Source organism: Lupinus angustifolius, chromosome LG07 (assembly GCF_001865875.1).
Source record: "Lupinus angustifolius cultivar Tanjil chromosome LG07, LupAngTanjil_v1.0, whole genome shotgun sequence".
NCBI classification, from domain to species: domain Eukaryota; kingdom Viridiplantae; phylum Streptophyta; class Magnoliopsida; order Fabales; family Fabaceae; genus Lupinus; species Lupinus angustifolius.
In genome coordinates this window covers 13,259,119-13,319,365 of record NC_032015.1, presented here as the reverse complement: position 1 = coordinate 13,319,365, position 60,247 = coordinate 13,259,119, and the positions used below count along the sequence as shown (strand labels likewise).

General features: G+C 34.0%; 1 protein-coding gene across 1 annotated transcript; it reads right to left on the bottom strand.

Annotated features, from left to right (window-relative positions):
• On the bottom strand, positions 37,174 to 40,041 carry LOC109352405 (serine/threonine receptor-like kinase NFP). Its single transcript, XM_019594385.1, has 2 exons — positions 38,857 to 40,041; positions 37,174 to 38,243 (listed from the first exon to the last, which is right to left on the bottom strand). Exons 1-2 carry the CDS (start codon positions 40,039 to 40,041, stop codon positions 37,506 to 37,508), a joined length of 1,923 nt encoding a protein of 640 aa, XP_019449930.1. The 3' UTR covers positions 37,174 to 37,505.

The following is a 60,247-nucleotide window of genomic DNA, read 5'->3' as shown; positions in this document are numbered from 1 at the left end:
TAACTCAATAAATTTAGTTTGTAAATTAAATGAGTTAAAAATTAAGTTTCTTAAATAATAAGTCAAAATTAAATCATATATAATTTAACTCATTAACTAACTTGATTATATATATATATATATTTATTTATTTATTTATTTATTGTATATATTTATATATGTATGTGAGTGCCTGACATTTTGTCATTTTATAGGGCTAGAGTGAGCAAAAAGTTTAAACTGGATAAAATAAAATGAGTATTTTTTTGTATATTAAATAATTTAATTAAGTAAATATGATAAATTTTAAACAAAGAGGTACGAAAACATAAAATTCATTTTTTTCAAGCTTCATTATTGTTAGTTAATATGGACTTGATATGATATATTTGATGAGGTTATATTCTTAATGACTGATATATGGTCTCATATTTTTTTTACTTCAAAGCATACCATTATTTCAGTTGTACATCAACCATATAATAATAAGTATAATATGTATATATTAATATTGTAAAGATTTATATACAATTTGTGTATAATGGAGTGACAATGTAAAAAAATTTACACTATCAATATATATCATTTTCTCTATGATAATATATAATAATGAATGATTATTACAACCAGCAAGGTATTGAATAGATTTATGTGTAAAGTAATAATAATTGATAATATAAATTTTTAAATAAAAAAAGTACCATACTTCTCATATAGAGATAAAATTATTTGTATAAGTAAAAAATAGGGGACCATTAATTATGGCCCTTGTGTTGCAAATTTGCCACATACCCTCTGGGCCTGGCATGTATATATATACCCATTATGAGAATATTTAATTCTATACATATTAACTAAATAATTATCATCCGAATTGACAAATTAATCATTCAAATGAGTTGAATTAATTAATGCACGAATTCTTGATAAATCAAATTAAATCGACTTGACGAGTCGAACTGAACAGTTGCGAACTTCAATCAAGTCGAGAACTAGAAACATAGTCCATTTCAAACTCAAATCCAATTTAAAGCCAAACAATTTTTTATCAAATTGCACCAAACTGATATCTAGTTTGACTCAGTTCAACTCATTTTCAGTCTTAATTAAAGGTTATATTATATATGATAATTAAATGAATTTTCATATGAGGGATCTTGTCTGCATCTTCTCTGCGTTGTAATATGTTAGTGTACAAATTTTATAAAACTATTTTCTCTATTAATTATCATTTGACAAATGTTAAAGGAATCTCCAAACTAACAGATAACGTAGTTATATAATTGTTGTATATATCTTAGCAATATTTTTATTTTTTTTATTTTGTTGTTAAATTATACGTATTTTTTGATTGAGTCAATTGTGTCAAGTTGAGTAGAACTATTATGAATAACAAAACTCTTTCTATCAACATTTAACAGAACTACATTCACAAGAATTGGAGCATGAGATATATATTGATGATGATAACTCTTATGCAATAATTGGATAAAGTACATAGAAAAACAAAAGATAACATGGTATAATATGATATTTTTATTCATTTGATATATTGTGATAATATTTTTATCCTTTAAAACATAAATAAAATAAATAATTTGTCTTTCTATTATTGAAGATGATTCTTTTTTGTTTTCGTTACAAACTCGTTCAAACCATTGTTAACTTCAATTCATTAATTGTTTGGCAAAAAATCAACATATATACTTAAGCAAAAGAATTGTCAATATAGCATCAAAATAAGTTGTTGGACACAACAATAATAAATCCAGATGGGATAATCAAACTTCTTCCATTGTCATTTCTGTTAATAATAGTCAACTATTGTTTATGCTAAGTTTGGAGCAATGTCAACATATGATATATAAGATATGAGGTATAGGGAAGGTCCTACTTTAATATCTTTAAAATGAAGCAGATATGGACAAGATATTATTAATCTTATCATTTTCAAAAAGTTGGAAGCTGCAATTAATTGTCCTTTTCAACAGCCTGACACAAACAACATGTGTGACATATACGATGAGGTAAGGAAGGTCCTACCTTCAAAAATCATTAAAATGAAATAGAGATGGGTTCGATAATTTTAATCTTATCATTTTCAAAACCAGCGAGGCTGCAACTAATTCCCCTATGCCTTTTGGATACACTAACCCATATAGCGCACCCATCAAAAACTAATTCCTTATTTACATTTTGTTTGGTTTAAGTAAAAGTGTAATCAGATTTCACAACCATATAGTTATGTATAAATTTTTGGTTCAATTGAAGTTTTGGTGTTTCAAGTTTTTCAATTGTGCATTTTTAGTTTATTTAGTTTTCTATGTATGATTTTTATTTTCGAGTTGACACGAATGTCCAAAAATAGTTTGTCAATTAACTTTTCATCCTAAATTGTTGTTCTTGTGTGATACCCATAATTTTAACTTCACTTTTGGTTCATCATCTTTTCTATATTTTTGCTGAATTTTCCCCCAATATTTTTATATGTATTTTTCATTCTCTCACTATATAACTGTGTAAGCATGATTCTCGTTTCAATATACATAATATAAATAATCACTACATAATAACTTATGCCATGATAACTCATTTTCTAGAATTAAATATAAAATATGTCATATACGACATTTCATGTATCATTCTCATATGACATAGAATTGCAAGGTATGTTTTTTTTATTCTTAATTGTTGCTATATTGTAATATTTAATAAAATTAGGCATTCAAAAAAAATATTTGATTAATAAAGTAATAATTGTAAATAATCAATTTATAAAATTAATATTCAATAGCTTCTCTCATTTTTCAAAATTGACACATACAAATGAGATTAAACTGTGTTTGTTCAGTTCTTATAAAAATATTTTTTTATCAAAGCTTTTTACAACCAATTATATGTAGAAAACAAGAATAAATTGATTTTAAAAGATTAACTCACATAATGTTCAAATATCTATAATTAGTATAAAGAAAGCAATAAAGAGATAAGGGATAGAGAAGATGATTCAAATATTTAATCATAGTTCATTCTCATTAACTATGTTGAGCTTATTTTCCCACAAGGATTTTCCACTCATTCCCAAATAGTATAAGTACATAACACATCTTCGGGCAAATATTCTTTATGTACTAAGTCTCTTCAGGAGGCTCTGACCACTCGATACTCTTTCACCTACCAAACATTTTTAGGCTATAAACTTATTCTTTTTCAACCATTAAGTCTCTTTGGACTCTAACTCTCTAAAGAGATTTTCTATTTGATCTTTTACAACTCACTAGATGAGGATATAAAAATTTAAGATCAAATGAGTTTAAAATTCCCTAAGAAAATATATTAAGATTTACATAGTAAACTCTATGTATTTTCTCATTATGCGTGTGGGTTGCCTATATGCAAGATATATAACAATATACACTTAAGCTTTGATTATACGCAATCTTCAATGTCTTCATATATGCTTCAACGATATTCAAATTGTATCCATTTAGAGATTTAATGTAATGAGTTTCATTGTGTATGATACTGAGAAGAATATAATGTTGTAACCCATTTTGTCTTCAACCATGTTCATATGTTCAATAAATATGATGTACCCTTTGTATCCGATTTCCTGATCTTGATGTCCATGTGTCCTTCTGATGTGAGCCAAAGGGTGTATGTACCCTACAATTTGGAGGACAAACACCAACTCAAATATATTAGTTGGATGCACACTTAAAGAATATAAGGTTGTTCCAAAGCCAAGCCCAAAAATAATATGATGATGAGCCTTAATTCATGCCAAATTATCTAGTTACATTCAATAAAGTGAAGTGAGTACAAGTGAGACCAATAACACTTTGAGCAGCCACATGCAACCTATGTTCATGCGTTCTTTCATATCAAATAAGGAAATAATTTGTGTATAACTCATGTGGAAACATCGTCATCAAATATGAGGAGAGAGTGTGATATGATATTACTTTCCTTAAAAGGAATATGCATGTGAATGAATTATTTCCCGCTAAAAGTTGGCATGTGAATCAAAGGCCCTGTTATAGGCATGTGATTCAAAAGAGAGAAGGTGGTATGATTCTTTGATTCTTTTCTTTGAGGATTGAAATACAACTTAAGGATAAATATTTTGTTTCCTTTTGTGGCTATGTGATTCAAGGAGAGAGGATGATATGATTTGTTTTCTTTTTGGATGACCATGTGAATTATGATTATAGTTAATAATGTTTTTTTTTGTTTTCTTTTTTAGTGTTTTTGAATTCAAAATAATAACACTTGGTAAGAGAAATTCATGTAGGTTGGAGGTGATTCCAAACAACCATTATTTGATCATTATTACCATAATTAGGTCATTCAAGTATTATTCCTAGCGTTAATTTTCATGTAGGCAAGTGGCCAGCTGTAACACTACAAAGTTTTTCCCAATTTATTTTAAAAGTAGACATTATTGTTGATTAACTTTAATAGTTACTCCCAAATTATTTGAGTTAATCTTTAACAAAGTTACCTATAAGACTATCTAGCTAAATATGTTAAGTGGTTATTCTTTTGTGATTATCTTATTTATCTTAGTTACTTGAGATAAAACAGATTTTTATTATTTTGATAAGAATAACATTAAAACTAATTTTGAGTAGAACATTAACCTAATTGGTAACTACAAGATATATGTGTTGAGTGGGGAGGGAACAAGAACAAAAAAATGGCACTTTAAAACTGCACTAGAAGAGAAAGAGAAGAACACGGTAACCAATATTTTGCATTCTTCTATTCTTTGAATTAAATAAAGGAAGAATTTTTTTTATTGCCTTTTATTAATGTGACGTGATATTGTGTAAACAAATAATCATGTGCTATGTGGCAAGGCAAATAAATAATCATGTGCTAGAGTTCAAGGGGACGACGAGAGAACTAGTTCAATTGATAAACAAAGAAGCTTACTTAAATCCAGGTGATAGAGAAACATTAGACATAGTGGTATTAGAATGTAGCATTGGAGTCTCCAATGATACTCACTAGTTGGAGGATTCTTAGACTAAAATGATTAAGGAATGGTCAATTGTCTTGATTGTTATGGACTTTCTCATTTAATCATAGTAATAGTGATCACGATTAAATTCATATGTGAATGAAAATTATTTGCATTTACTTGAGAGCATATGGCTAATCACTCGCTTGAAAGTGTAGTGACCTTGAGACATTATTATTTATTTTGATCACTACTTTATATCTTGAGCTCGTCCCGGTGACATGGTATGATAAAATTGCATTGGGGCTAAGACCACTAACTTAGCTGATGTTATTGGAAATTGAAATTGAGACAATACTGATAAAAAGACTTAGTGGAATAACTTTGATTAGTGTGCATACATTATTGCATTTTTAGTTGGAGTTTGAGAAAATGGAAAGATATGATGATAGCAATATCATTAGGATTTAGATAGGGGTGAAAATGACGGTTACTCGTCAAGAAGCCTTAAGGAATTGCTTAGGTGGAATGATCCAGTGAGGGTCTGGTCTTATAAACCGTATGACCAGGATAATCCTACATGGAAACTAAGTAGTCTCACCCCCTTGCGCATTTCGTGATCGGTAGAGAGGGATCCTAAAGCGATCTGGGCTTATCATGTAAGAACTTCTGATAGAAGTACTAGAAAACAATAGATATTGTTACTTGCCGTTGTTAAGGAAATTTGTACTCGCTAGGGTCTTGGCCTTCGGAAAATTGATGGTGATTGGTTGGTGGAATTGCACGAGCATAGCATGAGAGATCACTTAATAGTAGTGTATACATCTCAATACATAATACACTAACATCATTCATCATTGGGCATATTTGTTATGAGTAGAGATAATAATTGTTGTGTATATTGTCTAATTATGGTATTACAATTGTTTGTGTCGCTCTAATGTTATGATTCTTTATGAATCCACTTCGACACTTTTGCATGATTTAATGTCATACTCCCTTTGTGTTTTTTTGTTTGTATGTATGTATAAATGAATTGTAGGTGGAGCCATTGAGTAGCTTGTTGAAGATTTAAAGTAATATAGTTTACCTATGACTCACGAAGTCCTCTAGTTTTATTTTTTGTAATTGTATTAGTACCCTTATGCTCTTGTAGGATTAGATGTTGATACATCCATATTTTCTTGATATCTTAACATTTTGTTAATTTTATTGGAAAATACAATATTTAATATTATCTTGGAAGAGAATGATTTACTATACTCAGGGACTTTACTTATTACACATTTTATGATGATTAGAGATAATCATAAAACCTCTATGAAAAATTTCCTTTATCTTGAATATTATTTAGTAAATCATACTTTGAAATTATATATTTTCCTATATACAAATTGGGGTGTTACATTTAGTGGTATTAAGGCTAAGGTCAGTCCTAGGGCATAACCTTACATGCTTCTTGTATGACTCTGTTTGTGAATTGTTTGTTTGTGATTACTTGAGAGTGTAATTCAGTCATTATGAACTTTTGGTTCTGATGTGCATTGAGTGCAGGTTGATTATAGTTGGACGCAATCGTGGTCCTAAGGATTTATTGGCTCAAATGGCAACTGTTCTATAAAATATGAATGAGAATTTGCAGAATCTGAATCAAAATGTCAACCAGAATCCTAATCAACATCCAATTCCATCACAAGGACCAGTTGAATATCGTGGACTGGATGAGTTCTGTAAGTGCAATCCAAGTCAATTTTCAGGGTGGATTTGCTCCTGATGCTGCTAATGATTGGATTCAAGAGCTGGAAAATATATTTCGAGCTATGGGCTGCAATGATGCACAAAAGGTGATTTATGCTTCCTTTATGATGATTAAGGAGGCTGAGAACTGGTGGGAATATACTAGGCGACAAATGGAGGCAGGAGAATATGTAGTTACTAGGGATGCTTTCAAGGGGAATTTTCTCCAAAAGAATTTTCCTGCATATCTTAAGAGGAAGAAGAAGTTGGAATTTTTGCGGTTGGAGCAGGGGAACATGACAGTGGGGAATATGCTGCTAAGTTTGAGGAATTGGCCAAGTATTACCCTTATTATGATCTAGATGGTGATGGAAGATCAGAGTGTGCCAAGTTTAAAATTGGTGTGAAGCTTGAGTTGAAGATGATGTTCGGCTATCAAGAAATCAATGACTTTCCAACCCTGGTCAACAAGTGTAGAATGTTTGAAGATGACATGAAGGCAATGGATGTTACTTTGAGGAATGTGAATCCCCAGAGAAAATTTGGACCTCAGCAGAACCAAATGCAAGGAAGAGGAAAAAGGAAGATGTTTTATGATAATAAGAAGCCATACACTCCACCTATTAGCTACCGAGGACCTAGTTCTCAAGGACTAAAGACTGCTACTGCACCTGGGGGCCAACCATGAACTCTCCACCTTGGTACAACAAATTTGGTCGACATCACTTTGGAGCGATTTGTCTGGGATCAGAGAATGGTAGTTTCTTCTAGAAAGAATTGGGACATATCAAGAGGTTTTGTCCGAAGTTGAAGCAGAGTATGGATGTGGTGAGAGTTGGGAGACCTAGAGAAACAAGAAGAGTTTTTACAATGAGTGGTTTTAAGGCTGTAGATGCTGATGGTTTGATCCAAGGTACATGTCTTGTGAAGGACGTCCCCTTATTTGTGTTATTTGATTTGGGTGCGACGCACTCTTTCATATCTTTTGATTGTGTAAAACAACTAGGGTTAGAAGTAGATTCCCTACCATTTGACTTGATTGTATCTACCCTACCAACACACCAGTTATAGTTTCCACTCTATGTTCAAAGTGCCATGTTGTTGTAAATAATAGGACCTTCTTGATAGACTTGATATGGTTACCGTTATCCCAAATAGATGCGATTCTTGGGATGGACTGGTTATCTGCTAATCAATTACTTCTGAATTGTTTTGATAAAACTATAGTATTTGGTGAACCTAATGAGACCTCTAACACTCATAGTTTCTAGAGATCCATGTTAGCTAATGAAGTTAAGACTTCTCTAAAAGAGGGAGCACTTGCTTACATTCTTCTAGCTTCCTTAGAAGGAGAGAAGAGACCATAGATCAAGGATTTTCTAGTAGTATGTGAGTTCCCAGATGTGTTTCCTGGTGACATTCCTAATTTACCACTAGTGAGAGAAGTGGAGTTCTCAATTGATTTAGTACCAGGAACTTGACCCATCTCAATAGCTCCTTATAGGATGGAACCATTAGAATTGGATGAGTTAAAAAAAGCAACTAGAAGATTTATTGACCAAGAAGTTCATTCAGCCAAGTGTTTCACCATGGGGTGGTCCAGTGTTGTTGGTTAATAAGAAGGATGGCACTATGAGGTTATGCACAGATTACAGAGAGCTGAACAAAGTAACAATTAAGAAAAAGTATCCATTGGCTAAAATTGATGATCTGATGGATCAGTTGAGGGGAACTGTTGTATTCTCTAAGATTGATCTCAGGTCAGGTTACCATCAGCTCAAAGTGAAGACAAAGGATGTTCCTAAGACTGCTTTTAGGACACAATCTGGACATTACGAGTACCTTGTGATGTCATTTGGTGTGACTAATGCTCCTGCAATATTCATGGATTACAGGATTTTTCATCCGTACCTAGATTCTTTTGTGGTGGTATTGATAGATTATATCCTAATGTATTCTAAGAGCAAAGAAGAACATGTTGAGCATCTGAGAGTTGTACTGAAGATTTTAAAGGACAATCATCTCTATGCCAAATTATCAAAATGTGAATTTTGGCTTGAGTATGTGAATTTCCTTGGGCATGTCATATATAAGGAAGGAATTGTAGTGGATCCTCCTAAGGTTGAAGTGGTGATGGAATGGGCTGCTCCAAAATCGGTAACAGAGATTAGGAGTTTTCTTGGACTAGTTGGTTATTATCGAAAATCCATTGAAGGGTCCTCAAAATTAGCTTTGCAATTGACTAAGTTGACCAGAAAGGGACAACCATTGTTTGGACAACAATATGTGAGGAGAGCTTTCAAGAGCTAAAACGGAGGTTGACTTCTGCACCTGTATTGATTCTTCCATTTTCAGACAGTAACTTCAATGTATATTGTGATGCTTCAAAGCAAGGTTTGGGTTGTGTTTTGATGCAAGATGGGAAGGTCATTGCTTATGCTTCGAGACAATTAAGACCACATGAGCAAAATTATCCAACTCATGATCTAGAGTTAGCTGCTATTGTTTTTGCTTTGAAAATATGGAGGCACCATCTTTATGGCGTGAAATTTGAGGTCTTTAGTGATCACAAGAGTTTAAAATATTTGTTTGATCAAAAGGAGTTGAATATGAGACAAAGACGATGAATGAAATTTCTGAAAGATTACGACGTTGGTCTTCAATATCACCCTAGGAAGGCTAATGTTGTAGCAGATGCACTAAGTCGAAAATCAATACACTTGTCTGCCTTAATGGTGCGAGAGATGAAATTGATAGAGGAATTCAGAGATATGAATTTGGCGGTTCAAGTGAACTCAAGAAGTGTAATTTTGGGAGTGCTAAAGGTGACAAATGAGTTTTTTGATCACATAAAAGAAATGCAGAGGATAGATCAAGAGTTACAAGTTAAGAAAGCTCTAGTGGTTAGTGGGAAAGAGAATGAATTCCATATGGACGCTAACGGTCTTTTGAGATACAGAGGGAGAATTTATGTGTCGTGTGATGTTGGGTTGAAGAATATGATTTTATATGAAGCCCACAAGAGTAAGTTGAGTATGCATCCTGGAGCGACTAAGATGTATCAGGATTTGAAAAAGATATTTGGCGGTTTGGAATGAAAAAGGATGTTGCTAAGTATGTATCATGTTGTCTAGTGTGTTAGAAGGCCAAGATCGAACACCAGAGGTCTGGTGGCGAATTACAATTGTTGGAAGTTCCTGTTTAGAAATGGGATGGCATTACAATAGATTTTGTGTCAGGTTTCCCAATGACTCAAAATGATTTTGACTCAATTTGGGTGATAGTTGATCAACTAACCAAGTATGTTCACTTTTTTCCCATAAATATGCGATACTCTTGAGAAAAATTGGCAAATTTGTACATAAGGGAGATAGTCAAGTTGCATGGTGTTCCTTCTAGCATCATATCAAATAGAGATCCTCGATTCACTTTGAACTTTTGGAATAGTTTATAATCTGCATTGGGGAATAAATTGAAGTTGAGTTCTTCCTATCACCCACAAACAAATGGTTAGTCGGAAAGGACAATTCAATCATTGGAAGATTTATTGAGAGCATGTGTGCTCGAACAACCCGAAAGTTGGGATATAAATTTTCCTTTGATTGAATTTACATATAATAATAGTTTACATTCAAGTATTGGCATGGGGCCATACGAAAATTTATATGGTAGAAAGTGTAGAACTCCAATATGTTGGTTTGAAATAGGAGATAATTTGGTGTTGGGACCCGATGTGGTTCAAGAAACGACAGAGAAGATTAAAGTGATAAGAGAAAACATGAAGATAGCTCAGAGTCGACATAAGAGTTACTATGACAATAGGAGGAAGCCTGTAGAATTTGAAGAAGGAGATCAAGTCTTTATGAGAGTAGTCCCGACTATAGGGATTGACAGAGTCTTGAAATCCCGCAAGCTTACCCCAAGATTTATTGGACCTTATTAGATTTTAAAGAGGTTTGGCCTGGTTGCTTATCAAATAGCTTTACCACCTTTGTTGTCAAACCTCCAAAATGTCTTCCATGTGTCACAATTAAGGAAATATATTTGTAAGCCATCGCATTTCATAGAGCCTGACTTGATACAATTAAAAGAAAATCTTATTTTTAGGACTTTACCTGTGAGGATTGTTGATAGTAACACGAAGAAACTACGGGGAAAGGAGATTCCTTTAGTGAAAGTAGTTTGGAGTCAAGCTGATGATAGAGATGGTACTTGGGAAGTGGAAAGTAACATGATGAACGCTTATCCTCATTTGTTTAACCAATGTATGTTTAATTTTCGAGGACAAAAATTCTTATTAGAGGGGAAGGATTGTAACACTACAAAATTTTCCCAATTAATTTGAAAATAAAGATAATTGTTGATTAATTTTAATAGTTACTCTCAAATTATTTGGGTTAATCTTTAACAAATTTACCTATAAGATTATCTAGCTAGATATGTTAAGTGGTTATTCTTTTGTGATTATCTTATTTATCTTAGTTACTTGAGATAAAACAGATTTTTATTATTTTGATAAGAATAATATTAAAACTTATTTTGAGTAGAACATTAACCTTATTGGTAACTACAAGATATATATGTTGAGTGGGGTGGGAATAAGAACAAATAAACCACACTTTAAAACTGTAGTAGAAGAGAGAGAGATGAACACGGTAACCAATTTTCTTCATTCTTCTATTCTTTGAATTCAATAAAGGAAGAATTTGTTTTATTGCCTTTTATTACTGTGACATGATATTGTGCAAATAAATAATCATGTGCTATGTGCCAAGGCAATTAAAGCCTGGTTACCAAACAATTTTGAATAAAAACCACTTTGGGAGTGACTTCATTCTTCATTTATCCCTCATATATTTGTTTTATCTCTCATACATTTATTTGGTTTTGTTGTTCACACTACATTTATTCTTCATTATCCAATTTTCATTCCAGCTTCATTTTATCTATTAATTTATTGCCAAATATAGATTTTTAACACCAACATTCTATACTATATATACCACATAAGCACTTCTGATAAAAGTACTAGAAAACAATAGATATTGTTACTTGCCGTTGTTAATGCAATCTGTACTCTCGGTTGCTTTCCCGCTAGGGTCTTGGCCTTCGGGAAATTGATGGTGATTGGTTGGTGGAATTGCACGAGCATAGCATGGGAGATCACTTAATAGTGGTGTATACATCTCAATACATAATACACTAACATCATTCATCATTGCATATATTTGTTAGGAGTAGAGATAATAATTGTTATGTATATTGTCTAATTATGGCATTGTAATTTTTTGTGTCGCTCTAATGTCAAGATTCCTTATAAATCCACTTCATTGCTTTTGCATGATTTAATATCTTACTCCCTCTATGTTGTTTGTTTGTATGTATATATAAATGAATTGTAGGTGTAGCAACTTAGTAGCTTGTTGAAGATTTAAAGTAGTGTAGTTTACCTATGACTCACGAAGTCCTCTAGTTTTATTTTTTGTAATTGTGTTAGTACCTTTATGCTCTTGTAGGATTAGATGTTCATACATCCACATTTTCTTGATATCTTAACATTTTGTTAATTTTATTGGAAAAGACAATATTTAATATTATCTTAGGAAACAATGATTTACTATACTGAGGGACTTTACTTATTACACATTTTACTGAGGGACTCTATGAAAAATTTCCTTTATCTTGAATATTATTTAGTAAATCGTACCTTGAAATTATATATTTTTCTATATGCAAATTGGGGTGTTACACCAGCCACACAACTATTTGTAACCGAGTTTGATAGGTAAATACAAGTCGAATTTACGTTGGATTAAATCCTTTTAGTGAGCTTTGTCTCTTAAGTTCTTGGTTGAACCAAGACCCCCTTGTTGTTATCAAAAACCCCAAAAGTTCTTGTGGCGAACTACACCCTGGCTTATCGGACAATTCACCATTGTTTGTGGCGCCTTTGTTCTTCTCAAGAATCTTTTCTTGTGGCGAACCTCATCTTGGCTTATCAAACTCTTTTTTGTGGAGTCATCCCTCTTTATATCTTAACCATCTTCTATTATCCAATACATATACAATTCTGCTACATTATTATTCTATACAATCCACAACACATATCAAATACACCATCCAAGAAACAAACGTCCAAATAGGAACCACCCCAAGGAGGTTGCTATCAGGTGGCATCAGAGCTAGTCTCTTGCTTGTTGTCATTTAGTTATTCTTGTGTTTTTTATTTTTTATTTTTCTTATACTCAACAACAAGTGACAAAGTAAAAAAAACTTAAAGTAAAAAAAGAACAAAAGCAAAAGAGTAGCGTCAAAAAAGAAAGAAAGGAGTCTTGCCAAAATTCAAGTATTATTAGGTATTTTCGTGGTACAACAAAAACAAAAGTTTTGGCTGTTTTTCGTTCATTGGTCTTTTGGAAGTTCATGATTGCTTGGATCAATTAAGAACCCATGCAAAGCATGAGTGAATTGAGTGACACACAAACACATTGAGTGAAGCAAAAAGTGAGAGTGAAAAACAAAGTCTAACTATAGTGAAAGTCCACCACAACCCCAAGGACAACATCTTTGATAGCATCCTTACACGCGATGAACACTCAACTACATGCCCTTCAAAGGCAAATGGAACAATTGAGGGTTCAAAATGAGAGATGGCTTGATGGTGAATCAAGTGACTACGGATCAGAGAGGAGGAGGAGGCCTAAATGAAGAAGGCATGTAGAAGGTACACATGGAGAAGGAGACCGTGGGGAGAGGGGGCATGCAGATAGGCTATATGAGTCTAAAATTAATGCCCATTCCTTTATGAGGATGAACCATCTAGAAGCTTATTTGTAGTGGGAACTAAAAACATAGCAAGGGTTTGAATGCCACAATTACAATGAATGAAAAAGGACAGAGGTGGCGACATTGAGGCTTAAGGAGTATGCACTTGTGTGGTGGAATCAGTTCCAAAAATAAATAAGGAGGTGTGGTACAAAACTAATTGATACTTGGGAGGATATGAAGATTGTGACGAAGATGAGATATGCCACGAATTCCTACCAAATGGGCCTCCACAACAAATCGCAAAGCAAACCTAAGGTCATCCAAGAGAAGGTTGAACCAACCAATTTCTCTAGGGAGCTCAAAATGACATTAAAATGTAATACCATAAGGAGAGAAAGAAAACATGAGAGGAGTGAAAAGCTCGAGCGAACTAAGGAAGGCATGAGTGAAACACTTTTGAGAAAGGAAGAGTTGAGTGAAAAGCAAAGAGAGAGTAAGGAAACCACTTCGAGTGCAAATACATTGAGTGCAAATACTTTGAGTGAAAATAGAAAATAAGAAACTTTGTTCGAGTGTACACACATTGAGTGAATACACTATGAGTGAAAATAAACGTAAGGGACTTTGCTTGGATTTTAACTTTCCTAATGAACCTCTTGTACATAGTGGTATTTGTTTGAATGTGCAGGAAATTTCTGAGGATGCCCCTCAAATTGTGCCACCCATGGAGGAGTATGAAACCATGGAACCCATTCATAATCCACCTAGACATTATTAGTTGTGTCTTCAAAGCGTAATGCAAGAAGACAATAACATGGAGTCGATAACATGTAATGAAATTTTAAACCATGTTCATTGTAAAAACCAAGTCAAACATAGTTGGAGGCACACTTAAATAATAAGTGGTTGTTTCAAAGCCAAGCCCAAAAATAATATGATGATGATTTTTAGTTTATGCCAAATCATCAAGTTACATAAGTGAAGAGTGTGCAATTGGGACTCAGAACACTTTGGGCAGCCACATCCAACCTATGTTCAAGTGTTCCTTCATATCAAATAAGGAAATAATTTGTGTGAAAAACTCATGTGGAAACATTGTCGTCAAGTATACGGAGAGAGGGTGGTATGATATTACTTTCTTTTATGGGAAGATGCCATGTGAATGATTTATTTATCTCTTAAAAGTAGGCGTGTGAATCAAAGGAGAATAATTTATTTCCCTCTTAAAGTAGGCGTGTGATTCAAAGGAGGGAGGATGATATGATTAGTTGTTTCCTTTCTTGGAGGATTGCAATACAACTTAAGGATGGATCGTTTATTTCCTTTTGTGGCCGTGTGATTCAAGAAGAGAGGGTGCTATGATTTATTTCCTTTTTGGGGTTACCATATGAATTATGATTATAGTTAATAGTGTTTTTATTTGAGACTCCTTTTTAGTGTTTTTGAATTCAAAATAATAACACTTTGTAAGGGAAATTCGTGTTGGGTTGGGGGTTGATTCCAATCAGTCATTATTTAATCTTTATTATCATAATTAGGTTATTCAAGTGTGATTCTTAGTGTTAATTTTTGTGGAGCCAAGTGGCCAGCCAAACAACTATTTGTAACCGAGTTTAGTAGGAGAAATATAAGTTGGTTTTACATTGGATTTAATCCTTTTAGTAAGCTTTGTCTCCTAAGTTCTTGGTTGAACCAAGACCCCTTTGTTCTTGTCAAGAACCCCAAAAGTTCTTGTGGTGAACTATACCCTGTCTTATCAAACAATTTACCATTGTTTGTGCTCCTTTGTTCTTATCAAGAATCCTTTCTTGTGGCGAACCCCATCTTGGTTTATCAAACTTTTGTGTGTGGCGCTATCCATCTTCATATCTTAAAAATCTTCTATTATCCAATATACATAAAATACATATACATTTCCGCTACATTATTATTCAATACAATCCACAACATATATCAAATACATCAACCAAGAAATGATTGACCAAAAAGGAACCACCCCAAAGAGGTTGCTAACAGGTGGTATCAAAGCTAGTCTCTTGCTTGGTGTCATTAAGTTATTCTTGTGTTGTTAATTTTTTATTTTTCTTTTACTAAACAACAAGTGTGAAAGTAACAAAAATGAAATTAAAAAAAAATCAAAAGAGTAGCGTAAAAAAAAGAAAGGTGTCTTTCCAAAATTCAAGTATTATGATGTATTTTCGTGGTACATCAAAAACAAAAGTTTTGGGTGTTTTTTGTTCATTGATCTTTTGGAAGTTCTTGATTGCTTGGTTCAATTAGGAACCCATGGAGAACATGAGTGAATTTAGTGATACACACAAACACATAGAGTGAAACAAAAAGTGAGAAAGTGAAGAAAAAAAAAGTCTAACTATAGTGAAAGTCCACCTTTGTCCCCGAGATAAATGAGTAGAGCCAATAAAGTGCCAATAAAGTGCTAGTAAGAAAGTAAGTCCTTTCAAAATACAAATAAGTAGAGCCAATAAAGTGCTTGCCAATATTGGCTTGAAGGGTAAGTGTTGTAATTTTCCAAATTGTGAAAAGACTAATTCATATTACATTTCTTGTTGTAGAACATGCATGAAGCCTTAAAATTTAGGGACAATTTCAAGAAGGAGTGAATGATGTGAGCCAAAGGAGGGTACCATACAATTTGATGAACCGACACCAACTCAAAGATATTTGTTGGAGGCACACTTAAATAATATGGGGTTTTTCCAAAGGCAAGCACAAAAATAATATGATGATGAGCTTTAATTCATGTCAAATCATCAAGTTACATTTAATAAAGTGAAGTATGTGAAAGTGGGACCAAGAATACTTTTGGCAGCCACATGCAACCTATGTTAACATGTTCCTTCATATCCAATAAGGAAATAATTTGCGTATAACTCATGTGGAAATACTGTCATCAAGTATGAGGAAAGAGAGTAGTATCATATTAATTTCCTTTATGGGAAGATGCATGTAATGATTTATTTCCCTCTTAAAGTTGGCGTGTGAAACAAAAACCCTCTTAAAGTAGACATATGATTCAAAGGAGAGAAGGTGACATGATTATTTGATTCCTTTCTTTGAGGATTGAAATACAACTTAAGGAGGAATGATTTGTTTTCTTTTGTGATCGTTTGATTCAAGAGAGAGGGCGATATGATTTATTTCCTTTTTGGGGTTACCATGTGAATTATGAATATAGTTAATACGATTTTTATTTGTTTCCTTTTTTTAGCGTTTTTGAATTCAAAATAATAACACTTTGTAAGGAAAATTCATAAGGGGTTGGGGGTGCTTCCAATCAGCCATTATTTGATCTTTATTGTCATAATTAGGTCATTCAAGTGTGATTCCTAGTGTTATTTTTTGTGAAGACAAGTGACCATCCACACAACTATTTGTAATCGAGTTTGATAGAAATACAAGATAAATTTACATTGAATTTAATCCTTTTAGTGGGCTTTGTTTCCTAAGTTCTTGGTTGAACCAAGACCCCTTGTTTTTATCAAAAACCCCAAAAGTTCTTATGGTGTACTACACCCTGGCTTATCGAACAATTCACTATTGTTTGTGGCGCCTTTGTTCTTATCAAGAATCCTTTCTTGTGGCGAACCTCATCTTAGCTTATCAAACTCTTTTTTGTAGCGTCGTCCCTCTTTATGTCTTAACCATATTCTATTATCCAATACATATAATACATATACAATTCCACTGGATTATTATTCAATATAATCCACAACACATATCAAATACACCATCCAAGAAACGAACATCCAAATAGGAACCACCCCAAGGAGGTTGCTATCAGGTGGCATTAGAGCTAGTCTCTTGCTTTGTGTCATTAAGTTATTCTTGTGTTGTTGATTTTTTATTTTTCTTCTACTCAACAGCAAGTGACAAAGTAAAAAAAACTGAAAGTAAAAAAAGAACAAAAGCAAAAGAGTAGCGTAAAAAAAAGAAAGGAGTCTTGCCAAAATTCAAGTATTATTAGGTATTTTCGTGGTACAACAAAAACAAAAATGAAAGTGCAAAGTGTCGAGATAACACTATTAGATTGCATATGTTTTGATGAAGACAAGGATTTACTGAAAGCTTGAAGATAACTCAACAAATCAACATGCCAATGAGTCAAGAGCTTCATGTCTAGACTAGAGTCAAAAATAGAGTCATCATTAGTAGTCTTAGATATGTGTCTTAGTTATTGAGTCTAGGTTAGGTAAACCTAGATGCAAATCTCACAAGTCTTAAAAAAATCATAACATTTACAATGAGACATGCCATCTAGATTATTATATGTTCATGCATTAATCATACATGTTATTTGTGCATCTTAGGCATAACATAATGGTAAAACAAAACATGTATAGTTGATAAGCATAACATATAGGTAGTTTACCATTTAATCTCTTAGCTGAAAAATATGCCATTTAATCGATTAAGCAAGGCGTTAATCGATTAACGTGAAATCAGTTTTAACAGATAACTGAAAAACAGAATTCAATTATTCTCAACAGCTCGTTAAACAATTAAAATGACACTTAATCGATTAACTGAGCGTCAAACAATTTTTCTATATAAACTGTGTTTTTATATCATGCTACATACATTTATTCATTCATTTTTTAGAATTACTAAGTTGCATATTTTTCGTGCTCATTGTGTGTCATATAGGCAGAGAGTAATGCATGTGAGATAGTGAGAGATAGTATCATGCTTAGGGTTTAAAATGTCATCAAATTGCATGTGATTAAATGTGTTCATCATTCTATCTTTTCTTGCATGATTCTTGCATTTCTTTTAGAAATTTCGTAGGGTAGAAATTACATGTTTCTGCATAATTCTGAACTCATACATATTCTTGTTAATTTGTGAGATTTGTATAGGGTTTATAGTTGGATTTTAATTGTAATATTTGAGCCACATTGTGCTTTATAATACTATGTTTTTGTGTTGTTTTTGTGATAAGGAAAGTTGTCTCTTGGTGTCTTACCACCAAAGAGATTTAGTGAGTCTTCACCAAGACTTAGAGGTCTTGAGTTTAGAACATATTCTTGGCTGGGGCTAGATCGTAAGAAAGGTTTTCTTAGACGATTAGAGTAGTCAAACCAAGGTAGGGGTTCTAGGAATTCAAGAAGGGAGTGTTTAAGATCTTGTAGTGGAAGTGTGCATGTAATATACATTCGTTTCAATATTAGTGAATAAAATCTCCCGAGATCAGAAGGGGAGGCCTGGATGTAGTTTGCAAGTGGACCCGCAAACGAACCATGATAAAATTCCTTGTTGTGGGCTTTTTCTATCCCTTATCTTGTTACTTTTCAAGTTGTTTAATTTCCTATTTTAGCTAATATTTTGAATACTATAATTCTGCCTTATAGAGATTAATTCTGTTCAAATATTTGTTGTATCGTTTCTATAATATCGGTGAGTGGTTGTGTAAACAAGCCATTCAACAACTTGTTGTTTTATGCAATTTAATCGATTAAGTCAATGCTTTAATCAATTAATTGGGTGTTTTCCAGAATAGGGCTTTGGTGAGAAATGCGATATTTGGGAACCGTGACACCTATTCAACCCCCCCCCCCTTCTAGGTATGTCCTGTCCACTAATACCTAACAAAAAGTTATGGGTGTTTTGTGTTCATTGGTCTTTTGGAAGTTCATGATTGCTTGTTTCAATTAAGAACCCATGGAGTGCATGAGTGAATTGAGTGACACACAAACACATTGAGTGAAGCAAAAAGTGAGAGAGTGAAAAAAACAAAAAAAGATGTCTAACTATAGTGAAAGTCCATCGTTGTCCCCAAGGACAACATCTTTGATAACATCCTTACACGCGATGAACACTCAACTACATGCCCTTCAAAGGCAAATGGAACAATTGAGGGTTGAAAATGAGAGATGACTTGATGGTGACTCAAGTGACTACGAATCAGAGAGGAGGAGGAGGCCTAAATGAAGAAGGCATGGAGATGGTACACGTGGAGAAGGAGACCGTGGGGAGAGGAGGCATGAAGATAGGCTATATGAGTCTAAAATTAATGCCCCTTCCTTTATGAGGATGAAAAATCTAGAAGCTAATTTGTAGTGGGAACTAAAAACATAGCAAGGGTTTGAATGCCACAATTACAATAAAGGAAAAAGGACAGAGGTGGCGACATTGGGGCTCAAGGAGTATGCACTTGTGTGGTGGGATCAGTTCCAAAAATAAATAAGGAGGTGTGGTACAAAACTAATTGATACTTGGGAGGATATGAAGATTGTGATGAAGATGAGATATGCCACGAATTCCTACCAAATGGACCTCCACAACAAATTGCAAAGCAAGCCTAAGGTCATCCAAGAGAAGGTTGAACCAACCAATTTCTCTAGGGAGCTGAAAATGGCATTAAAATATAATACTATAAGGAGAGAAAGAAAACATGAGAGGAGTGAAAAGCTCGAGCGAACTAAGGAAGGCATGAGTGAAACAGTTTTGAGAAAGGAAGAATTGAGTGAAAAGCAAAGAGAGAGTAAAGAAACCACTTTGAGTGTAAACATATTGAGTGCAAATACTTTGAGAGAAAATAAAAAATAAGAAACTTTGTTCGAGTGTATACACATTGAGTGCATACACTATGAGTGAAAATAAACGTAAGGGACTTTGCTTGGAATTTAACTTTCCTAATGAACCTCTTATACATAGTGGTGTTTGTTTGAATGTGCAGGAAATTTCTGAGGATGCCCCTCAAATTGTGCCACCCATGGAGGAGTATGAAACCATGGAACCCATTCATAATCCACCTAGACATTATTAGTTGTGTCTTCAAAGCGTAATGCAAGAAGACAATAACATGGAGTTGATAACATGTAATGAAATTTTAAACCAAGTTCATTGTAAAAATACTGAATATGTATGCTTAGAAAATAGATTAGGAACTAATTTGCTTTTGCATAATAGTGATAAAAAACCTCATCAATGACATTATCCTAAGTCTACAGAAAATGAGTGCTTGAAATGGAATGATTCAAATGAAAACAATAAACATGCCTCAACCTTGTTAATGCAATCTAGTGTAGATTGTTTAGATAGGAATTTTCATTATTTTGTAGTTAGTATAACTCCATTTGTAATTTCTAGCTTAAAACCAAAGGAGAATGTAGTCTTGAGTCATGAATTGCATCCATTTAGGATAAATATTTTGCATAACATAGCTACCTATCATGCATCATACTAAGAACCTTTGACAAGAACCGATAATCCTCGGCAGCGACGCCAAATTTGATCGAGGCCGTACTAGATACAAATAATATAACAATTAAAAACTACAGTACTAGGAAGTGACTCATATGTCGTTTCCCAATGATTATTTTTCAAGCAAAGCTTCAAACACCTTATACTCACACACAAACAAGGGGTTTTTTGTTGTTAGATAGTATGAACATAAAACAAATTCAGAAACAGTAGTTAAGTAATGTAATAAAACGACTAAATCTCTTTGGTTCGTTGTTCACAATTCAATCCTCGATTTCAAAAGATTATATTTAGATTCCAACCATTAACTTCCGAATTTGTTGAGAATCAATTAACTAAGCAATAATCAATTCAAAGTTCCAAACCCTAAGCCTCTAACTAAGCGAAATCAGCATAAGCATGAAACGATTAACAAATTCACATGAACTAAGTATTCATGCACTAGAGAGTAAATCAACTAAGCGAATATAAACTCATAAACCGGTTTCTAAGCAATGGAATTAAGCAAACCATATTCAGAAATAAGATAGAAGAAATCAACAATAAAGAAACCGAAAATGCATTAATAACAAAATCTCAAGAGCTGTGATACATTACCAAAGGAATTTAGTCTACAAGTTTATCCTTCCATTGAGTGGAAGAAACAAACCGAGAATGAAGAAGATGAATGAAAACCGAAAATGCTTATAAAACCCTAGTAGAGCAAAAGAGAGGAAAACAAAATTCTAAAAATGAGTGAATGTAAACTGTGAGAGTGGAATTTGTTTCTCTTTTTGTTGCTTTTGTTTTGATTTTTCGCTTTTTATGAACACTTATGCACGCAATTGTATAAACCATTAAGATAAAACCAAGAATCTACAAAATTTGAAGAACAATGCACCCTTTCTAACTTAATACTCATTCCCAAAACAATTTCAAAGCTCCAAAATTCCCTAATGTAAGGACAATCATGATTTTTCACTTATAAGCTTGTAATGAGCTAATTAACAAGGAAATAGGTAAATAAGCTCAAAGGGGCTATCAAAGGATAAATCCATTAAAGGTAGGCTTATATGGCTAAGTGACTTATTCAAAAGAAATGCCTAAATCACTTCAATATGTGCATGTGAATATCAAGTATCAACAAGAAACAAGTCAAGTTCTAGAGTGCAATCACATATGAAAAAAATATTAGATGGCATACAGATACCCATCCATAATTAAGGCTCAAATTCTCACAAGGGATAAGTCTATCACAATTTTTTCAACCTTTCAATTCTCAAAAGCAACTTGACTCATAGAAATGCATGGATTCGCACCATAAGATATCATGACTTAAGTGAAATAAAGTATGAGAGAAAATGCTCAAACCTAAGCAAAACCTAAAAATCAAAGAAAATCACACATCAACAAAAACCTACAACCTACAATAGTCTCCCCCATACTTAAACTACACATTATCCCAATGTAGCATAATCAGAAAATTCAGACATACATATCAATCCATGGAATTGGACAAGTGCAATAAAAAGTAGATAAAAGAAAGAAAAACTCCCTGATTCATGGAGGAAGGAAAGTAGGTTCAATCAATGAGTCCTCCTCCACAATTTCATCCACTAAGGAAGGATTTGTGAGGAAAGGCTTGAGGTGATTCCCATTAACCTTGTAGCTCTTATTTGTGGATTCACTTTTGATTTCTACAGCACCATAAGGAAACACATTAGTAACAGCAAAACGACCAATCCACCTAGAACGAAACTTACCGCTCATGAGTCCAAGCCTAGAGTTATACAATAATACTTTTTGGCCAACCAAAAATTCCTTTCTAGAAATCAAGTTATCATGGAATCTTTTGGTCTTCTCTTTGTAGAACTTAGATTTCTCATACGCTTCTAAGCGAATCTCATCGAGTTCACTAAGTTGGAGCTTTTTTTCTTCACTAGCTTGATCAAGAGCCAAGTTACAAGTTTTCACAACCCAGTATGCCCGATGCTCTATCTCTACAGGAAGATACATTCTTTACCAAAGACAACCTGATAAGGGGACATCCCTGTGGGTGCCTTGTAAGCAGTCCTATGTGCCCAAAGAGCATCCTCAAGCCTGTTGCTCCAATCTTTTCTGTTAGGTTGGACCATCTTCTCCAAAATCCTCTTTATTTCTCTATTTGAAATCTAATCTTACCCATTACATTGAGGTGATAAGGTGTGGAGACTCTATCAACAACCCCATATTTCTTTAGCATAGCTTGCATGGATCTATTGCATAAGTGGGTGCATTGGTCACTAACAATGGCTCTGGGTATGCCAAACCCGTAAAAAATGTGAGACCTAACATATCTATAACAATCCGAGTATCATTAGTCCTGGTGGCCTTAGCTTCCATCCCTTTAGAAACATAATCAACAGAAAGCATAATATAGTAAAATCCAAAAGAAACATGAAAGAGACCCACGAAAATAATACCCCAGACATCAAACACCTCACAAAACAACATAGGTTGTTACGGCATCTCATCTCTAAGAAAGGGTACCACATGCTCTCTGACACTGCTCACAAGTGCTACAAATCCTCAATGCATCTTTGAAAATGGTGGGCCAATAAAATCCAGATTCAAGCACCTTTCGTGTTGTCCTTTGGGTACCAAGATGGCCACCCACCACTGAAGAATGGCAAAACTATAGGATTGATTCAATCTCATGATCTGGAATGCATCTTCTAATTACCAGGCCAGTACAAAATCTCCACAAATAGGGATCATCCTAGACATAATATTTAGCATCGCTTTTAAATTTATCATTCTTAGCTCTAGATACAAGTGGAGGAAAAATAGATGCAACCAAATAATTAACAATATTAGGAAACCAATGGGTGGGGAAGAAACATAAATATTCAAAAGTTGTTCATCAAAAAAGTCATCTCTGATAGGCATCATATCAACAGCTCCCTCAATCCTGCTCAAGTGGTCAGCCAGCAAATTTTGTGCTCCACTCCTATCACGGATCTCCAAATCAAACTCTTAGAGCAAGAGCATCCATCTAATCAACCTTGGTTTAGAATCAGCATTCTTCAATAGAAACTTCAAAGTTGCATGGTCAGTGAAAACAACAATTCTAGAACCAAGCAAATAAGACCTAAACTTATCCAGAGCAAATACAATAGCTAAAAGCTTTTTCTCAGTTGTGGTGTAATTTGCTTGTGCAGCATCTGAAGTCCTAGAAGCATGATAAATTACCTTAGGTAGTTTGTCCACTTTTTGAGTAAGGACAACCCCCAATGCATAATTAGAAGCATCACACATCAGCTCAAAAGGGATTGTCCAATCAGGTGCCTGGATAATAGAAGTGGTGGTCAAGGCTGTCTTGAGGCAATCAAATGCCTCCATACATCTCTCATCAAAATCAAAGACTACCTCCTTTTGCAATAGGTTGGCTAGTGGAAGAGCCTTCTTGCTGAAATCTTTAATGAATATGTGATAGAAACCTGCATAACCAAGAAAAGAATGAACCTCTCGCACGCAAGAGGGGTAAGGCAATTTTGAAATAACATCTATCTTGGCATGGTCTATCCCGATTCCCCTATTTGAGATCACATGCCCCAAAACTATGTCTTGCTCTACCATGAAATAACAATTTTCGTAATTTAGAGCAATGTTAGTTTCAATGCATTTATTCAAGACTGTATCCAGACTATCCAAACATGCATCAAATGCGGATCCATAAATAGTGAAATTATCCATAAACACCTATATGTAACTCTCTAAAAATTCCCTGAAAATGCTCATCGTACACCATGGAATGTACCAGGTGCATTGCATAGGCCAAAAGGCATCCTCCTATAAGCAAAAGTGCCAAAAGATATGGTCTTCTCCTTATCCTCAGGAGCAATATGAATATGGAAATACCCAGAAAAACCATCAAGAAGACAATAATGAGATTTACTTGCTAAGCACTCAAGCATCTGATCAATAAATGGCAAAGGAAAGTGATCATTTCTTGTTGCATGGTTGAGCCTCCTATAGTCAATGCAGACTCTCCAACTATTCTGCACTCTCGTAGGAATCACCTAATCTCTTTCATTTCTCACCACTATAATTCTTGTCTTCTTTGGAACCACCTGAACTAGGCTCACCCAATGACTATCATAAATGGGATATATGATCTCAGTTTGGAGAAGCTTTGTGACCTTTTTCTTCAAAACCTCAAGGATGACTGGATTGAGTCTCCTTTGTGGTTGCCTCACTGTTTTAGCTCCATCTTCCAAGAGTATTCTGTGCATGCGCATTGATGGGCTAGTATCAAGAATATAAACTAAGGCTCCAACCAATTGCTCTCTTATGCTTCTTCATCACTTGCAACAACTTTTCCTCTTGATCAACATCAAGGGATGTGCAAATAATAACATGGAGCTTCTCATCATCCTCTAAGTAAGCATACTTGAGGTTTTAGGCAACGGTTTAAGCTCCAACGCAAGTGCATGTAAAATAGATGGAACCAAAGTAGCAGGCATAGATTCAGCAGCCTACACCTAAACAAGTAAATCAGATTGATGTATGATGTCTACAACAATTGGGTCAATGCAATCTGATTCTACAACATTTGGATCAACAGAAATATGTAGAAACTCATCAATACAAGAATTACACATTTCAGAATCAATGCATCTATGACAAGTGTATGAGTCTATCAATGACATAGAATCAAAATTATTAAGGAAATCAAAGATATGCTTATTAGTTAACTCATCAAGTAAATCAATGTGAAACACAGAATGGTCCTCAGATGGATGCTTCATAGCATCAAAATATTAAATCAGACCACAATATCACCAAACTCCATAGACAATGTTCCAGCATGGACATCTATCTTGGTTCGGCCTGTTTTAAAAAATGGCTTCCCCAAAATGATAGGAATTGTGTTACAGGAGGATCTCTCTTCCATATTGAGAATATAAAAATCAGCCGTAAAAATAAGTTCACCAACCCGAACCAAGACATCCTCTATCAAACAAGCAGGATAGGTAGTACTCATGTTTGCTAATTGAATCACTACCCTAGTGGGTTGCATAGGTCCAAGTGAAAGAGACATGAAAATAGACATATGCATAACATTAATCGAAGCACCTAGATCTAGCATGACAGTCTCAAATTTGCTTTTACCTATTATGCAAGGTACAGAAAATATACCCTGATCCTTACATTCTTTTAGGAATGTGAGTAACAAGTTTACCTATTAGTGAGGAAACATTTCTGCTCAAGCTGATCCTCTCATTACCTTTGAGCCTCCTCTTGTGAGCGCACAACTCCTTTAGAAATTTTGCATATCTTGGAATTTGTTTGATTGCATCAAGTAAAGATATATTCACCTCTACCTTTCTAAATGTGTCCAAGATCTCTTTGTCTACCTCTTCCATCTTCTTACTTAGAATGACTCTTGGAGGAAATGGAAGAGGAATGGAAGATGGTTGTGCAACACTTGTAAACCAGGTTGCTTCATTTTTGATGCAGCTAGATCCACTTCAATCTGTTTGCTTGACCTTAGAGTGATGACACTAACATTCTTCGGGTTGACCACAGTCTGGGAAGAAAACTTATCAGAATTATGAGAGTGCAATGTGTTTAATGAAGTAGCCATTTTTCCCATCTGGGTGGTCAAATTCTGAATGCAATACTCTTGTCTCTGAATGGAAGCTATGGTCTCTTGCTGGAATTGCAAATTCTGCAATGTCATTTGTCTGACCAATTCTTCTAATGAACGTTCACTAGGTGCAGGAGCATGATTACAATTCACTTGTTGTTGTCTCTATTGTTGGATTGCAGGAGGCACATATGGTCTATTTTGTGCAACATTATTGTTCTGAAATGGTGGTCCTGGATGAGGTAGTGAAGGAGCAGACCATCTAAGATTTAGATGATTCCTCCAACCAGGGTTGTATATGCTTTATGAAGGATCATAATTCTGTTATTGCTATTTTGGTCTGTTGTTGTAAATATTTGCAGCATAGGCCTCAAGATGGTCACCAGTTTTGGGCTCTAAAAGAGGACAAATATCAACATAATGGTCAGTTGCGGTGCAAATGCCACAAACTCGTGCTGCAAGTGGATGTTTCTGCTGATTCATGGAAAGTTGAGTGACCAAGGTAGCAAGGGAGTCAAAAAATTTCTCAATTTTATCTTGTCTCACTAAATATGTCCCAATAGCATGAACACCTCTGACCACTATAGCATCACTACTCTTTGCACTCAACTGTTGAGAGTTGGAAGACTTGTTCTCAATCAAACCTCTAACCTCAGAAGGGGTCATATCTCCAAGTGCACCACCACTAGCAACATCAATGATATTCCTTGCCATGTTGTTCAGACCCTCATAGAAATATTGCATGAGGAGTTGTTCAGAGATCTGATGATGGGGGTAGTGTGCAGATAGTCTCTTGAATCTCTTCCAATATTCATATAAACCTTCTGCATGTTGTTGCTTATTCTAGAAACATATTTTCTAATTGCAGTGGTCCTGGAGGCAGGAAAGAATTTTTCAAGGAAGATTCTCTTCAGGTCATCCCAACTAGTAATAGAACTAGGGGCCAAGTAATACAACCAATCTTTTGCAGCGCTCTCTTGGACGTCGTGAGGCTTCACGGTGGAACATACAATATGGAACTCCTTAAGATACTTATGAGGACATTCACCTGTAAGTACATGAAACTTAGGCAACAAATGGATTAGTCTAGTTTTGCGCACATATGGCACATGGAATTGGAGGTGGTTCAACCATATTTTCAGAGTATACAACAGAAGGCGCAGATACAACAAAATGTATACATACAATAGAATCAGTATCACTATCAGATAGATTAACACTAAGATAAAAATACTCACTATCTAAATTTAAATTCCTAACTTGTCTAACCAACCTATGAAATGTTCTATCAATTTTAGGATTTATTGGATGCAAAGAATCAGGATTTCCCCTAGTTATACACTAAATGCAACAGTAAAACCACATAGGGCAGTAAGGGAAATACATGTCAAAATTCAGTGATCAACCAAAACTTTGCATCACTAAATTCCTAATATCATATGAAGCATCCACAAAATGTTTCAGGACAAAACTCAAAGTCTAACTAATTTAATTAAATACAACAAAATCAAAACAATTGGAAAATAAAACTTGTAAAATAAAATATCAATAGTAAATAGACTCTTTTTTAAATAGTAGAGAATGAACTCTTGAGTTTTTCTACCTCAAATGCATATATAATATGTCCAATTCTGATTAACGGTTCCAAAGTTATGCCAAAAATAGAAAATCAACAACAAAACTAGTCACTACTTATTTGTATCTCACAACCAGCAGCAAGGTGATTGACTATGGTGCATTCAACATTTAATATGTGATGAAATAAGTATAGAAACAAAGTTTCATATAAAAATTCCAACAACAACTATATTAACCAACTTAAACCTGAATCAATGAACATGCAAATAGCTAAACAAGTCAGCAAACAACAAGCAGTGAATAGAACATACAGTTTTTTGAAACCCAAATAGAATGGTTATTCTAAGACACATACTAAAATATATTAAGAACCTTTAACAAGAATCGATAATCCATGACAGCGGCGCCAAATTTGATCAAGGTCGTACCCTATATAAATAATATAACAATTAAAAACTGCGGTACTAGGAAGTGACTCCTAGGTTGTTTCCCAAGGATTATCTTTCAAACAAAGCTTCAAACACATTATACTCACACACACACAAGGGATTTTGTTGTTGTTGAATAGTATGAACATAAATCAAATTCAGAAACATTAGTTAAGCAATGTAATAAAACAGCTAAATCCCTTTGGTTCGTTGTTCACAACTCAATCATTGGTTTCAAAAGATTATTTTCAGATTCCAACCATTAACTTCCGAATTTATTGAGAATCAATTAACTAAGCGATAATCAATTCAAAGTTCCAAAACCTACGCCTCTAATTAAGCGAAATCAACATAAGCATGAAACGATAAACAAATTCACACGAACTAAACATTCATGCACTAGAGAGTAAATAAACTAAGCCAAGATAAACTCATAAACCAGTTTCTAAGCAATGGAATTAAGCAAATCATATCTAGAAATAAGATAGAAGAAATCGACAATAAAGAAACCGAAAATGCATTAATAACAAAACCTCAAGAGTTGTGATACATTATCAAAGGAATTTAGTCCACAAGTTTAGCCTTCCATTGAGGGGAAGAAACAAAACGAAAATGAAGAAGAGGAATGAAAACCGAAAATGCTTAGCAAATCCTAGCAGAGCAAAAGAGGGGAAACAAAATTCTAAAAATGAGTGAATGTAAAGTGTGAGAGGAACAATATTCTGAATATTATATCCTATTACCGAAGTTATTCCTTGAATGGTAATAGGCACAAGAACTTGTTCACCATTAGTGACAAGTTCTTCCTCAAAGACAACATTCATTATGTTTTCTTCCTTCCCAAAATCAACTTACTCAAGAAATTTTGCATTTCCAGTCTCAAAAAAATGTCTTGAAGTTTGATCATAAAATTTATAGCCCTGAGAGCGTTCAACATAGCCAACAAAATAGCAACTAACTATTCTTGAGTCCAGTTTTCTTTCATGTCGCCTATAAGGCTACGCCTTAGTTGGACAACCCCAAATGTGTAAGTGTTTTAAGCTTGGACTTTTGTTAGTCCAAAGCTCATATGAGGTTTTGTTAACTGCTTTACTTGGCACCCTATTAAGGATGTAAACTATGGTCTTTAAAGTTTTATCCCAAAAAGACTCTAGTAAGGAATAATGACTAACCATACTTCTCACCATATCCCCAAGAGTTCAATTTCATCACTCAACAACACCCTTCATGATAGGTTTGTTTGGCATAGTGTATTGCAAAACAATTCCACATTCTCTGAGGAAAAACACAAATAGCTCTTTCACAACATCTTTATTGTTCTTTCTTTTCTTATTCTGAGAGGTCATAGTCAAATGAGAACTTTCAGTCTTATCTCTCTGCATCTCTCTTTCTCTTGTACACACTTAGATATAAACTCATTGTGAGATCATTTGTCCTTCTAGGTGTTATAGCTCACTCTGAATGACCCGAAGTATGCAGGAAGCGAGATCAAAATCAAGTGCACGAGGAAGTTATCATCAAGCTCTAACTTAAGTGACTTGAGTTTTGATGCGAGATTAGACATCTTCATAATGTACTCCCTTATAATCCCTTTTCCTTTATACTTCATGGAGATGAGTTTAGCCAAAAAGCTACTCGTATCTGCTTTTTCATTTTTAGCAAAGTATGGTTCTATTTCTTCAAGAAACTTCATTGCAATCTGACCCTCAGAAATATAGCCCTGAAACGCTTCTAGAATATAGTGTTTCATGATCATTAGACACATTCGGTTAGAGTGTTCCAATTTTTCAATTTTAACCTCATCGAGGATTTCCAGAGTAGAAATAGATTTCTCCACCAAAAGTATTAGATCTAAATCGATACAACCGAGAATAATTTCTACGACTTCCTTATAGACCTTAAATTTTGTCACATTCAGCAATGGGATGTTCTTAATTTGCGCAGAAATAATTACAACACTAGTAAAAGAACAAACAAATTACAATCATTCTTGAAATTAAACTCACATTCAACTTTAATACTTAAATTCAAATGATAATGGGGCACACCATGAGTTACCTAACACAACATTAATATTCAGTCTTTGGACAAAAATATTCACTTGTAAGTGGTACACTTCATGTAATAATCAAACATTGATAATCAGTTCTATCAAACAATAAGTCTTTCTTTGGCCCGACTTATTACTCATATAGAAAGCCATATGATTAACACATATTTTTTGCTACAAGTATGTTTATAATTTGGGCCAAATATTAATCTTCCTTTGGGTCGATCATTATTCGCATAAAATACAAACATACAATTAGCATGATATTTCATATCAATCACTAATGATACTCTTGTTTGTAATGGTCAAACATTGATCATAATGCATGTCAAATAATAAACTCTTCTTTAAACTGATTTATCATTCAAATATGCAACTTTATAATAATCAAATGTTTACCATCACATGTGGGTATATAATCCAGCCAAATAATAATCTTCCTTTGGGCCGATTAGTACTCGCATGGATACATATATACAAACATATGATACTTATTATGAACAATTCACAAAAAAGATGTCACTTTGGCGACTTCTTATTTAATAAGTTCACTTAAAATGTCAAACACTTTTATTTTCTAGAAGAAAAACCATTTAGTTGAGTTTGATTCAACATAACCTTAATCCAAAACATATATTATTTATATCCACATATAAATACATATATCATTTATAGCATATTGGTAGCATTGCATCATTCTCTTCATAAGGACTGCATTTCGAATTCCACTAATGGTCCTTTTGAATTTTCCATAAAAAATATTACCATTTTATACATGATTAAACATGACAGAACAAACTACTCAAATAGAAACAATGCTCCAACAATAGCAATCACTTAATGCAATCAACCACTAACCAATGCAACAATCCATAAGTGTTGCAATCATTTAAACAAACAAGTCAGGTAATATATATAAACAAGACATGTTCACATAATAGACTTATCATTAGATACCCAACACAACATCAATTTCTAGTCTTTGGATATAGAAATTAATTTGTAAGTGGTACTCTCAACGTAATGATCAAATATTAACAATTAGTTTTGTCAAACAATAGCCTTTCTTTGGACCGACTATTATTCACATGGGTAAAAAACTTTATAATCGTTACTTATTTATCATCACATATATATTTTTACTTGGAAAATTGAGTCTTCTTTTGGGTCGAACACAATTCTCATAAATAATATCATACCCATCTATATAATCTTAATCAATTTCCATAATAGATGTTACTTTGGAAACATATTGCATCAATTAATTCAAAAATAATTACCAGACAAAGGGAAAACAATATGGGTCAATTATAAAAAATTATGATCTTGGAATTAAAACCTTCAGATTTGATATATTTTATAATTAACAAATCTAATCTAATAATATAATTTCAAATCAAAAAAGATATATTACATATATCAGCACATAAAAATGGATGCAAACTTAATCAAATACAAAGTATATCTAGAATGAAAAGCATAAAAAGATATATGGAAATCATTATCAAAAACTCCAAATTGAATATGATCATGCATATCTTAAAACATATATGTAACAGTATATATATATATACACTTTTACACACTAACATAATAAAGTATATATAATTTTAAGCATTAATCGTAACCATTATATATATTAACTTTAATTAGTAATTCTAGAAATGACAGCAACCTCAAGTTGGAAACCATTACATATGTATATAAGTATATTTTAATTCTCAATATATACAAGGTCATGTATTTCAGATTGTATATGTATAAAATAAGAACACATCTTAACACATATATACCTTATATATATACTTTAACAAATTGCAAAATTGAAAGTGACAAAAGTCAATGTCCAACGGTAAGGCATTAGTGCACATATAATATACATATTGCATAATAGAGTCATAAAAGTTAATGCAATGTTCATGCACAGATCTGAATATATACTCAAACACATGTTGTGAAGATTCATAATACAAATTACTCATAATTCAAATAAGCGAAAGCGGATAAAAGTTATCATCAATATTCCTAAATACCGAATTTTAATAACCAATAACTGAAGCATAAAAATCCCCAAATTTAAAAAATTAGGGTTCACAAAAAATTGGGGAAAACATCTTTAATGGAGAACCATAAAATTCAGAACATAAAACTCTGATACCACTTGTTAGATATTTCCTAATGATTGGTGAAATACCAATCCTAGGATCTTGAATATCATGATTCTCACATAATATAAAACAATGATACAAAGTCATACCTGCCCATGTTCTCTAATCTACTCCTTTGATATATCTTTTGAGAGAGTTTTGGTATGATGGTCTTCCTCAACCAAATCATTAATTCATTTTGGGACCTTCATTTTCTCTCTGATATGGAGAGATGAAAACTATTTGTGATTTGGTGTATTCGGGACCATAACCGTTCCTTATGCGTTAACTTATAGGGTTCCATTATCCCCTATAGGTCAATTGTTTGGGTATCCACTCATTAAGCCTATTTTCTCATCAGTTTCAGAAGTCTTATGGTTTGTCAGTAATTAGATCACTTCTTTTATAACCCAAAATAAATAGTCAATTTAATTGTATTAAATATATTATGTCCACCTTAATTAGAAATTATAAATTTCTAACAAATACTACAAAGAATATATTCTCAATTAGATCGATCACCAAAGACAAACCATGCAGTCGTGTCAATATAATGATCGCACTATACCTTTCTATCACTGAAAACAAACCCCTGATGATGTCATAAATACAATTTTGGGAGGACTTGTTGTAGACCGATCTTCTAAGTCCATCCAAAAAAGATACACTCATGGGATTATGAAAATCAGACATGGATTAAGCCACTAAGGGTTAGTTTGGGAGTCGAATTTTGGAGGCGAATGAAGGGAAAGGGAAGGCTTGAGAGCCATGAAATAATACACTTGTGAGATGACTTCCAAGCCTTCCTTTTCCATTCCCTCCCCTCCAAAATTCAACTCCCAAACTAACCCTAAGGCAACCACAAGGTGAAACATAAAGACAAGTGTCCAATATTACTTTTGATGACAGGGAATTTTCAAATATTATCTGAGGGCATGATGACCCCTTGATCATCATACAGATAAATAACAAAATTGTGAAACAAATCCTTATTGGTCATGGAAGCTTAACCGATGTCATGTTCCAAAATTTGTTCGACAAGCTTAGGTTTAGCTGTAACGGTTGTGGTTATTTTAATTATGGTCATTGTGCCAATTGCAACACAGATTACGGTCATTGTAGTGTGAATTATTTTGTGATTAAAAAATATTTTTTTATTCGATGCGGCCTAATGTGGTTAGATGCGATCCAAGTACGGTGCGATGCAGTTGCGGCCGCATCTTTGTGATTGGAAGCCACGCTGCAATTGTGGTGTGATACGGTTACGATGGTCACCATAACTGCAATATTACAACTGCATCAGGTGATATGGTCCGCAATTTAAATCAGTATATGGTATGCATGGTAAAAGGAGACCAAGATATGGTGATAAAATTTTGTTTTAACTACTTAAAGTTAGCCAAAGGACCCTCCTACTGCGTACAACAATAAATAAGATGAGCATCTCACGCACAATGTTAAATCTATACCATGTCTATAGCCAATAATATTTGACACTCACCCTTCTTCTAGCACCATATATGTATACATATATATATATATACATATACATATATATATATATATTTATATATAGATAAAAGCAATATTAGCATAGGTGAATACCTCTTGAGTCACTAGGGAGATTATCATCATCGCTATCCTCATCCATTGCCAAGACGAGCTTCTGAGCTCGATTAGGAATTTGTACATGCACAATGACCTTAGCAACTAGTTTCCTTGCCTTTGTAGATCTTTGATCCCTCTTATTGGATCTCCCTCATTGTCCATCAGGAGCATATACTCCCTTCTTTATTTGATGCTTCTTTTCCTCCATATCCAATTTGGCTAGGGTGGCAATACTTATCCCCTTTCTTCTATAAGGATTTGAGCCTTGTCTTCCGTGGACATGCTCTCTAGAAGATTGTATATACATTGAGACTTCATCACCTTAGATAGAAGGTCAGTGAAGGTTATAGTAGTTGAATTTACTACGCTAATTGATATTTAATAACGCTCGTTCAACAGCGCGCTTTGTTGAACACTATTAAATGTAAGGCAGAAGAGAATTAACAACGCTTATTAAAGAAAGCATTGTTAAAGGTGTTATCTTTAACCGCGCTTATTGAAGCAATCGCCGTTAAAGGTGTTATCTTTTAACATTGCTTAGTGAAGAAAGCACTTCTTCATATCTTTAATAGCACTTTTTCAATAAGCTCTGTTAAATGCTTGTTTAGTGAGCGAAAATCTTTTAATATCACTCAATTTATTATTTCTCTTACTTTTCTTCTTCTTCATAAGTTACATTTTTTTCTTTTTTTTAGTTTCTTTCTTCAAATAAGTTATCGATTTTTTGTTTTTCTCTTCAAACATAAGGTAAATCGTTATTTTATTTTATCTCATTTATTTTTTCTCTTCACTAATTGTGTGATCTTTACTTGTGGTGAAGTTATGCAGTTATGGTGAAGTTATCGTTTTTTGGTTTGTCTCTTCAAACATAAGGTAAATCGTTATCTTATTTTAGCTCATTTATTTCTCTCTTCACTAATAGTGTGATCTTTATTTGTTGTGAAGTTATGCAGCTATGATGTTGTTTATGTTATTTTATCTGTTAATGTTGAATGTAGTTGAAGTCATTGATGATTTAAAAAATCTATTGCAAATGTGGTGGAGTTGAACATGTCTATCATGTGTTTGATAGAATGTCTAAGAGAGATATTGTTATTTAGAAAATAGACATTTTACTGTGATTGTTTTAGTGAGCGCTGTTAAATATCTACTTTCTACGGCACTACAAAAAATGATGTTGAATATAACCTTATGTACTGCACTACATCTAACGGCGTGCTTGGTTCAGTGAGCGCTGTTAAATGTTATTTTGTGATTCTCTCTATAAAGCATTGATTCTCTGAATATGGCAACGAGAATGTGCAAGAGGAGGTTCAACTTGGTCTCTTTCATAGTCAATATCTATGTATGAGACATACACGATTGGACATGGTTCGGTTTTATACACATGTAAGAGATATAAGGGTCTATTCGGTCAACCTTCTGTTTATGGAACAATATCTTTCCATCTCTTCACAGCGTCCATCATAGATGATAGATGAGTCTATGAAGGAGAATTGAGTTTTGGGCAGTTTTACTTGTGGGTATGAAATGCAAGTTGTTTTTTGGTGGTGATGGTTTTTGGTTTTCTATAGGGCGACGTCATTGATTTAAATTGCGAACCACAATACCCGATGCAACCGTAATATGGTAGTGTGACTCCGAATCATAATGATGTGGTCACATCGGGCTGTAACGCACCGCATCGGGCCGTATTTGGACTACATCAAGCCGCATCAAATTCAAAAATATTTTTTTAATCACAAAATAATTTACAGCTCAACGGCACAATCCGCATTACAACGATTGCAGTGACTATAATTGTAGTAACCGCAACTATTACCATAATTACCACAACGTCCACAATTAAAAACATTGGGGGATGGTGAGAAGGCTGTGGCTTTTGTGGGTTGTAATGGAGTAGCTTTAGCATCATCATCTAGGCTATCTACAAGACTCTCCATAAGTATCTCAATATAGGCACATTATCATAAGCGATTAATGAAAGTAGAAAATAGCATATGAGATTGAGATTGACCTCTCAAACTTCTATTTTCTTACTCCAGGGTTCTTCTAGAACTCGTTTATCAAGTTTGGATAAACAAATATTTATTCTTAAAAAAGGTCATCCTAGCCAACTCTGGTGATGTAAGGCATCACATCAACTTTGTGATTCTTCAACATCGACAAATTGATATGATATTCTACCTCTATTTTCAACTCCTTTGGTCACCTTCTGAGGTCTGTTAAACATAGCACCCCAATATTAATCTACTAGCATCTTCCTTGGTATCATAGATTCCTTACTGGCCAAATTTGTAACCTTCTTCTCACCATAACAATTAGCATTTGACAAGTGCTTGCATTCTATTTTCTTGCAATAAAATTCCCCCTCTGAAAACCACTGATTTCAAGTTTTTTTTTTGTTGATCCTGCTATTTTATCCCTACCATGTTGACAATTGATTTCTCTTGGTTGGCATACACACCAAAGTCCTTTGAAAAAGTTCTATTATTGTCATTTGATTTTTACTGGTTGTCATACAGATTTAGGTATCCCTTTACAAAAGATCATAAGTCGTTTGCAAAAGCTACATTTGTGAATTCTAGACTTTTTGCTCAGAGTGAAATTAGAGAGGAAGTTTGTGTACATGTACTCTCCCTAAACTCCACCAAGCGTGTGCCTCGTGCAGTGAGCCGTTTCTTTTTTTACCTTCACTTTCCTCGTTAGAATATTCATGACTAGGACAAAAAGCAGAGGTGATATTAGATCACCCTGCCTTAGATCTCTCCACTCAAAGACGGAGAATGTTACAATTAGTACACAAGTCATGGTCCTTGATATACATTAAGTTACAAGAAAAGAACCAAAAACTCAAATATATTTATGCATTATTTTAGTAAAGCGTATTGGCACATGTAACTTCTTCAATTAGTTCTTATAAAAAAAAGGCTCAATAGCACACTGGTTAGTCCTTTAAAGTAGTTAAAATCATTTAGGATCTTACTGAAACCAGAAAACATAATAAATGGGTTATATAAGAAAAACAGTAATAGATAAAGGAAAAGATGTAAAACCATTCTCTATAAAGAAGCTCATAAGGCACAAATCTGGATAAGTTTTTATTCACATTCTAATCATTATTATATGTGAGAATCAAATTCCTTCAAAATATAGATTAATTTTCTGAATTCATGAACCTTAAAAAAACTACAATTTACATGCAAAATATTTGGGGTAAACACCTACTATACAATAGTAAAGTATACTTCCCAAAATTCACTCTCTTTATCTCCATTCCCCTCTTATTTTAGAGCTTAGAAAACTTGCACTATATGTAATAATACCTACATATTGGAATCTATATGGCCCTTCATCTCTTACGCAAGATCTCGATCTTATCAACTATATTCAGAACCACAATCTCAGTTCACCTGGCTATTACCCCAGGGGAATCAATCCCATCATATGAGATATCAAAGCCAGTATATTCACTTTTACATAGTGCATAGACAATGTCCATAATGCTTGGCCTCTTTGATGGTTCCTTATTCAAACAAGCAATGCCAATGTCAAGAACACCCATCAAACTCTCCATTGAGCATGTTTCCCTTAATATTTCCTTATCCAACCATTCCTTAAGTCTTCTACCCTTCTCTTGTTCATCATCGACTTCAAAAGTTTTAAGGGCACTTACCCACAAGAGATTTCCCTTCTCATCAATTGCTTCCTTCCCGGAAACTAGTTCGAGCAACACAACCCCAAAAGAGAACACATCCATCTTTGTTGAGACCACACCATCAGCTAGATATTCAGGAGCAATGTAGCCTTGTGTTCCAACAATGTGCATTGTAATGGCATTCATTCCTGATTTTGCGAGACCGAAGTTCGCGATTTTGGCTCGCATGTTGGAGTCCAAGAGAATGTTGCTGCTCTTTATGTCTTTGTGCACAACTCTTGGCCTTGTGTGTTCATGGATGTATTGGAGACCGTTGGCAATGTCAATAGCTATTCTCAGCCTTGTTTTCCAGTTCAGATTTTCTTTGTGATCCTCATGAAGCCATGAGTATAGAGACCCATTCTCCACATATTCGTAGACTAGATAGCAATTTGTTTCTTCTTCGTCTATGCAAAATCCCTCCAACTTCACCATATTCCCATGGTTCACCTTAACACACAAAAAATCACACATTTTCAGTTCACTACTTTTTTTAAGAAGAAATTACAATCATCTCTTCTTTTGGTTAAGAAATTACAGCAACTTCTCTTCAAATCTATGTTCTAAGAGGTGTAAACATAATGATAATATAAATCTTAAAGGATATACATATATCAGGAATTTCAATAAATATATAATTTCTAAAACAAGAATCATCACTGTTACCACCATGATCCACCACCACCACTACTTTATTAAGTTTAGAGCATTGAAACACAATTCTCTAATTTTGGTAGAAACCCGCGAATTGGTTCTCTCGTACCAATTAGTGGTTGTTTTATCCTTGATTATTTCTCCTATTGTGAAACAAAAATTGATTCAAACCTACATGAAGTAGCACTAGAAAAGACTGTGCAAAGAGCTATAGAAACCTTACTGAATATACCCTCAGCGTATTGGTATTTGACAGGGCACTATGTACACGTACCAAAAAAGAACCACATGTGACTATGTGACTATGGTTTAGAGTTCTTTATATAATTTATGATTATCAACCAATCTCAATTTATGTGATCAAATGGACTAAAGGAAAATTCTGCTCTAAGTAAAAATTTAGTGTTACCTTCTGTAAGATCTTGAGTTCCTCATAGGCATTCCACTTCATCTTCTTGATTGCATAAACTTCTCCATCAATCTCACCTTTGTACACAGACCCCTGAATCAAGCAACTCTCATCAAACCCATCAGTAGCCTCCAACAATTCATCAATTCCAAAAACTCTATACTTGTCTAAGCAATCTGACACATTAGCCATCAAATTCAAGTCCCTTTGTTTATTCCCTTTTCCTTCTTTTCCTCCCATATACATATTCTGCTTCTTCTGCTCTTCCTCATCTCTCACCAGCCACACTCTATCCTTCAACAAAACCTCTCTATAAACCCACAAACCTGTTACCAAAATCAACAAAAAACCAGTAACTCCCAACCCAATTGCCAACCCTCTAACAGTTCCAGTTCTATCATCATTAGAGTTTTCAGAAGTAGGAGTAGTAGTAGGAGGAGGAGAAGGAACTACACTAGGTTGTGATAGTATAGGAAGCTGTGTAACTGGAACAAAGATAGGATCATAAACTTGAAAGTCATTGCCATTAACATCCCTTATAGACTGTTCCTGTGATCCAAACCTTGATGCAATTGAAGATATATTATCAGATGGTTGAACAACATAAGATATCATATAATTATTCACTTGGGTCATGTTGTTTTTCTCAGGACACTTGCAGAATATAGGGAATATAACACTCTCACCAATAGTAAGGTTTGTAGGTACAAGACTTGGGTTAACAACTTCCACAGAAGGAAAAGTAGTAAGATTCTGATAGTTTATAGTAGATACAAGGAAAAAAGTATCATTAAGTTTGATATTATAGGATATATTAGCATAAGATATAGCACCAAAAGTGTTGTTTATAGTGTTACAACCACAAGTTAAGGGAATAAAAAGGGGTTGGTCAGGGACTAAGGAAGATGAAGGAGAAGATATATTACTTGGGTTTGAGATCATGAGACGGCTAACAGAAAAAAGGTCACCTATTGAAGCAAGGTCTAAGAAATCTGGACTTGTGGCTCTGTAGAAAGCATAGGCTTGGCATGGATAATTGGTTTGGTTGGTGTTGCTGCATGTGTAGCCTGTGTTGTTATTTTGGGTTTCAGTTTGAGCATGTGAGTGATGAACTTGGTGGTGAAGAATTGTTATGAGGTAGAAGATGAGAGGGATTGAGATGTGATGAGATTTGGTACTTTGCATTTTTGTTTGTGTTGGTTTTAGCTTTGCTATTGTTTAGTTTGGTTGTCACAATGTTTATAATGGTGAGTTTGAAGGCAGGTAGAAAGATTTATTGGTTTAAATTGTATTCTTGAAACAATGATATTAAAACAAAAATTGAAAAATTATTAAATACTTAGCTTTTTTTAATTGATATAATATGTTTTCATTAATTTGGAGTATGGTTTGAGATAATAAATCTTTATCCTCAAATAAGAACATATGTTCTATCTTATAATTTATGTCATTTCACTTATACCATCAAATAAATTAAAGTAAATAACTCTAACACAAATATTGAGATATTAGATGTACTTCCGTTTGAAGTGCGGATATAAGTTAGAACAAATGGACTTTTGCTTCTAACTTGTGTAAGATTCTAGTTAAGGTTGCTTATGTTTTCTTGTTCAACAATTTTGATTCTTTTATCTCCATTATTAATGGGGTTTTCAACTTAAATTCTAGTCAAGGTGGTTGAATTTTCTAAGTGGAGGATGGGTCCTGTTTTATTATGTATTTATATTCCCAACGACTTCCCCACTCATATATGTGGGAGGATGTAGCTTTCCATAATGTTATTAAAACCTTATAGTTTATATGAATTAAGAGGATAACTAATGTTATTAAATTTGTTAATAGCTAGATATAGTTTTAAGAACAAAAGCAATTAATATCTCTACCCAAAAAAAAACGCAATTAATGTAAAGGTATTTTGTAACAAAAGCAATTGATGTACATAGAACATTGAAAAAGATCCTATCAAAAGAACCAAAACTATAATATAAAAAAGATCTTATAAATAAGACTGAAGGTAATTTTTGGATGAGGAATATTTAAGGCATGAAAATTAGTTCATAACAATTAAAGTAATTGTATCTGTATATGTCCTAATTGAGAAACTCCATTAAGTTAAGGTATTTTGTGCTAGTTGATATTTCTAAATATTTTCTTCTATTTGGACGAGAGGTTAATTCTCTGGGTTTAAGCATAAACTTTTTGATTTTATGAGGTTTAGTTTTGTCCAATCACTGTATCAATTCCTATTGATTGTACAAAATTAAAAAAGATAGGCAAAATCTATACACTTTTTGTTAGAATATCCTATCATCTAAGACATTAATTTTTGGGAGTACAATCCCTCTTAACAATTCTTTATGTCTGGATATATAGATCTACAAATTAAATCTTAAATCTCATATTTAACAAACTCAATTTTTTCCACATTAATCAAATAGATAGATATAAGTTTTTGTTGGTACTATTAATGATATCTTAAACCCTATGGGCAAATAGTTTTTCTGATTATCTCTCCCAATAAATATTACTCACATGAATCAAATAGCTGACATTTTAATTCTTTTCAGAATCTAGCATGACATTATACTATTAGATCAACATCTTGATTAAATATATATATTTAAATGTTCTAAAATGTATAAGTAATAACGTGACTATATTGTTTATGTGTATCATATTAATACTAGATTACTGTATTCGTCAGATGTAGTGTGTGATTGTCATAAAATAAATAAGGGAAAAGACCATATTCCGTGACATACACTTTTCATACGGGGTTAATACGGTTGGTCCAAAGCAAATGATAAAAGAGAAAAAATAATATTTATTGATAATATAATAGTTTTTTATATTGTTACTCAAACAAAAATTATTCATATTTAATTTTTTATTGATTCTTAAATATAATTAATATAAATCAATGATGAATAATGTATTAATTATGCATATATTTTTATATTTACAGTATATAAATATTACATTCGTAATAAAATAAAAAAATTAGTTGACTTTGGGTAATTACTTGTATGAGGTAACACATGATGTTATAGTCCAGCATTGATTAAAAATAGAGGCATTATAATAATTAAGGAATAAAGCTCTCGTACTAACACTACATGTCAAATTCAATTAAAGGGTTACTTAGAACAATTAATTATAGAATGGGATGAAGGTGTATAAAATATGTAACAAGAAAGCAGTGAAAATTGTAAGCTACATAGCCACCTTGACTACGTCAAACTGGTAGAAAAATCATAGTGACTATGATATGAGTGTCACAATTCAATGCATAATTATATGCCTTTGAAATATGAGCATTCATTTTGTAAGAAAATTCAGTCATGTGGCAGGACTGACTTAAAGAAATTTTTATTTAGATTGATATTACGAGTTGCAGATTATCTCAAATACTCAGAAAGGAGTACCTCAAGAATAAATGAAGAAACAATATGATATGATACTTTTATTCACTATATAAAGATAAGATAACATTTTTATATTACAAGTAAAAGCAAAACAACAACTTTTTTCTAAAACGGGGGAGATGATTATTTTCTCATATGATATCATCATTTATTATACTCATCTTGATCAGGGACCAACTACAGATCTAGAAGCATTAGAACCCCTAAGGAGAAATCCTAAATCTTATGACTAATGTTATATCTTAGTCAAAGAATTCCAATGTTGTTATGTGATTTAACTTGATTGGTCATATAGTTAATGCGAATATAAGTTTTCTACTTTTGAACAAAGGAAAGTTAATTTGATAGTAAAATTGATACCAATTCTAAACGATTCAAAATAGAACAAAGTTTTGATCACTTTACAATTTTGTATGGATCTGTTATTCTGTTGTGAATAAGATACAAAGTGTGTTTGTAATAAAAAAAGTATTTTCTTTGTACATATGCTACTCTTGTATAAAGTATAGACCCATCTTAAAGAGGCTCTTATGAATACATCTCACTACATGTTGGATGTTCAGAACTCTTATCACCCCACAATCTATATGAAAAACATTTTTGAATCAACATTGTTTATTTGTAATAATTTAATTTTTTTTGGAAAAGCTCTTCTAAGTTGGTTTTAGGTATGTATATATCCATCTCTAGATTATTTAGTAGATTGAGAATTTTTACAGAGTGTATTATCAATATTAAGATTTATATACGATCATTATATTATCCATCATTTATTTGAATTATTTTTTTGAAGAGTTAAATATAAATGATGGATGACGCATTAACAATGTATAAAACTTATACACTTTATATATTTTTTCATTGATTTTATATAATTTAACAAATTAAGATGAATACATCCTAGTCTGATCAAATAATAAAAATCTTTTATATCTCATAAAGTGTCATAATGCAACGCTTTCTAATTATCAATTAATTTAAATAATAATAAGAAATGATATTTGTTTTAGAATGAAAATTGATATCTAGTAAATTGGGAACATAATTATAAAGCAAGCCAAATCCACATTCTCCAAAGATTCCGCAGTTAACTATAACAAATCAACCATTAAAAAGGTAAAAAGGATAAAGTTGATAAATAAAAGTCGTGGCATGATGTTGAATAATTAAAACTTTCCAATCTAGAAAATAATATCAATCCATGTAAGATACTGAAATTAGGGGAAGACCGATTTCTAGATGTCTTCAAACAGAAATGATCAAAGCATTAGTAAAAGACGCTACAACAACATAATTGCATTATCATTTTTATAGGTTTCTGTAACCTCTTGATCCAACATTCACAAACTAGAAGGATAACTAAAGGGAAAAGAGAAAAAAAATTAAGAGGGTGACTTTCATTGAAAGCCATGAACTTTTATGTATAAAAAGAAGAAGAAGAAAAAATAGAAATTGTATAGAGAAAAAAAAAAAGAACATGAGCATTAATAAATTATCTTGTCATTCTTCATACTTGTCATTGAAATCCCATATGTCTATGGTATCATACTCATTAATTAATGTTTGAGTAACTCCTCAAACTATTAGACAACTCGAGGTTATGGTTTTTTAGGTAGCATGTATCTTTTTGAATTAATTGACAAGCTGAGTCATTTGATAAAAAAATTAAAGGAAGCTTTAATATTTGGAAGTTAGTTTTCAAAAAAAAAAAAATTGAAGTAAACTTTCAATAATTTGTCTATCTATTTTATCTTTTAAAATATTTAAAAATACATTAGCTATCTCTAACTAAAAACTCAATAATTACTTTTTTGTCATTTTTCAAATTTCAGCATATTACAAAGTTAATTTTAATGAAGAGTTCTACTTTAATTAGTTACTTATACTTGTAACTACTTTCATACATACAAACTCCCACTTACAAACTAGTTCTGCTGAACTAACCGTATATTTTATGTTCAAAGTGGTGGACTTTATCATGTATATCCATCTCGGTAATGCAAAATATGATTGTAAACATTTCTGATCCAATGTACAAGTATCCCCAGAAATACAGAATTAGAAGTTAGTATTAATTCTTAGTTCTTTATCAAAGTAAATTAAGAAAGTGTTATTTTATGTCGAAGCAAAGTAGTCCATTGGTTTTTTCCATAAGAAAATTGTATTAAAACAAAGCACAAGGGGTGCCCGCTCAATATAAGGAAGATCAAGAAGTGATCTTTTTACAAGCTAAATTAATACAGAACATTGGGTCAATACATCAATTTGCAAAAGTCAAAGAAGGTAGAGTTACAAAAGAAGATAACCAGATCCAAGATTTAGTTTGAATCATATCCATTAAATGAATATAACTCACTTCTTTGTCCATAAAGATAGTTTCATTCCTCATAGTCCAGATTGACCACACTACAGCAAACCACAACATCCTCCACACTTTGGCAACTTGAGAGCCAACAAGAGAATCATGGAGATTAAAAAACTCAACAATAGTAGGGGGAGCCTGAACTTGAATATGTAACCAGGAGTAGAAACATTTCCACACATTTGATACAAAATCACAAGAACTGAATAAATGATCAATCGACTCCACATGAAGGTTGCAAAGAACACAAGTCATATCATCTACCCTCACAATTACGTTCCTTTTAAATAACTCATCCTTAGTCGCAAGTCGTTTTCTAATCAACTTCCAAACAAAACAAGAGATATTTGAAGGCATACAGTTTATCCAACATTTATATAGTGTTACCTAGAGGTAAAAGAATTTGATACACTTGAGCCAAATAGGACGATTTGACAATAGCCACCTTGAAGCTTGAATCCTTCATTAAGTGCAATTAACATTTAGAAATTATAATTAGTGGAATATGGAAGAAAATCCCAGCAACAATGACTGGTGGGAAGAGCCGTGAAATAAGCCCAACATAAAATTTAAAATAAGTAGTGTTCCATCCCGGTCAAACAACATCCCGTTGACCGAAATGGATTACTTGAAGTTGGTCGAGCTCAGGCACTTGGCGAAACCTTAAGTCGCCAGGACACACTACACCAACCGACCAACTATGCTTGTTGGGGAAGTTGCATTGTTACCTGGAAGCCACCTCAAGCCAGTATAAAGGTGACACCTTTGTTACCCACCTGATGCGCTGCCCACACCTGCTGCACGCCATTTGTAACTATCACCTAACCGTCTGCTCTACAACACACACAAGCCTAGACTGCGATTATCACATCCTACTTCAGACTATAAGTCAACTATGCATAGAGTATAGCCTCACCAAGTCGTCTAACACGCATAAAGAATACCCTACTATGCCAAAGACAGATCGACAGACTCATATGATCGGCCACACTAACAACATCAACAAGGAACCCTCTATCCACAACAACTACAAATAGAAGCTCATCTCCTCACATATAAAAGATTCATGATTGATAGCATACTAGAGACTTGGAGAAAGCATATACACACGACACACCTAGCATTGGTTTCCTCATTCTATAACCCTACCCTCTACTCTCTTAAGCATTATATACTCTTAAACCATGAACTTTTGATTCCCCTTCCATCATTGTTTACTAACTTGATCGCCAAACCACATTTTCAGGTACCTCCCATAGGGGGCCGAATATAATTTAGGCGACCGAGGCCCTCATCAAACACATGCAAAAGCCTCTGAGAAGCACCGTACATCAAGTACTCCAACCCAGTTACCTCCAGCTCAAGGCCTACCCATCTGCATCTAAAGACCTTGAGCCAAGCCCCAGCCCGAATCACTCTCATCTAACCGAGGAGGAGAACATTTATGCCGCCTGTGGGCACTCACACCAAGGTCACTACTAGGAACCAAGCACACCCTCCAAGTCAAGTCAAGGTTGGCCCTATGAACAAGCCTCCTCATGACAACACCCTTTCAAACAACCCACAATTTCACATTTAGCCTACCAACCAAGCTAGCAGAACTCATGACACCGCAACAGAATTGCCATCCCCAACAAATCAACAACTCTTAAAAATCATAGAAAGGCAAGATCAACTTATCCAACAACAAGCATAAAGGTTGGAAGAACTCTGCCAATCCAAGGTGGAATTGAGCTATAAACCACCACGTCTGGATACTGAGTCTGCTGGTGAATGTTGACTAATCTATGGATCACCAACCTCCTAGTCAAAAGCTACTCACATCAAGGGAAACTCTTGTGGAGCCGGAAATCCCTTCACAACAACCATTATGTCACATCCACTACCGAAGCAATTGACCCTAGGATCACCTGGACGCTTTTGAGGCCTCTATGCTTTTCCATGGTGCCACTGATCCCATCAAGTGTTAGTCTTTCCCGCTCACTTTGGAGTGCAATACCTTACAACGATTTACCTGTTTGGCACTAGATAACATCAATCAATGTGCCACCCTGGTAGAAAAGTCCAGCGTCTGCTTTACGGTCATCAAAGAGAAACCTTGGTCATCCTTCAGTTTGAATGATATCTAGCATGAGCCACTTGAATCTATCTGGGCATATTTGGACCACTTCAATAGTGAGGCTATGAAGGTTCGTACACTAACTCGTGACATGGCAATATACTTGCTGGTGATGGGCCTGTTACCCGACCTCAATAAGATGGAGCTTTCCAAAGATATGGTTCACACCATGGAAGACGTCCACTTCATATCCCAATAGTTCATCAATTTGGAAGAAACTCCAAATGCACAACATGTGTCTGACCATTATCTAGGTAACCCCTCCCGGGAAACCAAAAAACCTGGTTTCCAAGTAAACTCTCGGCATGATTGCCCAAAGTATGATCTGCCACAACTTCATAAACAACTGAAATACATGACCTACACACCCCTCAACACCAGCCATTCCAAAATTGTACGCGAAGTGATGTCTACTTACCTGCTCCAGCTCCCAAAGCTAAACCCAAGCAAGATGTGACCGCAAGTTCGGTCGAAATGTTGTGAGTTCCACAATGCCTTTGGCCATATAACTAATGATTGCACCGAAATGTAAGACACCATCAAAGACATTATCCAGACATGGAACCTTTAATGCTTCATTGTAGGGTTTGATCAACAGAGATAGTATTCTCCCACTCGCCGACCATCTCCCCCAAAGAGACGTTTGCCCTATAGGCCATAATAGAGGCGTCCTCTAAATTGAGATAGAATTGACTAGAGTCGACCAGCCAAACAGACATAAAGGAGCTCATTCAACATCAACGCCATCTAGGGAGGATTTGTGGCAGGGTGCACATTTAGGTCAACCCAAAAAGATATGTACAAGAAGTCATGCATGCAGCAACAAGAGGAACCCAATGCCAACTAGATAGCAGAGCAACCTCAACCATCTCTTTCGATGATCGCGATTATGATGGTGTCATCAGAGGGCATGACGACCCCTTGGTAGACCCGGAAAGGTTATACAACAAGAAGGTTGGTCGACTATTCGTATATCAATGAAGGTAAGCCGACGTCATGTTCCAAGACCTTTATGACAAAATGGGTTTGCACTACGAAGACCTCATGCCATATGAAGGCCTTCTGATCGGCTTCACCGGTGAATGAATCACACTAAGAGGGTATATTGAGGTCTGGGTGACCGTTGGAGATAAACCACTATCCAGAACAATCAAGACCAATTTCTTGGTCATCGACCACAAATCGGCTTACACCGTCTCTACCCCCACCTGTGCATGAAGTTTATCTCCTCATACTTGTTGGGGTGTACAGTTAGAGGCGACTATCATATGGCTCGAAGCTGTTATTAGATGAGTGTCAATGCCAATTATGCACCAAAGCAATAGTCTCCCTCTAAGAAGCCACGAGGCTTTCGCTCAACAAAATTGGGTGGGCAAATTTGAAGAAGAATAAGAAGAGATCTAATTATAACTTGACTTAAGCGGGAGCGTCTCAGGGAAACATAATAGGAAATCCCCGATATTTCGTTTGATGATTATTTCGATCCCTTTTTCATGGCTGAACTACTTATGTATTACAAAGCATATATGGTAACAAGCATTGCTCGAACCTTTTTTGCCTCATGATTAACAAAACTTCATTCAACAAATGTGGATCAGAATCTAAGGCGACAATTAATTCTCCCTTTGGCAGCGGCTAACTCCAATAACCCAAAAGTGTGGATCACATTCCTCAAGGTTAGTGGTCAAGGTCATCCATGATGAGTGTGAAATTATGCTACATTTGCATTATATTTAACTTTAATTTTAGGACATAATTAAGACTTTGGGATTGATATTAGCTTTTATTTCTCTTTGTTCGGGTTGAGCGAGTGTTTTTTGTTATGTTGTGCAGTTTGGATGGAATGAAGCCAAAAAGAGTAGAGATTGGGTGCAAGAAGATGGAGTTCAGTGTTGAGGCTATGCGAAGACCAATTGAAGGGCCAAAAGAAGTTGTAAATGTTATATTCTATTCCTATTTTTTAGATTTGTTTTCTTGGGCTTAACCCAATATTTTATAATTATGATAATTAAGGATTCTCCCTCAAGGATGAAACACTTTACACTTGACATTACAATTTTCTAATTTAGAATTTGGGATTATCTTCTCCATCATGGGTGAGTAATTACCTTTGTTTCTAGGATTGGGACTATACCCTTTTATATACAATAAACATGTGTTCTCACTTCTATTTCATTGAGTGTTGTGATTTGAATCATTAAACTGAGTTTTATTCGTGTGAGTTGGCTGGCCAACAAATTACACTTTTTAGATACATTGGGGAAGAACCGAAAGGTAAACCCAACTATCTGACCATTCAGTTATTAAAACTAGAATACTATTTCACGAGAGTAATATTAGGATTCTCGGGGGTTTCTAGAATTTACCTTGGGTTGCTACGAAGCGATTGGATAGAAAGATTCAAGTAAAGGATATGATTGACAACAATACCACGAGAGTAAGTGCGACTTTAATTGAGTACATGTGTTGGAGCTCGAGAGAAGATGACATATATCAAAGAGCAATTCACCCTCGCAACTTAAATTTCTTGAAAAGGAGCAAAACAATGATTTACGAGTGTAAAGACGGTAATCCTTATCCTGGGAACTATTCAATTGTTCTAAATTCACTTTTAATTCCTCTTTGAGTTAAGTATAAATTAATTGTTATAATTAAAGGAATTTTCTAGTCCTCGTGGGATCAATATTTTATTACACTACGATATAATCGTGCACTTGCGATTTGCCCTATCAAGTTTTTGGCGCCGCTGCTGGGGTCTGTGTCAAAATTTCTTTAATTCTCAATTAATTTATTACTTTACTCTAGTGTATTACGCGTTTCCATTTTTTTTGTTACCTCTGCAGGTTGCCCATTTGGTTTATGCAAAGTTCGAAATATTACTCAGAGCTAGAAAAGACTTTCCATAGAAGAAGAAGACAATAAAGAGAAAGAGCAAGAGAAAGACGTGCGCTTGTACAAACAATGGTTGAATGAGATGAAAAACCACTTCACGACTATGCAGCCCCTAATGCTCATAGTTCACGTCCTAGAATAATCTACCCAACTATTGAGGCAGATAAAATTTCTTTGCCATCTGCTCTGATCCAAATGGTAATGCAAAAAAAATTTGGAGGACGAGCTCATGAAGATCTGAATGCCCATATTGACCAGTTCTTGGAATTCTGTGAGACTGTAAGGATCCATGGGGCTTCTGAAGATGCCATTTGTCTTCACATGTTTTCATATTCCCTTAGATAAAGAGCTAACACATGGCCAAAGAATCAAAATGCTGAAATTTAAGCAGCATGGTGAACTTTGAAGGAGACTTTACTCAACAAATACTTTCCTCCTTCCAAAATTGTGCACTGCAGGCACCCCATCCAAAACTTCAGTCAAAAGAATGGGGAGTCAATTGCTGAAGCTTGGGAAAGATTAAATGAGTTGAGTAAAGCATGCTCTCATCATGACATTCCATCATGGATGCTAGTTTAGAACTTCTATAGTGGGCTAGACTGTCCATCATAATAACTGTTGGACTCTTCAGAAGGTGATGCCTTCATGTGCAAAGAAATTGATGTTTTATCAAGGATCATAGAGAATGTGGTTTGAATCATCATCAATGAGTGAATGAGACGATACATCATCCAAGGAGAGACTCTGGTGCACAATATTCAGCATATCAAATGGAAAATGTAATTTCCACACTGGAGAATCTTTCTCAAAGGTTTGGAAAGGTGGAAAAATATCATGCTAATGCTATTGGGTCTACTACAACATGTGAGGGGTATGGTACAGAAAGGCATGAGTGGTCTGAGTGCAAAAAATTCACTGAAACTATACATAGAGCTTTGACCAATGAACAACCTGAATCATGCAATTACTATGACTACAAGGATATGAGGAGACAACAATTCAACCCACCATATAGGCAGAACAATCTGAATCTTTCCTCGAGGAACAACAACACTTTAAATTATCAACATCAGGATGAGCAAGGTAATTGGAAACCTACAACACGGTTTCTACATGTACAATCTTCTCCTATTGATCCCACTCTTAAAACAATAATGGAAGGTCAAGAAAAATTACCGGTTAACCTTAATAAATTTCAAGAGGATCAAATCACGATTAATAAAAATGTTACAAATATATTAAATGATTTAAATTCTAAGATAAATAATCTGACCATCCATAGAAAAATGTTAGAAACACAAATTGCCCAACAAGCTAGCAACTTTAATAGGCAAAGAGAGATGTTTCTAGGACATCCAGAGAAAAATCCAAATGATGAATATTGTAAGGTTATCCAATTAAGGAGTGGGGAGGAACGCAAGGATGTTCCTCGAACTAAGAATGAGATACAAGTGGAAGAGAAACATATTGAGACACAACTCCCTAAAGAGAAACAAAATTCTGAAAATGTGTCTAAGTATGTAGCTCCACCACCATATGTGCCACCAATTCATTTTCCACTGAGATTTGCAAAGGCAAAGTTAGAAAAGAAATATGGGAAATTCTTAGATATCCTTAAGAAATTATATATTGAACTGCCCTTTACTGAGGCACTATAAGAGATGCCTACATATATGAAATTTCTTAAGGATATTCTATCTAAAAAAGGGAAGACTGAACGATTATGAAACAATTGCTTTAACTAAGGAGTGTAGTGCTTTAATTCAAAATAAATTGCCTCCAAAACTAAAAGATCCTGGTAGTTTCTCTATCCCTGGCTTAATTGGTAATACTAATTTTGACCGTGCTTTATGTGACTTAGGGGCAAGTGTGAGCCTCATGCCCTTATCCGCATGTAAAAAATTGGACGAGTGAACTAAAACCCACTACTATATCACTTCAATTAGTGGATAGGTCAGTTAAATTCCCCATAGGTATCTTGGAGGATGTTCCAATCAAAGTTGAAATTTTTTTCATTCCAACGGATTTTGTAATACTAGAGATAGTAGAAGATGCACAAATTCCAATCATACTAGGTAAAAAAAAATTTCCTACCTCTGGTGTTATAATTGATGTTAAAAATGGAAAACTTTCTCTAAGCATTGGGGATGAAAATATTGAATTTGATATTGCTAAATCTATTAAACAATCTTATTTTGAGGACTCATGTTGTAGGGTTGATATGTTGAACCAGTTAGTGGATGAGGAAGTGCCTAAAGTGAAATTTGAGGATCTCTTGGAGAGAAGCATGCTGGTAGGTGACACTTCAAATTTTGATGAAGAAGTGGTCAAGAGTAGTGAATCTATAAATACAAGCTCACCACGGCTCTGCAACCCGCATGAGGAGAGCTTGAAGGTCATACATAAATCTGATAATTGGGAGAAAGGGAAAACACATAAAATAGAAGTAAAAACACTTCATTCACCTTCGGGTATCAGTTCATGGGATCCTGCATGATACGCAAGGATCAACCGTCAAGCTAATAACATTAAATGACCGCTACGTGGAAGACAACCCATATTGAAGGTACATTTTTTAGTTCATTAATTTCTTTGTTTAGTATCAACTTTAGTGTCTCCATGAGTTTGGAGCCTTTGTAGGGGGTGTGTATAGTATTGGCCACACAAAAAATCATGAACACTAAAAAATTGTTACAAGGAAAGTGCTAACACGACCTTGATTATTAGTTGCCTCCATTTTAATAGGGTATTTGCACCTAGTCCATCTAGGACATATGAAACATTTGAGACTTTTTTTCTCTTCTTTTGTAGGTACTTCCACTGCACCCAATGATGTCGGCTACTTATAGTTAGCATATAAGTCAGGGACACTTCCCACCAAACCCGTGAGTTTTCTTTTTCTTTCTCTTATTGTTTGGATTTTACATTGGGGACAATGAAAATTTCTAAGCTTGAGGGGGTTTTGCATTCATATAGTTCATTCATGTCTTCTATACCATATAAGTATTCAATTTTTTAGGTTGAATATTCATATTATCATGCATTATCATATGTTTCATATATCATCTATCCTCTAATTTATTCTATGTGTTGTCTATCTTCTTTAAATGAAAAAGTATGCATGAATGATGATTGTTGATTTGTGACCCCCATTGAAGAAAAAATTGTTGACAGAATAATAACATAAAATACATTAGATTTGACAACTGTGAATTAAATTTGGTTAAATAATGGTCTTTGTTTCATAAATTTTGCTGAGGTAACAAATATGAGAAACTTGAGCCAAACATAATAAGAGTTTTGATTTGAATTGATAATTGCATAAAAACTCTATCTTTCTTTCATGAGTGCATAATTTTCTATGATTGTACATTCTAGAACTTGATTTGTGACCGTTTTAAGATTGACGTTTGTTTGTATGCATTAAAATGATATAGACAATTAGGACTTTCTCTTTTGACATTCAATCACTTGCTATAAACATTAAAATCTCATTAGCCACCCACTTTTGAGCATGAACTTTACTGATTTTTCATAGCTACTCAAGTAAGGATTTTGGGGTAATTTGTGATGTTTGGTTGAAGCAATGAGAAAAATAAAAAGGCCACATGTGATGAAAGAATAAATAAATTCCATCCCTTTTCTTTTAGAAAACAAAAATAACCAAAAAAACAGAGAGAAATACAAAGTGTACTAAAAGAGATGGGACTTCAAAAAAAAGGTGTGTTATAAAGAGGAAGGTTGATCGAACAAAGATCATATGATAAATTAAGGTCTATTAAGATAATCTCAATGCTTCAATCAGATATCTAAAAAGTTTAAGTAATTTTGGGAAACATTTGTAAGCCTTTTGAATTACCTTGTCTTTGTTTATCCCACCTTAAATCATTCACCATGGCCACATTACAACCATTTAAAGACCTCTTGATTTTGCATACATTCAAATACAATCAATGACGATTTGGTCTATAATCAAGCCTATGATAATTTACTTTCATAAAAATTTGAGTGAAACACAATGACCTTTAAACACATGAGAGTGATGGGAGAATATTGACCCTGATTCATGCAGTTGTTATGAATCAAAGACTTAGCTTGAATCAAATTTGCATTACATTTAACTTGCATTTTAGTTCATAATTAAGACTTTAGGATTGTTTGTAGATTTTATTTCTCTTTGTTCGGGTTGAGTGGGTCTTTTTGGCTATGTTGTATAGTTTATATGGAATGAAATCAAAAAGAGTAGAGATTGGATGCAAGAAGATGGAATTCGGTGTTAAGGTTATGTGAAGACCAATTGAAGGGCCAAAAGAAGTCATGAATGTTATATTCTATTCCTATTTTGTTAGATTTGTTTTGTTGGGCTTAGCCCAATATTTCATAATTAAGATAAATGAGGGTTCTCCATCAAGGATGAAACACTTTACACTTGATATTACAATTCTCTAATTTAGAATTTAGGATTCTCTTTTCCATCATGAGTGAGTAATTCCCTTTGTTTCTAGGATTGGGGCTATACCCTGTTATATTCAATAAACACTTGTTATTACTTCTATTTCATTGAGTGTTCTGATTTGAATCATTAAACTGTGTTTTATTCATGTGAGTTGTCTAGCCAACAAATTACACCTTTTAGATAAAATGGAAAAGTAGGAGATATGAACCCAACTATCTAATCATTTAGTTATTCAAACTAGAATCCTAATTCATGAGAGTAGTATTAGGATTCTCGGGGGTTTCTAGAATTCACATTGGGTTGCTACGAAGCGGTTAGATAGAAAGATTCAAGTAAAGGATTTGATTGATGATTGTACCACGAGAGTAGGTGTGTCTTCAATTTAGTACATGTATCAGAGCTCGAGAGAGGATGACACATATTAAAGAGCAATTCACCATCACAACTTAAAGTTCATGAAAATGAGCAAAACAAGGATTTGCGAGTTTAAAGACGGTAACCCTTATATTAAAAATTTATGTTTAGGCAAGTAAAAGGACAAATTCGCCCCTTTCAAATTTTTTAATCCATACTCGAGCAAGGCTGTTAAGAAGCTTCACAAGTTTTAGGCTGACAACAGCCAATTCAAGCCTAAGAAGACCACCACGAAACAGATGCATGTCTGGTGAAACTTCCTCAGACAACGTCACAGGGTTTAGTCTAGCTCGTCAACATCAATAACCAACATGCAAGAATGACTAGCCTAAACCCTGACACCCAACCGCAACCACGATGATTGGCACACCATGACTCACAGGAACTACACATAATGTGGGCGGGCCTAGCGATCCTTTCGGTGGATGATGAGACCACCTATTGCAAGGGTAATAATCACCACCTCCAGCTACGGATGTTAGATACCGCTATTTGGGAAGATCAACTAGTCAGTGTCCAAGCTATTAACATGTTGTCCCGAGCAGCGACCTTTAGGTACTACAACACAAGAAGAACAATTTTAAGACAAATCCATCTTCTACTTCAAAGCATGATCACCCTCATGGAATGAACAACTTCGCCCCTCAGCAGCCTCGGCAAGACAAAAGAATAGTGACTCCGAGGAATGTGTGAAGAAGATCTGGCTCCTGACCTTGACAAGGTTTTGATGAAGACGCCAACATCACATAAAAGAAGAAAATGAAGATTACTTATGAAGACAATGAAGACAAAGCTTCAAGAAATTAGAATCTAAAGTCTTTAGGTACTTCTATCCTTATACTCCAAATCTATACACTTAGTAGTAATGCTCAAAAGTATTTTAAAAGAAAATTGTCAAACACAAGTATAAATGAAAACAATTTTCAAAATATTGTGTAACATGTTACTAGATCTAAGTACCAAGTTATTATGATTAAGTAACATGTTACCATAACTACATAACAAGTTACATGAGTGAGAATTGCGTTATCCAACAAAAATTGATCAGGATAATTGATTACACCATGTGGGTAGCCAATTACACAACACGGTAAATAATTACCCAGTTGGACAAAACAGTTGGGTAATCGATTACACCTTTTGAGTAATCGATTACTGCCTATGAAAATCAATTATGCAGTTGGAAAGACTTGTTGGGTAATCGATTACATCGGTTAAGTAATTGATTACTGAGAGTTGTTACACCAGTTTTCAGATTCAAACCACACAGCTTTCAACCTAAACGAAATGATTTCATTCCAAACAAACCCTACCTTTTTATAGAGATATTCTGGTTGATTGGAAAGAATATATAAAGTCTTTAAAACTCATTTCATACATACACAATACATAACATAACTCAGATTGAAATCACTTACTCAAACTACAATTTTATGAAATACTTGTTCTACACTTGGTGCAACTTGTTCATAACTTTAAGAACTTGATTTGCAAAGTTGCCTTAAGTGTTATTGCAAGTTATTCAAACCTTATGAGCATTAGTACTAAAGTATACATTGAGTTATTAGATTGCAAGAGTTTATAACTTCAAAATATTATAAAGGCAATCCATTGCCATTGTTAAACATTTTCTTCATTCAAAGTATTTAATTACTTTCTTTCACAAGGGTGTGATAAGAAAGGGGATAGAGTCACTTGGAAATGGTGTTTTCCAAAGAGTGATATAGGTGTTAGAGAGTAAGTAAGGTACAAGGGAATCTCGGGGTGAGAAATTGTAATTACTACCCTTAATATCTAGTGAAGAAATCTCTTGTGCTACAAGAGTATTAGATGTAGTCTTTGGTGGACAAGAAGGTGAATCAATATAAAAACATATGTGTACTCTCTTCTACTTTATCTCTTTAGATTTACTTGATTATTTCGACATATCATTTTCCGCTACTATTAACTTTTGAATTGTGTAGAAAAATCTGTCATAGTTTTAAACAATTAATTCACCCCCTAGTTGCCATCCCAGTCTTAAAATTGGCACAAAAGCTTTTTTTGAGTAATTTATTCTCAAAACTGATCCTGCTTCGAAGATGGCCATATGATTATTTCTGGGAGAAGGTTCCAACATCAATCGCCCTCCAAGTTTGTTGGGGAATGCTACGACTGCTGGAAGGTTAGAATGAGAATCTTCATAGAGTCTCAAGATCTAGACATTTGGAATGCAATTGAGGAAGGACCCTATGAACCTTTCAAAGTTATCAACAGTGTGAAAGAACTGAAGCTGAAATCCTCATGGAATGATGAAGACAAGAAGAAAGTGCAATATGATCGAAAAGCAAAAACTATCCTCACTTCTGCACTCGGTATTGAAGAATTTTTTAGAGCATCAAACTGTAAATTTTCTAAGGGAATGTGGGATACTCTAGAGACTACACACGAAAGAACCGAGAAGGTAAAAAGGTCGAGACTAAATACTGAAAGTGCAAATTGTCAAGTAGAGCACTGTTGGAGTTTGTCTATGTTTTGATGAAGATAAGGACTTAGTGAAAGCTTGAAGATGATTCAACAAATCAACAAGTCGTGGACTCAAGGGCTTCATATCTAGACTAGGTTCTTTAATAGTGTTTTTTTAGAAGTCTAAGATGTGTGCCTTAGATATTGAATCTAGGTTAGGTAAACCTAGATGCAAGTCTCACAAGCTTTAAAAGTAATCATTTCAATTACATGAGACATTCCATCTAGATCATTATGTATTCATGCATTAAACATACATGTTAGTTGTGCATCTTAGACATAATATATTGCTAAAACATGTATAGTTGATAAGTATAACATATAGGTTATTTACCATTTAATCAATAAGCTGAAAATGTGCCTGTTAATCGATTAAGAGATACGTTAATCAATTAACGAGATTAAAGTTCCAACAGAAAACTGAATAGTTATTTTCAACAACCCGTTAATTGATTAAATGGGTACTTGATCGATTAACTGGGACTCGGAATGGTTTTCTATAAAGACTGTGATTTCAAAACATGTATGATATCATATCATTCATTTTTAGAAATTGCTAGGTGCATATTTTTGTGCTTAATTGTGTCATATAGGCAGAGTTAAATAAATTGTGAGATAGAGAGAGATAGTACCATGCTGAGCTTTGATTATCATCATATTGCATGTGGTTTATATGTTAAACATTCATATATTTTGTTGCAAGTTTTCTTGCATTTATTTAAAAAAAATTTAGGGTAGAAATTTTGTGTTTATGCATTTTCATAAACTCACACATATTCATATTATCTTGTGAGTTTTGTATATGGATTTTAGTTGAGTTTTCATTGTAATATTTTGAGCAAAAGTGTGCTTTATAAAACTCAGTTTTGTGTACTGTTTTGAATTAGGGAATTTCTCTCTTGGTATCTTATCACCTAAGAGATTCCATGTGTCTTCACAAAGACATAGAGGTCTTGAGTTTAGAACGAGTTCTTAGCTGGGGTTAGATCATAAGAAAGGTTTTCTTGGGTGATTGAAAGAGAGTTAAACCAAGAAAGTGGATTCTTGAATTCAAGAAGGAAGCATCTAAGTGTTATATTGGAAGTTTGCATGTAACTATACATTATGTTCAATATTAGTGAAGAAAAATCTCCCGAGATCAAAAAAAGGGCATGGATGTAGTTTGCAAGTGGACCCACAAACGAACCAGGATAAAATTTCCATGTTGCAAGATTTTTCTATCCCTAATCTCTTTACACTTCAAGTCTTATTATTGCATGATATTGGCTGATATTTTGGATAATGTTAGGTTGTTGCATGTAGTTTAATTCTGTATAAAAATATCTACATGATCTATTCTTGAATGTCGGTGACTTGCTGCGCAAGAAGCCTTTCTGCGTCTTGCTGTGTTTGTATGCGTTGATCGATTAAGGCTTGGAGTTAATCGATTAACTGAGGCTTTTTCCAAAATAGGGCTTTGGTGTGAAAAACGGTAATTGATAACCGCTACACCTACTCAACCCCCCTTCTAGGTGTGTTTTCTCCACTGATACCTAACAAATACTCTTTCCTAGAAATATGAAATGTTTCGTGTGAAGCCTGAAGAGAAAATAATTGATTTACAAAAGAGATTTACTCACCTTACAAATCATCCCATTGCACTTGGAAAAACTTTATCAAATAGTGACTTGAACTTAAAAGTTCTAAGATCACTTACCAGAACATGACAACCAAAAGTTACAGCCATTTCTGAAAAGAAAAGTTTACCAAAAATATATGTGGCTGCTTTGTTTGGAAAATTGCACGAACATGAATTGGAACTCAGTCAGCTTGAACAACATGAAGAACAAGAAAAGAAGAAGAAGAATATTTCTCTCAAGGAAAAAGTGGATAGATATGATTCATCGGGAGATGAATCTGAAAAGGAAGAGATGGAAGATATGAGTTTGTTTGTAAAGAAGTTCAGTAAGTTCCTTAAAAGGAACACAAACACTAAAACTGGAGAAATGAAGAAATTTACCAAGAATAATGACACTTCCACTTCAAACCCAAACTTCATATGCTTTGGATGTGGCAAGCCTGGTCATATAAAAATGGATTGTCCAAATCTGAAGAGGAATTCCTTCAAGGGAAAGAATGAAATGATGACTGAATGGATAGCTTACATAGCTTAGGAAGATAATGATACTAGTTCGGCCTCTGAACCAGGAAATAAAGAACAAGCACGTCTCTCTCTCATGACATCGCATCACTCTGATGATGAAGAGGTAAATGAATCTAACCTATTTTATTCTTCTGAATTACAACATGCATTTAATGATTTACATGATGAATACGTCAAAATCACCAAACTATTTTTAAAAAAAATTGAGTTAGAAGCATTCAGAAATAAACTATCACCGTCTTCATGTCAAAACTTCATTACTCTTGGGGAAAAAAATCAACGTTAAGTCTTAAACTAAACAAGGTAAACAAGAATAGCAAAGATCTGGACAAGATTATCAATATCCAAAGACATTCTAAAGATTGAAGAGGTCTTGGCTATTCTGAAAACCAAAATTCTATGAATCAGAATGTCTCGACTAAGATAAACTTTCAAAAACAAAATATTCATGTTGTTAAGAATAACAACAATAAATCTATGATACATAAGCATCATCCCTTATGCACTTATTGTAAAAACCATGAGCATACATCAAACACTTGCATGATTAGAAAACATGGTGTGCCCTTTCGTCATTATAGATGGGTTGAGAAAAATGTTAACCATGTAGGACCCAAAGAAAATTGGGTACCTAATATTACTTCACCTGTTTTTCAGGAAAGTTTGAGAGTCGCCTGCAATTTATGGTACTTGGACAACGGCTGCTCAAAACACATGACAGACGACAAAGATAAGTTATCTGTCTTTATTCCAAAGGACAAAGGTTATGTCACATATTGTGATAACAACAAAGGAAAAATACTTGGAGTTATAGAATCAGTAAGCCACCTTCAACGACTATAGAAGGAGTATTATATGTCGAAAGACTCAAGCATAACTTGTTGAGCATAAGTCAACTATGTGACAAAGGATTTCATGTGGCATTCTATCCAGATAAATGCATCATCGAAAGTAAGGATTCTAATAACTCTAAACTAATTGGTAAGAGAATAAATAATATTTAATTGATTGACATAGATTCCTCTTTATCAATAAAATGTTTAGTTGCTAATAATAATAATGATGTTTGGCTTTG

Bases quoted from the DNA above. Each gene is read 5' to 3' on its own strand.
- LOC109352405 (XM_019594385.1), bottom strand. From the start codon at position 40,041: ATGCAAAGTACCAAATCTCATCACATCTCAATCCCTCTCATCTTCTAC. The intron at 38,244-38,856 runs GTAACACTAAAT...TTGTGTGTTAAG, and splicing joins AACTCAAGATCTTACAGAAG to GTGAACCATGGGAATATGGT.